We start from the raw sequence: 72,089 nt of genomic DNA, 5'->3' as shown, positions 1-72,089 counted from the left end.
CGACTGGGAGCGATGATTATTATTTAGACATGGTTGCGGCAGCCTTAGGGGAAACCTCTGATCTTCAATTATCACACATATGGATTGGCCGAGAGGGAATTGGGATTACGGTAACCTTGTCGCCGCGCCAGAGATCGAAGGCTAAGTACCCCGAGGGGATGGTAGCGCATGTTACCCTTAGCACCGCCAGAGGATGGCCACCCGAGAGCATTGGATGGATGATGGACCGACTGCGGAAAACGCCAGTAAGGCGTCGATACAATGTTGAACACCGAACGGTCCATGTGTTGGACAACAATGAAGGGTTCATAATTAATTTGGCACCTCAGGACAGACGAGTTAGATTTGAGATGGTGGAACTACCACCCAAAGCGGCACACATGGTTAGAGCGGTCCCCACGACCCCAGGGGACTCCGATGGGTTGCTCGACACCGTCACCCCGTCACTATGGGCGCAACACGAGAATGAAGTAGGGCGCATTAGGGATGCACCCCCGTTGGTGATTCCAATTAAAGAGGGGTTACCTTTACCACACATTCGGCAGTACCCACTTCGGCACGAGGCCGACGCAGGCATTTTTCCGGTGATAGAATCGCTCGTGCAGCAGGGAATAATAATCGAAACCAACAGCCCATGTAACACCCCAGTTTTCCCAGTGCCAAAACCAATGACAGGAAAGTGGCGATTTGTGCAGGATTTGCGGGAGATTAACAAAATAATTCAGGGTATTCATCCGGTTGTACCAAATGCAGAAGTTCTGATGACTTCCATTCCGCCAGAGGCTACACATTTTACAGTCATAGACTTGTGTTCCGCCTTCTTTTCAGTGCCAATAGCTCCAGAGTCCCAGTACCTCTTCGCTTTCACCTTTAGGGGGAGACAATTCACTTGGACAGTGCTGCCGCAGGGTTTTGCAGATAGCCCCCACCTTGTTTTCACGGGCGCTGCACCGCGATCTCGCGGATGTCCAGTTGGAAGGCGGCTCGGTGCTGTTGCAGTACATCGACGACTTATTAATCTGCTCTCCATCCAAGGCAGCCTGCGAGATGGATTCACTAGCGCTGTTAAATGCGCTCGCCGAGAAAGGCCACAAGGTAGGCCGGGAGAAATTGCAATTTGTGCGGGAGATAGTTACATACTTGGGACACGCGATTTCGCATGGGAAACGTGAGCTCAACGCGAGCCGGGTCACTGCCATCATGGAAACCCTGTTGCCTCGTACACAAAGGGAGGTGTTGCGATTTTTGGGAATGGCAGGGTACTGTCGTACATGGATAATTGACTATGCGTTACTAGCAAAACCTCTGTATGAGGCGACGAAAAACGACCAGCCACGGATGGTGAAATGGACTGACAATCGAATACGCTGCTACGAAGGGCTCAAACGAGCCCTGGTAATGGCCCCAACCTTGGGCCTTCCCGACTATAAAAAGGCCTTCACACTTTTCACCCATGCAGTAGGGGGATTCGCGCAATCCGTGTTAACTCAGACTCATGGAGATAAGGAACGTCCGGTAGCCTATTTCAGCAAAAAGCTTGATGCGGTAGAACAAGGCTTTCCGCTGTGCTTACAAGCCGTGGCGGCTGCCCGATACACAGTTGAGCGGACGGCCGACATAGTAATGGGACATGCGGTCCTTTTACAGGTACCGCATTGCGTTCATACGCTACTACAACAGCGAAACACACAGCACCTCACAGCCACTCGACTGATGCAATACGAAACGGCATTAATTATGGCACCTAACGTAACGGTGATGCGGTGCACCGTTCTTAACCCAGCGACACTTTTGCCAACAAAGGAGGAGGGAGTCCCACATGTTTGTACGGACGTGGTCCAGTTAATATCGACGATAAGGCCTGACCTACAGGACACTCCGCTACAGGAAGCCGATCACACCTATTACGTCGATGGTTCAGCCAAACGGGCATGGGACGGATCCTTGTTATCTGGGTACGCAGTATGCTCGGATACAGAGACGGTCGAAAGCGGCCGCCTCCCGCCCACCTGGTCAGCACAACAAGCTGAACTGTACGCACTCACGAGAGCGTGCGAAGTAAGCAAGGAAAAGGCAGTAACAATTTATACTGACTCGGCATACGCACACGGAGTGGTCCATGACAAAGGGGCCATATGGAAAATGAGAGGGTTCCTCACTTCAGCGGGAGCACTCATCAAAAATGGGGACTTAGTGCGAAATCTGCTTCATAGTATTATGCTACCACGTGAAATAGCTGTAGTTAAATGCCGAGGTCACCAGCGTACAGACAACGCTGTGGCCTGCGGAAACGCCCGAGCCGACGAAGCAGCAGGACAAGCGGCAAACCAACAGGTTGGGTATAATATGCTAGTAGTTACGCGCAAACAGGGCGCTAAAGCGACCACCCAGGTAGACGTTCCGACACCCGCACCTACAGAGTTCGATGTAATACAATTACAAGCCGCGGCCTCAAACGTAGAACATCAAGATTGGATTAAATTGGGAGCTCAGCGCCCCGCGGAAGGACAAATGTGGACGATTAACGACAAACCCGTGGCACCGCGAGCTTTATTGCCATGGTTGGCACACATGGCGCATCAAAATGGCCATGTGTGCCATAGGGGGGTGATGAGGCAGGTCACTTCCACCTGGGCAGCACCAGGCCTTTCGACTGTGGTTACCATGGTCTGTCGCTTGTGCGCTATATGTCAACGGCACAATAGGGGGGCTCCCCCCAGGCGCCGCCACAACGCGGGCCACCCGGCTCCGGTCGGGCCGTTCTGTCATATCCAGTTCGATTTTTTCAATTTACCGCCTTGTATGTCCTTTAAGCATGTATTGGTAGTGGTGGACATGTTCACCAAGTGGGTAGAGGCCTACCCATGCGTCAAGGCTGACGCTATAACGGTGGCCAAGTGCCTTTTGCGGCACTTCATATGTCGATTCGGCGTCCCGCAGAAAGTGTCATCCGATCAGGGCGGGCACTTCACAGGGGACGTCATTAAAGCCGTGTTAAAGGCCTTGGGGGTGATACAGTCGTTCCACTGTGTTTACCACCCACAATCGGCGGGACTTGTAGAACGAACGAATGGCACACTGAAAGGTAAGTTGGCAAAGATTTGCGACGAGACAGGCCTCAAATGACCGGAGGCCCTTCCGCTAGCGTTAATGAGCGTGCGCTCCACTCCAGGGCGCACCACTGGTCTCTCTCCGCACGAGATATTGATGGGTCGACCCATGAGTTTGCCGGTATCGGCGCCAGTGGATATGGCAGCACTTGAATTACCTATCATGGATGACATGCTCTTAAAGTTTTGCATAGGTCTGTCCCATGTGGCGCGCAGCATACATGAACGTGTTCGGGAGGCCCTGCCGGAGCCAACAAGCAAGCCTATCCACACCTTCGAGGCAGGAGATTACGTGCTGGTGAAGCATTTCACCCGTAAGACTGCGCTCGAACCAAGGTGGACGGGGCCATTCCAAGTTCTCCTGACCACACCAACAGCGGTGTTTTGTGAGGGCAAGTCGTCCTGGGTACATGCCACACATTGTAAGTTGGCCATACCCACAAACACAGACACCACAAACGCACCACCACAGATCGAGGATGCCGCACCACCGCCTGTTAGGGGTGGCGATCACACTTAGTTTAATATACCGCTTTGCCAGCACTGCACCTGCCGTGTCACGCCTCAAGTGGGGGGACATGAGGGCATGGGCGGACACGGAGACATATGCATATGGCGACCAAACCGTTAAGGTCCACCGGCAGAGAGTTATCTGGGGTCAGAGGATAAATATACCCTGCTGCCACGTAAAGGAAGACGTATGGACACAGATAATGTGGAGGGCGTTGTACACAGACTCACATGGAAGGAAGACAGGTTTTGCTGCCCTCAGTCGTATAAAGCAAGCGCCACGAAGAGGCGGCACACCAATAGTAAACATGGCCAGGGCAGGTTACAAATGGGGAAAGGACTCGAACAATTTAACCACGCATGTATTACTGAACAGCGGCACTACCCTGTTATTACAATGTGAATTCATGACCTCACAGAGCTCCCCCTACGCCTACAGGCCACCATGCATCTCACACATATTGACTCCGCACCCACGGATCGAAAGCAAGAAAAAGCCAAAGGAAAACACGTATTGGACAGTGACCCGTGCAATGGCGAAGGTACAGAACCGATCACGTTGTTGGGCGTGTATGCATTTTCCTCACACCAGTACGACAGGGATAGAAATGGTAGTGCTGCCCCTGTCCCTACGAGATATGTGCTCAGGACCCTTGCGTACCCCATGTTTAACCACAACCTTGGAGCTGATAGGTCCAAAACCCCCAGCAGTGTGTTCCCGGGAGTTTCGATATACCCCACCCATTAAGCAGGCTTTGTTAGACAAACCACCTGACCCAGTCTGGGTGACAGAGCAAAAGGGACGGGTGTGTCTTATAGGAAAGGGACACGTTCAGATGGGAACCTCGGAATGCACCCATACTCTGCCATCCGCTAATCTGCCATCCGATGCCAGAGGGAGACAAAAGGGAGGCCCCCTTGTAATAACCATAGATGACCAGGCCCAGCATAACGTAACCAAGCTAACCATATCTTGGGGAGCACCAAGCGCCACCCGCGTTGAAATTAGTAAATGCATGGCCTCGGCTCTTATCCCACCCCATGGAGTGATGTTTATTTGCGGAAATAAGGGATATCCATACCTACCCGAACAGTGGGGAGGGACTTGTTATCTGGGATCCATCTTTCCCAAGGTAAATTTGGTAGATCATTTTAATGAAACAGGGTACACCCCTACCCACGAGAGGAAGAAACGATTCTCTCTTTGGAACCCGGATGGAACAGTAAGACTGGACGGACGTTGGTGGCAGGTCCTACTAGGAGCATTTTTTCCCCAAGCGGGAGTGACTATGAATGATTGGCGAATAGATAGTCTCGCATTAGTAATGGAACGAATTGGAAACGAAACCCGAATCGCAGAACTACAATTGGAAGACGAATTAGTGCATATGCGAACGATGGTGATGCAGAATCGAGTGGCTTTGGATATGTTGTTGGCAGAAAAGGGAGGAGTATGTGGGGTAATCGATGGAAAATGCTGCACATATATCCCCGATCACTCGGAAGGAATAGAGGCCTCAATCATTCGGCTTAAGGCCGCGACCCAGGATCTCACGGATAGCCGAAAGGGAAGGGAAGAAGCCAATAATGTATGGTCCAGCATATCAGCCTGGTTCAGAGGATGGACAGGGGTCATTGTAAAATGGCTATTGACAGGCCTGGCCATAGTCGTGGGAATCGTACTCACCGTGGTTATAATGAAATCCCTAATCATGATTTGTGTGAGAAAATGTTTCACAGGATGGACCCCATCCACCGCCACCAACGGGATGTTACTTTCACTATATGGGAAGGATCCAAAGGCCATTGGTGAACCGGCCAACTCTATCGTCTCGGACCCCCACGATTGGGTTGATGGCCTCGACGTTTCGTGGCAAGAGGATGTGGCTTTAGGGATCTACGATTCCTGGCTTGAAATCGATGAACCTGTTGATGCTTGGGATTCTGATGATGATTATGATTTTGATTGGGATGATTATACCTGTGATTTAGAAAGTGTAGGTTCTTTTAAGAGCTATTGCTATTATGCCAGCAGTGAGGAGCGGATGGCAAACATGTATCCGGGATATCCGGGAGAACCACCTTCACCACCACTTACACCACCCGTAACAAGCAATTTGGGATCGTCTCAGCTTAAGACACCCAACACCTTGAATACTGACGCTGATACAGACTATGTGGAGATGGAGATTTGTGATTATGAGGAAATGGATATTGGTGATGATGAATGTGCCTCCTTTTCGTCCACAGAGCAATCACACGTACAAGGCTTGATGGCATTGGACGTCGATTGTTTGCCCTGATTCGCGAGGACCACACCTGCATAAGGAGGGCCCCTAATCTGGCTGGCAACTGGGTCGCACCTACGCCGCTGCGAGGGTGGATTCGGAATCCGGCCGGGCGGCAGCTATCTCCTAACCAGGCGCCGTCGTCGCGAATTATGGCTAACAATTTATGCGTTGAATGTTAGACGGCCAGTTAGGGCCGGTATCTCTCTCTGAGCATGCGTGACGCTTTGTCGCGCCTGGCATGTGACTGATTGGGATGCTGACCACTGGGGTATACGGTGTCTTTTCAAGGAGTTGTCTTGTAAAGACAAAGGGAGGAACTGTTAGCCATTAGGGTTTAAACCCCATGACTCAATTGATCATAACATCTGAAATTATATATTGTGCTTCTGAACACTGATTTGAACTCAGCTGCAGAGGCGGGTGGACAAAAATGTGGTTTCTAGGCTCGAGGTGCAGGATACAGGAAAAACCTGTGGATCCTTAGCCCAGTAAACAAGTCCTTGAATGTATGTGCCAGACAGAAGATAAAATGCTCACAACCCACGTACAGGGAAAAACATGTTGCCAAACGCCTTCTTCACAAAGGGAATAATTAATTATATATCTTTGTAGTTTCCAGTATGTCTCCTAAATCAAGGACGTAACCAACCTTGGAAAAGAAATATAGACATTACATATCCTTTGATTGTTATGTATTCAGCATGTGTATTCAATCATTAATCTACTATTATGCCTAGTGTCAAGAAAACCATTGAAGGTATTATGAGAATATTTCCTTCGGCCTGCGCTCGGGTCTGATGTGTTTAGATAAAGAGCCGAAAAAGGTCACCCTATCCTATGCTTACATCTTTTCAGTCTAAGTTTGGCCTTCTGCAGGAAGGGACGATGGTAGGTGGGTCTTTACGGCCCAGTTTTCTTTGTCTTTAGCGCAGACTCTTATCTGATATTTTTGCTATATATGAAATGCCTATTTGCTGATTTTGCAGCGAGTGTCTTGAAAATGCCCGCTGCGTGTCAGGCGGTACATTCTTGAGCCTTGCTCCACATTGTGTGTTTGTAATCGATTTCATTAAACATTGCTGCTCTACTCCTTGTTCTCCTTCCTTCCCTTGAGGTCATCGACCTCCACATATATATATATATATATATATATATATATATATATATATATATATATATATATATATATATAGTGTTGCAGTTCTGAGAATGTACATATTGATTAATAAAGGTTGAAGGTTTTGCCCCCATAGTTAGTCCACATGCAACACGTAGGCCACCTTAGAACTTTGGTTATGTCATAGTATATGTGAGAATAAGGCCATTTCCAATAGTGATACCTGCGTTGTGTAAAAGAAATAAGAGTAGGTCCCGTTCATTTTGCGGCCGACCCTCCAAATCTACCTCGTTGGGCAGCATCCAGTCTGCGCCCCATTTTTGCTATTGCCCCTCGCATTAGGATGCTCAAACCAGCCAAATGCCACGAGGAAGGCCTGGAAAAGGGGGAGGAGCGCGAGGTCAGGATGTGGCCACGTAAGAGCCATCAACCAACCAGGGCTCGTGTGGAATGGCGTGAGGGGAGTGGTAGAGCGTGGATGGAAAATCCCAGAGGGTTCGCTGGGCGGCGCTACAAAAACGCGCAGACAAAGCCCTTCCACAGGACTCGTGAGGGAAGCCAAGCATTGGCATGATAGAGGACTTACGCAAAAGCGCTGGTATCAAGAGGTAAAGAGGACTCTCGTGCGGAAGAATTGATAAGGACTATTGGGAGAGGCGCTTTGTTGGAAGGACTTTTGCAAGAGGACTCGCATCAGTGGCGCATTGGAGAGGACTTCGGCGGGAAAGGCGCTTTGGATTGACCTGGATCGAGAGCGCATACAGCGCCGGTTCTGCTATTACGTACGTGGCCAAGACCGCAGGTATAACCGCCAAGCCGGTTCGTTTATTACGTACGCGGCTAAGCCGCGAAGTAACCACCAGCCTAGCGTACCTTTCCCCCGATAATTGTCCGATCCGTGCCAATGAACCACGAGGAGCGCCTGTCGTCTGTCCTACCATCTTCTTCACGGCGAGTCGGGGACCCGGAGAACGAGCTGTGGACATCATCCCTGGACCATCAACCCTGACCATCTACATCCCCGTGTGAGTGTGTCTGCGGGCCCGTTTGTCCAGGGGATAAGTTAAGACTGTTCTTAAGGCTGCACTGTGTTTCTTCTTCTTCTTCGCATCATTGTACAAAGTGTTAATAAACCAATCTGTTCTTCCCTTCTTCTTAATCCGACCGTATTAGTGATTTCTTCCATTGGGTAAGCGTGGCACGATTCGGCACCGCTCGGATCGGGTTAACTACCTGTTAACTGCCCGAATCATGGCTCGCTATCGCTCGGCGTTTCCACCTAAAACCGTGGTTCTGGCGGGGTTATTTCCTTGCTTCCCGGGAGGCGCTGGTAATTAGGTAATAGGAATAATTCGGCCTACCACCCTCTTCAGCACTGACCGGAAGGAACGTAATAGCTCCGGATCACGTCGGCTAGTAAAAGACAAGGGGATTAATCCCCCCTTGGTAAGGAGAAGGCCGACGTTGAGATCCGCAACAATATATATATATATATATATATATATACATATATATATATATATATATATATATATATTATAATAGGCTACGGTGATTCTGCCTGTCTGGTTGTCTGTCTGTCTGTCTGTCCGGGGTTGTGGCTTACTCCGTTTACTGAGTAGCTCCACCCATTCTTGGAGAGGCTTCATGTAAACAAATATCCACCATTTTATTAACTCGAATAGCTTTGAGGCCTGTTTATAGTTAGGCCCGTGCTGTCTTTCTCTCTCACACAGGTTTATTTCAACTCTAATTCGATATATCATTTAATTTTTAACAGTCGCTAACATAGTTTTAGACTCGGTTGAAAAAAAACGGGAAGAGAATCCCATGAAAGTTTCCGTTTATGGAACGAAATGATTTCTCAAAGGCCTGTAAAATAAAGCCCATTCATTGAGTCACCCTCACGATTTTATCTCGAATTCACCATCTGATTTAATAATTGTTTATCGATGGTTTTAGACTCGGTGTCAGAAATAATTGAGAACATTCACGCACACACGGGAAAATGCAGAGATATATTTTTTTAAATCGCGCTACGATGATACACGAAAATACACCGCCTAAAATAACAGACAGGGAAAATGTCGACATATTGTTGTGAGAAATCATATCCACAACATTGTCCTCATGGTAAGTTTAATTCAGATTCGATCTCTGGCAACACCTGTAAGAAATAATCAAGCCTTGTATCAGGATTACATAATCATGGAGGTATCAAGCAATTAGCAATCAATGCAAGCAAGCCTGGAACATCTAGATATACGCACCATTCGAGTATACACTGTCACGCAGATTAAATGTCACAGGAATGATTCGGAGCGATGTTCGTCTTAGTTCTTATTGAAGCCTCTCAGTGGTTGGAGAAAGCATAACACCTGGGTTCAACTTAGATACAATTTCATTACACATATATTAAAAATTCGCTTTTTCTTTTCCGTTAAGATATATTACTTTTACTTTTGATGACAGCTGTCACAAAACGACATATATTTCTTTGTTCTTATTTCATTCAACATTATTATCCGGAAGTAAAATATGTTTCAGAAAATTACCGAGAGATATTTCTTCGTTTTTTTTTTATTACTTTTGTGCGCATACACTTTAAATAGGTTTATTTGAAATCTTTAATTTTCACAATGTAATTTACTTGCCATTTGATGATTACGAGACACTTCCTCTTGAGGATCGTGACAATTCATGTGTTGCGTGGAAACTTCCATTTCCAAAATGAATGAGACGGTCGATGAAGAATGCAGATTTGAACAGGATGCAGCAAGAAAACGAACGAGACGGGAGAATGAGACCCTCGACGAACGTGATGACAGACTCACACAGGATGCTGCTGTAACAACGATGAGGAGGGAGAACGAGACAGTCGAGGAACATGAACACAGACTCGCACAGGATGCTGCTGCAACAACGATGAGGAGGGTTGGAGAGGAGCGAGGGGTTGGAGAGGAGTTAGGGGTTGGAGAGTGAGGAGCTAGGGGTCGGGGAGTGAGGAGCGAGGGGTTGGAGAGGAGTGAGGGGTTGGAGAGTGAGGAGCTAGGGGTTGGAGAGGGCGAGGGGTTGGAGAGGGCGAGGGGTTGGAGAGGGCGAGGGGTTGGAGAGGGCGAGGGGTTGGAGAGGGCGAGGGGTTGGAGAGGGCGAGGGGTTGGAGAAGAGGGAGGGGTTGGAGAAGAGGGAGGGGTTGGAGAAGAGCGAGGGATTGGAGAGGAGCGAGGGGTTGGAGAGGAGCGAGGGGTTAGAGAGGAGTGAGGGGTTGGAGAGGAGCGAGGATTCGGAGAGGAGCGAGGGGTTGGAGAGGAGCGAGGAGTTGGAGAGGAGCGAGGGTTTGGAGAGTGAGGAGCGAGGGGTTGGAGAATGAGGGGCGAGGGATTGGAGAGAGGAGCAAGGGGTTGGAGAGGAGTGAGGGGTTGGAGAGGAGCGAGGGATTGGAGAGGAGCAAGGGGTTGGAGAGTGAGGGCAGATTGGAGAGGAGAGTGAGGAGCGATTGGAGAGGAAAGTGAGGTTGGAGAGGAGTGAGGGGTTGGAGAGGAGCGAGGGGTTGGAGAGGAGCGAGGGGTTGGAGAGGAGCGAGGGGTTGGAGAGGAGCGAGGGGTTGGAGAGGAGCGAGGGGTTGGAGAAGAGCGAGGGGTTGGAGAGTGAGAGCCGATTGGAGAGGCGAGTGAGGAGCGATTGGAGAGGCGAGTTGGCATTATCCTTAACATTTCATCCTTAACTTCGACTTTCCGCTCCATTCGTGTTTGACATTGGTCAGCGGCCGCGCATAATTCACGCACCCCCCTTGTCCGGCAGTCAAGCATGACATATTTCAACTGTTTCCTAACAGGGGCCAAGAGCCCGTCCACAAACAGGTTCGCAAGTAAGCGTGGTGGAATTGCAGCTGCATTAACAAACCCCCCAAAGTTAACTAGAGCCCGAGTTAATCGGTCCAAGTAATCCCTGGCTCTTTCATCCTTGTGTTGGGTATTTCTGTAAACTTTATCCCAATCTTGGTCGGGCGGCATGAGCTCGTCTCGTATTGCATCAAAAAGGTTATTAACCAGCACCACGTGGTCCACTTCAGTCTGTGCTAGCGGCCACCTCTCTGGCCACAGGGTCACCATTTTTGCCTGCCGCCACACTCCGCTCAGGAGCACGTGATTACACATTACCCCTATATCCCGGTGGTCCAAGGAGTGACATAATACCCATTCCGCTAGCTTATCCCTGGCCCTCTCTGGCTCGGTTATCAGGGGTTTCATGGTCTGCGCTATAGCCGCCAACTCCGTTTCATTAAATGGCACATTCACTTGATGCTGCTCCTCATCCCCTTTTCTATTGATTTTTATCCCTATAATCTGGGACGGCATAGTTAGAAGAGGGGGGTCAGGGCTCGGCTGACCCTCTGCTATAGCAGGGCACAGAGTGAGTGAGTTACTCACTCGGCTGTGCAGGGAGAGGGGTGAGAGGGTAGGGTTAGGAAGGGGAGGAGGGGGCCGAACCTCGGCCATCGGAGTAGCGGCCGCCACCGAGGCTCCTGGTCCAGGATCTCTCCCTTGTTCCACTATCCGGGCCAGTTCTGTAATCAGGGTTCGGTGGGGATTCCCAGCCCCTCCCGCTCTCATTGGGGCCGGTCTCCCTGGTGGCTCTGGGATTTCTACCGGTCTCACTCCCACGTGTGGAGGTCCTGCGGCCACTATCTGTTGCATCACTGGCAATGCCCTCTTTACCTCTCCAATGGTATCCTGCACATTCTGGAGGCTTCCCTTCAGACTGGCCTTCACAGATTGTTCCTCTCGACGAAGACATTCCTCGGCCCACCAACCAAATGCTTCCCAATGTACTTTAGATTTAGTCAACATGTTCTTCTCCTTTACTCTCAATACATTGCGCAAATGTTCTATGCAGTCGCGGGTGAACGTTCCCTCAATAGGGAATACTATCTTTTTATTCTTACTCTTCCGCATCCATGCATACCATAAATCCCATATCTCTCACCACGTCCTTTCCATGCTTCCCAAGCATGTACTCCGCGGCCGGCCCATCCTCAGATAGGTCCGAGGCTCCGAACGCCCCTTGTCCATTACCCATATTTACCGGTGATCCTCACCTTGCTTCGCAACCAGTTTGTTCTACCGGGGGCTATTATTCGGCCTCCCCACTGACGGATGTCCTCCTCCCGACGATACCCTTAGTGTCGTCGGGCTAGCCGCCCCCCCCCCCCCACCCCCAAGGGGAGTATTCCGACCCCCTTTCTGGTCGGCCTCCTTTCCCTCATACCTGAGTGAGAGGTTAGGGGTGCGCACTTGAGTAGTAACTCGTGCAATACGTCACCACCCAACACTCCCGCCGGGCCTACACGTCTCAGAGCGTGAGCCGCGTCCAGCCACTTTCCAATGCTCGCGACACGTTGTGTCCAAGCCGCTCGGCCTCCTGGTACACTCCGCTCCCTGCTCAGGCCTAAGCAATTCTTACCCCCTCTTGCAACACACCTCTGCACATAGTTCCTTCCCCTTACCTCTTAGTTCGGAATCTGTGCAGGAGTTGGAAGCCAAGACAGCACCCCTCACTCAGCGGCAGCCCAAGTCACCGATACTCCGAGAAAGATCTCACCTTTTAGGGGGCCCCTCCACCTTGTTGCCGCCACCGAGTGAGGAGGCCGTCCCTCTCCCCTCCGGACAAGATCCTGCCGACTACGCTAGCTATGGAGGCAGCAATCAGCTCCCCTCGTCTCCGATCCCCCTACACCCTGAGTGAGACCCGAGAAGCACTCAGAACTGTTCACACGGTGTTTATTACAAGAGCCTGTTAGATACACGGAATATTCTCAGTCTATGCACCAAGACGGCAGCTCCCGGCGCACGGCAGCACGACCCACATCAGCAAGAAGGAAGTCGTGATGCGTACAATGCACAAGGAAGCGCCTCGAGGCCATACACCGAAAATCTTAGAGTTCTACCCATCAAGCCGGTCATATACATAGTTTTCACCACATCCCCCTACCCTCATCCCATACTGGGAGATCAAACAGGTGGTCCAGACAGTGAGGAGCCTCGGGGGAGGGGGGGGAGAGACAGGGCCACAGGGAGAACATAATATGGCTGGGGAGCGGAGTGACAATACACAAACACGTCTGCTTCCCGCCCGCACGGACCTCCCAGGTAGAGATCGTCTGGCAGGGAATGGAAATGTCATTTATGGTGTTAGGCTGCCCTCCAGAGGTTTGGGAGGGTATAGCAGGGGGCAATACTCATTATTTTAATATATTTAATGGGAATTTTTGGGTACCCCCAATCATTGCCACGACATGTGTGGGTAAGGAGTGTGTGAAAGGCGTGTGTGCGTGTGCGAGTATGGAGTGGGTGTCGAGATGTGGTGATGCGGCTCAGGCATCGACACCTACCGGGGTAGGGCTTAGTGAGACGAGTAGAGTACAGTAGAGTACACACCCGATGGGTGGTGCACCGTGGGGACCCGAACGGTTCGACCCCGCAGGGAGCGGCGTGTGGGGTACGAACTTCCGGTAGCCATAAAGTGCCGCTCACGCCGTATGATGGCAAGAGCGACTTGAGGGCGTACCTGGCGCAGTTCGATCATGTGTGTGGAGGGAACGGTTGGGGACCGGAGGCCTGCCTCGAAGGTGGGATTCACCTGGAAGCAGCACTGCATGGTGTGGCGGCAGAGGTCTTGACTGCTTTACCACCGGGTGCTATCACCCTGTCAGATCTCCGTTCGGCCCTGATAAGTCATTTCGGTGTTGAACAGCAGAGCGAGCTCGTAAAAGCTCAACTTGCCGTACCATGTTCTACAACATGCGCGATCGCGACATACTTTTCAAGTGTGCATGTGTGGCACTATGGGCGCGTGGCATGCCCTTGGAAGGGTACACATACAACACCATTCTCACTTGATTATGAATAAAGCCCGCTGTGGCAATTGTCTCTTTAGATACGTTGTCTCGTTAGAGACAAAATTGGGGTTATGTCGGAAACATGTTTTATTATGACTTTTGACTTATCTAATTAATGTTTGCTTCACAAATGAACATGGAATTAAGCTTTTACAATGTTCCTCACATTGCTTTACAGTCAAGACTTGCTTCAAAGCTTGCGGGTGATTACAAACTGCTTGCTTGGAATGTGGTTGATTACAAACTGCTTGCTTCGTAATGTAGTTGATTACAAACTTCTTGCTTTACATCAGCCTCTCTATAGAGGCCCCGGGTCTTTGGCAATCTTCACCCTTGTCCTAACATTCAAGGTCTGGTTAACATCTGCAGGGAAACATAAGGACTTAAGGGAATATTGCAAGGCCCTCCTCCTACGCTTTGTGGCCAAGAATGTTGCAAGGAAAGGAGGGGACAAGGGTGGGAGCTGTTTGTCCACCCCTTCTCCTTCTCTCAAAGTGTTGTGAAAGCAGCTTTAGCGGAGATCTTTATCTGACTTTTGAAACATATAAAAGGAACACATTTTGTCGAGTTACTTTGAGACTGTCTGGGACTTATACTGTTCGATTGGGCTGGATATCCCTAACACCTCCCGCAGCTGTGTACGGATTTTAATAAATGCTTGTTACTCCTTGATTTCTAGTTGTGAATCCTGGTTCGATTGCCGACATATATATATATATATATATATATATATTGTTACTGTTTTCGCCGCCCTTCCTGCCCTTACCAAGGGGAGATTAAGCCCCTTGTTCTTCTTCGGTCGGCACAACCGAGAGACTTGAATCGCCCCTCCCGGGCAAACGCAGGGTAGGGTTCCGGGACGATGTTCGCATGTACCTAAGTACCTGCGCCACCGCGGAAGCGGGGAAGCAAGCCTCGCACGAGCCACTTGTAATTTGAGTACACCGAGCGGATTGTGTACCACATGGTCCGTGCAGTTTTCTTGGTATTGGAACCCGATTAGAGCAGTTTTATTCGTACCACGCTTAGTCAATGATGGAAAAGACGAGACGGTCGAATAAAGGAAGAACACAGGTTTAATTACTATTCACACTTATATGTACAAGTCAAAAGGACACAGAGCAGTCTTATACAGTCTTAAGTTTAACCCCAGACATGGGCCCGATCACACTCACAGGGGAAATGAAGGTAGGATGATGTTCACTCGCCCTGAACGCGCCGACTTGGTCGTCCAGGAATGGCCCCGCCCGGCGTGGCTCTCCCCGGTCACAGCACGTCCGTCGATGAAGGCAAGCAGGCGGTGGGAGGGATCCTTGCAGCGCATCTCTCGAACAAAGGGCACAGCAGGCAGGCGGGAGGGAAATGTACGCGTCTCTCGCCAGGCTTGGCGGTTTTCCACACAGCGCGTTTAATTACCGGCGCGCTCTCACTCGCGTAACCCAATAGAGGCTCTGCCTCAAGCTCAACTGAGCGTTTAATTGGTAAGAGCGCTTATAGCTTGGTTCATGCACGTCTTCTCTCAGCACTCGTAACTTGCTCAACACTCAAGCGCCTTTCCCATAAGAACTTTCAATCTCACCACTCCACAGAACTGCGGTGGGGGCTTCGTGCAACGGGTTATATGCCCAACCCCCTTAGCTCTCTCGAATGTTCTAACCACGCCTCTTGACGCAGTGCCGCAGCCACACCCTTCGAACCCTGATTGGTGGCTCGCTCTTACCGTCAGCTTCTCCTCCGCCCTCCTTCGGTCTTGCCTCGATTTGCCAGGCCTGCCTCGTGTTAATTTGCGCCAAAAAGCCAAAGGCGGCATAAGGCGGCATAAGGCAATAAAGGCGGCATAAGGCAATAAAGGCGGCATAAGGCAAGAAAGGACCTAACTCTCATTATTCTACTCAACGCAAAACTAACACAGGAAAAGGACTATGCTTACACATACTAAGAAATAACTGAACCATCGCGAGGCTACATGTTGCAGTGTGACTAAACTATGAGGGGGAAATTAACCTTCATTGTACAAACTCAAAACCGCAACACTACCCCTCTCCCTCGTCAGACTCGTCCCCGAGTCGAACCTAACAAAATGGAACGACCGGTTTTGAGAATGATCTGCAAAATTACTTTTACTTTTACATGTGACATATAGGTGTGGTTCCCTCTAACATTTACTCCAACCCGTGGGTGCGACAGTTTTAAAACACTAAATATGTTCCCCCTATTGCGTTGAGTAGCTAATCTAACAGAATCACGCCCACAATTAACCGAATCCGGAATTTGTCAAACTAAACATATAGCCGGTGGGCAGCATTTTATATTTACAAGCACAGAAAACTAAATTTATTTACAGTTCTATGACCCAGGACCTGTCCTTTTTGAAAGAGAAGATTGAAGGGGAGAGAAAGCACAGCAAAAACACGAACACACTCAAAATGATCACATTTGCTGCTTGCTTCTTGCATCTTGCTTCTTGCTTCTTCTGTGTGCCTATCAAACCGGCTAGCCCCCGGACCAGCATACAGGCCATTCCTGATCTTCAGGGCTATCTCCCTAACAAATCTTCTCGTCCCTAGCACACCATAATAAAAATGCACAACAAAATGCTTTTATTTCTTTGCCAAGCAGGGCCAACCTTATGTGGTCCGACTGCGTGACATTAATGCCACTCAAAACAAGTGGTCCGAAGATGCAAGGTGATGTTGCAGCAAGATGCTGCACAGCAGAGGTGTAAGGCCACAAGACTTGTGGTCCATAAGTGTAATAGGTGCAGCAAAGTGTTTGTGGCAGCAAAGTGCTGCACAGGTGCAGCAAAGTTATAACAAAAGGATATGGCAGCAGATGCTGTGCTGTTCGGCTGCACATATGTAGCAAAGTGCAGCAGGGATGCTGCACAGGTCGATGGTGCTGCACAGTTCCACCTCCAAAATGGTCCTGGGGTGGGGGGAGAGACAAAGCACGACCAGCAAAGCGGAAAGGGCACAACGGTACACAGCAACACAAGGCAATGCAGCGCAAGGGGCGCGGAAGAGCGAGCAGAGCAAGCTCGTCCCTAGCCGTTCGTACCCCCCACCGTCGGCTTACACTACCCTTGCCCTTCCTTGTATTTACAAATTCGTCTCTACGTCTTGTCTCCCATATCCCCCTCTATACCAAATTCGTCTCCCAATCCCTCCCAGGAAGGAAGAGATGGAACAAAACACAATGTCTCATTACGTTCTGATGCGTCTCACTTACTCAAACAGTTTACTAAGCCTTGGTGTGGAGCTTCGTCCTCCTTGGTGATTGGCTGTGGATGGTGCGAAGGGATTTCCCTCATCCTAACTAGACTACTGACATTTACTTTTAACCTACCCGGGGTCGTACCCTGCCAATCGGCCTCTTTAAACTATGTGGTTCTAAAAACGCGAATTCCCATTGCCCACTCTGCGGTGCCCTTGAAATTTGGATCTCACTCCCACAATTTTTTCACTCTTTGCCCTTGCACAATTTCGGGGCTGGGTCGTGTGGCTCCACTAGCAGGTCTACCTACCTGCGCACCTCCGCCACTGAAATCGCCACCCAAGCTTACCTGCTCCTGCGACTACCTAAACTGGGGAAGGCCCCTCCTGGCACTTTACCCCCTGATGCCCACCTTGGCATTGGGCAACCCGGGTCCTCTCCTGGGATCCTCGGGCCCCACTCAACAACTACCCTAACTGGCTCCCAGAGCCTACCTGCGGCCTCACCTGGCCGACAAACTACCAGTGGCGGAATGCCCCAATAACCATATGCACCAATTAAACCACACTCCCAGCCATTCTACAGTCTCACGCACCCAACCAAGCACTACTTTCCACTACCTGCACCACAGGTGTCAATATCCTTACAAATTTTGCCTGAGCCCTCTACCTGGCTTTACACTACCCACCCTGGGCGTCCGTGAATGGGTTCCATCTCCCCCCATTCACTCCTTCGCACCATGCATTCCACACCTTTTATTGCACACACCAAGCATTCCACACAATTTATTCACACACCAATTATCTCACACACCAAATTCACACACCTTTTATCTCGCACACCTTTTGTGCTCAACACACCTTTTTCCATACACTTCAACACAATTCCATTTACTCAACACAATTCCTCACACACACAGCATCATCTACCTATCTACTTCCCCTAAAACTCGTGCTTCCCCGTCGTCCCATTAAACTATGCACTCCCTTGTCATTATCATCCACCTAATCTACCTACGTCCCCACTATAGGTACAATCTCACTACTTAAATCTTGTCTCTAAGGTCTTCTAATTCCCGAACATTATCCTAGCCCTCCCTCGGCTAGCTTCGGTGCCCCATGGAGGTAACCATGGCTGGCACCCCCATGTGCCGAACACTGCCATCTCCTAAATTAATGCTCATGGGCCCTGGTGTGTGATGAATGGTCAGACTACCATTCCCCCACGTAGGGTACACTATTTCCCAGCACTACTCCCCCCAGTCCTCTGAACTATGAGCCCCCGTGGTTAGAGGTACTGGGTCCTGCCTCGGCCTCCAAAGCCAAGGCGATCCATGAGGGTACCTGTTCGCCTGTGTATGGTCTTACTCGGTCGGCATGGATGATCTGAGGGAGGGCTCGTGGTCCCACCTTGATCTTAATGACCACATCACAAATTTGCGCCAGGACGACCCCCGGGCCTTGCCAGGGCGAGGTGAGTTTGGGGCACCTGCCCTTCTGCCTCTGGGGATTGAAGAACCAAATCTTCATCCCTGGAGAATACTGACTCCCCTGGCTCCGGTGGTCGTACCTGCGCTTCATCTTGGCGTGCGAAGGCATGGACTCTCTCCATGCCTTCCTCTAGGTGACGTGCATAGCCCTCCACCGGCGGTCTATCAAAGGTTTCTGGCACGGGACCGCATAGCAAGTCGGCGGCAGCCCGCAACTCCCGCCCGTACATAAGCAGCGCTGGACTACATGCGGTGGCCCCATGCTGGCTGGTTCGGTAGGCCATTAACAAATACGGGAGATGTATGTCCCAGTCGTCCTGACGGGTGGTGGTAAATAGTGCCAATTGTTGGATCAGGGTTCGGTTGAACCTTTCCACCATCCCGTCAGATTGAGGTCTTAAGGGCATTGTTCTTGTTTTCCTAATTGACAGGAGCTTGCACACATCTTTTAACAATTGGCTTTCAAAATTTCGACCCGCGTCGGTGTGCAGCTCCTCCGGAATCCCATGCCGACATACAAATCCTTCCACGAAGGCCTGTGCGACCACCCCGGTTTCTTTGTTGGGGAAGGCATAGGCCTCCGGCCACTTGGTGAAATAGTCCATAACTACTAGGATGTATTTATTACCTTGGTGGGTGCGGGGTAGTGGTCCTAATATGTCCATTGCCACCCGCTCAAGGGGGGCCCCCACCTGGTGTAATTGAAGGGGGGCCCTCATCCTCCGTGCTGGTCCCTTTTTAGCAGTACAGGTGTCGCATCTCCGACACCAGTCCTGTATATCGCGCCCCATATTTACCCAATAGAACCTCCGGCGGACCCGAGATGTAGTCTTTGTTCTGCCCAAATGGCCGCCGGAGTGGGTGCCATGCACCTGCTGCACAATGGTGTTCTTAAATTGCTCTGGTACTATCACCAGCCAGGAAGTTTTCTCAGAGGGATTCTCTAACCACTTGCAGTACAAGATGTTATTTTTCAATTCCAGGGTTTGCCATTGAGCCCAATATGCCTTTGTTGGCGCCCCGAGGGGGGTGACCTCTTCCCCACTAGGTCTTCTCCCTAATCGAACCCATTCGTGCACCGGTCCCAGTACGGGATCCTCCCGCTGGGCCGTGCTCCAAGCCAAAGTTCCAAATTCCTCATCGGCGTTTAGTGGCAAGATTGGCCCTCTCACCCGGGTTGCACGGACTACAAGGGTAGGGGTGGAGTCTGCCAATTGTTCCCTATCCTCATGCCTCGCACAAAATTTACAATTTTCCCCCAAACAAGGACATCGAGAGAGTGCGTCGGCATTCCCATGGGCCTTCCCGGCCCTATGGGTCACACTGAAATCGTACTGCTGCAACTTTTCCAACCACCTTGCAATTTGCCCCTCCGGCTCCTTGAACCAGAGGAGCCATTGCAGGGAGGAATGGTCAGTTCGAACCAAAAATTTCCGCCCGTACAAGTACGAATGGAAATGGCTCATGGCAGCCAGCATTGCCAATAACTCTTTATGAGTGACGCAATAATTTCGCTCGGGCCTACTCATGGCCCGACTAATACGCAATCACTCTCTCCACGCCCCCCTGTGTCTGGGACAAAACCGCGCCCAATCCCTCCTGGCTTGCATCCGTGCCTAGGGTAAATGTCCCGTCACTGGTGGGGGTAAGGTAGAATGGGTGCGGATGTCAAACACCCCTTCAATGCTAGGAAGGCCTCCTGGCACTCCCTTGTCCAAATAAACCTCGTCCCCTTCTCCGTAAGCCGGTGAAGGGGCCAGGCCATCTCTGCAAATTTTGCCACAAAACGCCTGTAGTAGGAGCAGAATCCCAGAAACCCCCGCACCTCTTTGAGGTTACGAGGTGCGGGCCACTCCTCTACTGCTGTAATTTTGCCTGGGTCTGTTTTTACCCCCTCGCGACGGATGACGTGACCTAGATAGGCCACTTCCTTAGCAAACAAAGTGCACTTACTCGGGCTCAACTTTAACCCTGCCTGTCTGAGGCACCCAAACACCTGGTCCAAATTAGCTATGGCTTGGGGAAATGTTTTAGCATGCACCAGGACGTCATCTAGGTACACCAAGCATGACTGCCATGGCATGCCGCCCAGCACATGCTCCATCAATCATTCAAAGGTGGCGGGGGCGTTACACAAACCAAACGGCATTACAGTGAACTGATACAGCCCCTTACCTGTGGAAAATGCCGTTTTCTCCTTCCCTGTCCTATCCATCTCCACCTGCCAATACCCACTCTTGAGGTCCAAGGTTGAGAACCAATTTGAGTCCGCAACGGCATCGAGGGTATCGTCAATTCTTGGCAGGGGATACGAGTCTTTGAGTGTCACGTTGTTTAGTTGGCGATAGTCCACGCAGAACTGCGTGGTTCCATCTTTCTTTTTAACCAACACAACTGGTGACATCCACGGACTTCCTGAGGACTCAATGATACCTGCATAGAGCATTTTTTCTACCTGCTCATCAGCTTCCTCCCTCTTGCTCCAAGGGAGCCGTCGGGCGGGCTGACAAATAGGCCGGGCCTCACCGGTGTGGACCTGATGTTTCACCAGGCCCGTACATCCAATATCCTCGGAGGACAAGGAGAGGATGTCCAAATGGGTCTCAATTAATTTGTGTAAAGCCTCCCGCTGGGTCTCCTCCAACTCTACACTACTCTGGTTTACCATCTCACAAATGGGATCGGGCCAATTCCTACTATTTCCTAGAGACTCCCTCCGGGACCAGCTCGGCTGGATGTTCCCGTCCCTCACTGCTGCGACTTCATTAATTGGGGTGCAGCCGGCTATCTTCGTGCGCCGTCCTATAGTGCGTGGTTCTGTACTAATGTTAATTACTCGGACGGCCACCACCGGCCCGTCCGTTTTTACGAGGGTGCGGCCCACGACTAAACCCGGGACAGACTGCGCTGCCGCAGTTCGAGGACCAGGCCGCAGGACTCCTGCCAGATTGAGCGAGCTAGCCATCGGGCCGGCACTATGGCCTCTGCCCTTGGGGGAATGGTCACGGCCCCAGAATCCTCCAGCTCCGTCCTTTCGGCCGTGCTCACCCCGTCCAATGGTAGCTCATCTACTCCCACTTGCAGGGTCCCCCGGCACAAATCGATTTTACAACCGCTGGCAGTCAACAGATCCAGCCCGATTAGGCATGGGCCGCACACCTCCGCCACCCAAACTTCTATCTCCCTTTTAACCGACCCTAACTTGAGGGTTACAAAACCACGCCCTATGATGGGGGCCATTACCCCGGTAGCCAGCTGCAAACTATGATTTTCCAGACGCTGGATTTTATCCCAGCCGTCTGCACTCGAATCAAGGACCACAGGGCTGATGATCGTGGCGCTAGCTCCTGTGTCCACCACGGCGTCTACCCCCACGCCGGCAATTTTGCCCGGAATTGTCAAGCTACCTGTACCAATTTGGCCACAATAGATGACCTGCCGCGTCAATGGGGGCTCTTCTCCATCCCCTGCTGCCGAAAACGGCCCTGCATGCTCGGCACCTATTAGTTTCCCGGGCCCTGGCGGGGGGGGGGGGGGGTGTCTGGGGTCGGCTAGTCCGCCCCGTTCGAGGCGGAGTTGATGGTCCCGGCTGCCGGGGTCCATCCTGGCGCGGGGCTGGGCACTCCCACGCACGGTGACCCACCCGGTTACAATTATAGCACCTCACCTGGTGAGGCGCTTGCCTCCGGAATTCCAAATTGCCCCCCCCCCCCCTCCCTGTAAGTCAGAATTGGGGCATTTGTCCATGGCCTACCGTGTGCCACCACTGGAGCCGCCTGCCGTGGTCCAGATCCCGCCAGGCGCTGGTCCACTAGCCTTCGGACCATGTCCTCCAGGTAGGTCCGGGCCCCTTTCAGGGGCGGACCCTCTCAGGGGCCCGCCACTAGCCACAGGCCCTACCTGTCTCACCGCCACTGCGTTGCGCTCGCTCCCCCGGGCCAGGGGCCTCGCTGCCTCCCAACGGGCCGCAGCGTCGGCCGCCTGGCTCAGGGTCTGCGGGCGCCACATGGCGAGCTGTTGCCGAAGCTCGGGGTCCGGAAAGGCATGGATGAAATGGTCCAGCACCAAGCTCTCTTGGGAGGTCGCGGCCATGTCCACATGTGCTATCCCCACTGCGCGGTGAATGTCATGGACTAGCTCCCCGATGGTCTCCTGGGGCTTTCTTTTTCACACCGCTAGCTGAGATTTAACAAGCTCGCTCTGCTGTTCCACGCTAAAACGATTAATTAAGGCTGCACGGAAGGTCCGACAAGGTGATAGCACCCGGTGGTAAGGCAGTCAGGACCTCCGCCGCCGCACAGGGCTGCCACGAGGTGTACCCCACTTTCGTCTGGGTTCCAACCGTTACCCCTACATACGTGGTCGAATTGCGCCAGATACGCCCTCAAATCGCTCTTGCCATCATGCGGCGCGAGCGAAACCTTATGGCCGCCCGACGGTCGGACCCCGTGCGCCGCTCCCTGCGGGGTTAACGCAGAGCCGAACCGTTCGGGCCCCCATAGTACACTACCTCCAGGGAGCTCGCATGCGTCACCCACCCCTCTAAAGACTACCCCGGTCGGAGTCGATGCCTGGGCCGCCTCCTCGCAACCCGCTACCCATTCCATACTCGCACACCCCGGCGCACAAACACCTTTCTCCACGCACTCTGTAACGGCCGCACCCCTTGCCATAGGCCTTTCACGAACGCCCGGGTCTACTCCAACTCCCAAGCTCGTCGAACCTCCCCTCACACCAAACACATTCCCGCCATTATCGCCACTCACCTCAGAGCTCTTCCTCCTCGCTTCTCATGGGCGGACTGGCCATAGGGCATTTGGGCAATGCCCGGTGGGCTGGGACCGCTGGGTAAAAAATGGGCAGCTGGGCGAGATAAAAAAACTGCTGAAAAAAATTTGTCACGGAAAACTTCTGCCTCCATCCCCGGGGATTCCCCGCTAAATCTCAAAAGTTCAAAAGGTCGCCCCTGACGCCTCATTATAATTACTAGCAACGGTACCCGCCCAGTAACACGTACCAGAGAAAACAAATCGTTTGCGTAATGGGCTCTCCAATATTCGATGTGTTCACGGTTTGAATTACGTAACGTAACGTTTGTGACGATGTTTGTGACTTTTGTGTTCACGGTAGTGTTTGATGTGACGGTGTGAACGTAATTTCGTAATGTTTTTCGTTTATATTTTCGTAATCGTTTATTGAACGTTTAATGAGCGTAAGAATAATGTTTAATGATCATTAGATGAATGAATGAATGAATGAATGTTATGAATAATGCCATGGCATCGCGTTGGCACCATGACAATATTAAAATGTTTGCCAAGAACTTCAAAGAGAGAAAAGGAACTTTTATCAGCAATGTCGTGTATCCTGAAGTTCTAAGCTGAAGAAGAGGTACCGGACAAAATCATTCAATTTTTTTTCCTAAAGAAAAACATACAGTTGATATCACTAACCACAATTTGAAACACGATGGAATAATATTTACCAATATGAACAGTGATGTGGTTTTTTAATTGAAATTCTAAAAATACCGTTTAGATTGTGATGATTTGCGTGTGATATTTAACGGATGTTAAAATAAATCACGCCTCCTAATTGAAGCCCGCCCTTAGGGCGGGTAACGTTGTACGTTGTTCGTTCGTCTTATATGGGCGACTACAATTTTTACCGCTTTGCTTTGAAGAACGGGAATGAAGGGGGAGGAGCGTGTTAATATGTCTGGTTGAAGGCTGTGGGCTGTGAGGTGAGGGGGTTTTAACTTTTAAGCCATATTTTAGTCTTACAGCCGCCATGTTGGTGCTCACTGTCACTGCGATGCGAAGCGAAAGATGCCTCAGAGCTGTTACATTCACAATCACTATGTCGTATGTACTCCCGATATGTGTTTCCTTCATTGTAAAAACTACCAAATCAACAGTAAAAAGGATTTTGAGCCGATATGCCAAGTAAGTTTAGACAGGTCTACTGACTACTGATCTAGTATTGATAACAATGTCACGAACTGAATTACGATGCTAATTTTTCTTTTTATTTCAGCATCTGCATCTGTAACCAACAATGTATAAAGCATACCAGAAGAGAAGAAAAGGAGGTGCTGAGAAGGAACTTGATCGAAAGAAAAAGAAACTGTCAGATAGTGCTTCAAAGTGCAGAAACCTTTTGGATCTGTTCAGGAGTACTAATTCTGGGCCTGGTGAAGTCAGTGAACACGGGGATAAGGATACTGAATCGGTAGCTGGACCATCAGCAGCTGAATTGGTAGATGATCAATTGGCAGCTGAATCAGTAGATGACCAATTGGCAGCTGAATCGGCAGAATTGGTGCAAATTGGTGAGCATGAACAGGTGCGGTCAGCTGAGAGAGATGTACCTGCTGCAGCTGCTACACTTGCAGAGGAGGGATACCCCTCGATTAACTACTTTAAGAAACCATGTAGCGATGCAGATTGTTTGCTGTTTTGGAATTACCACCCAAATCAAAAAATTGACAACCAAGTGGTCAAGAGGTGTCTCATGCGAAAAGATGGTACAAACAGATGGTGGTTGTCATACAACAAGGACAATCATTCTCTTCGCTGTTCAGTGTGCTTGGCGTTTTCCAGCACCTCAGACTGGTCCACGTTCATCGAGGGAATGACTGACTGGCGACATGTACATACACGTGTTGAAGAACATGAACGCTCTTCTTTTCATTTGAGATGCTCTACAGCATACCTGGTAGATCGCCAACAGTCCAGCGTTTCTCACCTGCTCGCACGTAGCCATCATGATGAGTTTAGAAAGAGATGACAAGTGATGGAAAGAGTTGTGGATGTGGTCAAACTCATTGGTAAGAGGGGACTGAGCTACAGAGGAAGTAATGAAGACGCAGCATACACACTTGACAATGAGGAGATCGACCATGGTACATTTCTGGAAGTTGTAAAACTACTTCGGAAGTATGATTCCTGCACAGCCGATCATCTCTCTCACGTTGTCCAGAACAGCAAGAAGCAACATGAGAAGGCAAAGAGTTCACGAGGTCGAGGCTCCTTGGTAACTTTGCTGTCTAAAACTACAGTGAATTATGTTATCACAGTTATCCGGGATAAGATACATCAGTGGATTTCTGAAGAAGTAACAGACATGTTTGCTGTGGAAATTGATACCACTCAAGACATACAACACAAGACCAGTGGTCTGTTGTTCTTAGATATGTTGATAGCACTGGCGCTATCCAAGAAAGATTAGTGAGTGTGGTGAAATGTGAGGAATCTACTGGCGAAGCTTTTGTGCAACTTGTTTCTGAAGTCTTGTTCGGACTTAATCTTGGCATCAAGAACTGTGTTGGAAACTCAACTGATGGTGCAGCAAACATGCAGGGGCGCTACAAAAGCTTCAGTACTCTGCTATCAAAGGAAGCTCCAATGCAGATCCATGTTTGGTGCCACGCACATGTGTTAAATCTCGTTGTGACCGAAGCTACAAGTGTTGTGGTGACGAGCGCATCACTGTTCTCACTACTGAATGACATTGCAGTATTCTTTCGGGAATCTTATCAGCTAATGAACATCTGGAGTCGACACTCCACTACTGTGAAACGAATGGGAACTATCGGAGAAACTAGATGGTGGTCAAAGGATGCCACCTTGAAGAAGGTTTTGAAGAAGGCACCAAAGGGGAGCATCCCCTACTCTAACCTAGCATTTCCACAAACTAATTTCTCTTTTACATTACACCCCCCTTACAGTGGTTCTATGCAACCAATTCACCCATCGTCCCACGCGTTGGTGCTCTAACAAATTTGGGTCCGGCCCACAATTTTTCACACTGTGCCATCGCACAATATCCTGGCTGGGCAGTGTGGCTCTACTGGCAGTCTTGTCGACCTGCATACTCCACTGTTGCACCCTCGCAACGCTGGAGCCGCCTCCGAGCTTACCTGCTCCTCAACCTAACAATGGAGGATGCCCTCTCTGGCTTTCACCCCTTGATGCCCACCATGGCACCTGGCACGCCAGGCCCCTTGCCATGGGTACCTGCACCCACTACACTACACTAATTGGTCCCCTTGACCCCTACGGCCTCACCTGGCTGGCGAGCTCTCAACTCCCGGGGTGAAACATAAGAGGACACATTAACATGCCACACTCCCAGCTTCTCAACAACACCATTGCAACTTCGCAAAAAAAAAAAAAAAACTTTCTACACACAGCACCAACCGAAGAATAACATCCATTTCCAAAACATCTGAGCCCCCACTGTTCTAACGTCAATGCAGGCGAGTGTTCATCTCCATCGGGGGTGTACTCTGCTCCACAAACACCCACCTGGTATCATTCATTCAATCTTTGCTTCGACACAAAAAAGAAATTGCAACGCACCTCATTTACACCTCATCTCACTCACAACAAACGTTCCTCCATTCATCCTTCAATTGTCGGGACAACGAGGAAGAAGGAAGGCGCTAAACTATCGTCTGCCAATTCCAAATAATTAATTACCAACTCGTCAATTTACATCGACTGTAATCTCTAACACTCTTCGTCCTGTCATCAACATACCTTGTCTCTACACCAACGCCATCGACAATTTACGTACCCTCTGGGTCATGTGGTTCCCCCACGGACCTAGGCTCTCGACTTTGGTTCCGCACATGCGTGCCAGGGAAACCTTGACACTGTGCCTTGCTCCTTGCCTCCAGATGCGTGCTGCACACCCGACATGCCACTCGTGCTGTGAACATCCCGCGGTGCTGTCTCACGAGGCCATGCGAAACGCAAATGCGTCATGTTCTCCCCGCCCACAGCCGAGGTGGTCAAGCCTCCTCTGGCCGTGCACAAAGCACCGGCTCCACATGGCACGCTCCAGTTCCGTGTGCCGTGCTTCCAAGCCCGGCTATCCTACACGCCTGACGGTCTGGCGTGCACACAATCCTGCGTCCCCACGTGACCCCTACCTGCAATCTTGCAGATGCCCCCGCTAACCCGCCAATTAGCACGGGGGCACCGAGGGAATCTCCCTAGCTTCCCACACCCTTTCTCCAGGGTGTTCTCGGGATACCCCGTCGCTCAAATCTGGCTTTGCTGCTCCATCCCTCTCTGTTGGGCTTACCGAAGCAATGAAATGCGCCCAATTGGCAACGTTTCTGTTTCAGCCACCGGGTTCGATACAAAACCCGACGGGAGCATTTCCAAACCCCCATTATATCTTTGCAAAGGGGCGACCTGCATGCATGCTCTCACATGCAGCACCCACTGCACCACCCCTCCAGTCAGGTTACTCCACACCGGGTTCAAATCCGCAACACAATGGGGAAGCCGTTTTAAATTTATAACTAAACCGTCCCTACGGACGGCTCCCCCAGTCACGTTCCTTCCACCTACTCGCGATCCACTCCGATTGCACCCTCGCCACACTCTCTTTGGCACTCACCGGTGCACACATGCTTTACTCGTGCCGGCATGCACGGAATGTGCAGCGTCAGCCTCCCGTGTAGATGGTTCGGCTCGCACTGGAGTGCTCGCTTCACCAACCGGCAGCTCGGTCTACGCCACGCGCACGAATTCGGCCAGCTCGCCCACAGGACTTGCACACCGCACACCTGCACCCTCACACCCCCATGAAGAGTCCCTATATAATTCCCGGACTCGCTTTTGACACCATTGGTGAGTGTGTCCGTGAACAGGTCTCGGCGGAAAACGCCAGCTCCGCCCCGTGATCAGACTCCGCCGACGACAACTGCACGGAAATGCACACCAGTCGAAACATACACTCCCTGCACGTATTTTGTGCAGTACGTGCTTCGACATCCTCCCTGCCGGCTTCTGTGATAAATAATAAATTATTCTCCCCAGCTTTATACAATTCCCTATCTCCCATGGTTCCGTCTCTCCCTTAACCCATAATGGCGCTGTTCCCATTTCTCATTGCCACTGGCCCCGCCAGCCGTCATTACACACTGCGCGCCACACACGCACCCTGCGTTCGTGTCATTACCACTGGCCTCGCCAGCCGTCATTACACACTGCACGGCACACACATTTGTGTCATTCCCACTGGCCTCGCCAGCCGCCATTACACACTGCGTGCCACACACAATCATGTCATTACCACTGGCCTCGCCAGCCGCCATTACACACTGAGCGCCAAACACGCACCCTGCGATCGTGTCATTATCACTGGCCTCGCCAGCCGCCATTACACACTGCACGCCACACACGCACCCTGCGTTCGTGTCATTACCACTGGCCTCGCCAGCTGCCATTACACACTGCGCGCCAAACATGCACCCTGCATTCATGTCATTACCACTGGCCTCGCCAGCCGTCATTACACACGACGCGCCAAACACGCACCCTGCGTTCGTATCATTACCACTGGCCTCGCCAGCCACCATTACACACTGCGCACCACACACATTCGTGTCATTACCACTGGCCTTGCCAGCCGCCATTACACACTGCGCGCCAAACACGCACCCTGCGTTTGTGTCATTACCACTGGCCTCGCCAGCCGCCATTACACACTGCACGCCACACACGCACCCTGCGTTCGTATCATTACCACTGGCCTCGCCAGCCACCATTACACACTGCGCACCACACACATTCGTGTCATTACCACTGGCCTTGCCAGCCGCCATTACACACTGCGCGCCAAACACGCACCCTGCGTTCGTGTCATTATCGCTGGCCTCGCCAGCCGCCATTACACACTGCACGGCACACACATTTGTGTCATTCCCACTGGCCTCGCCAGCCGCCATTACACACTGCGTGCCACACACAATCATGTCATTACCACTGGCCTCGCCAGCCGCCATTACACACTGAGCGCCAAACACGCACCCTGCGATCGTGTCATTATCACTGGCCTCGCCAGCCGCCATTACACACTGCACGCCACACACGCACCCTGCGTTCGTGTCATTACCACTGGCCTCGCCAGCTGCCATTACACACTGCGCGCCAAACATGCACCCTGCATTCATGTCATTACCACTGGCCTCGCCAGCCGTCATTACACACGACGCGCCAAACACGCACCCTGCGTTCGTGTCATTATCACTGGCCTCGCCAACCGCCATTACACACTGCGCGGCACACGCATTTGTGTCATTCCCACTGGCCTCACCAACCGCCATTACACACTGCGCTACACACAATCGTGTCATTACCACTGGCCTCGCCAGCCGCCATTACACACTGCGCGCCAAACACACACCCTGCGTTAGTGTCATTATCACTGGCCTCGCCAGCCGCCATTACACACTGCGCACCACACACGCACTCTGCGTTCGTGTCATTATCACTGGCCTCGCCAGCCGCCATTACACACTGCGCGCCAAACATGCACCCTGCATTCATGTCATTACCACTGGCCTCGCCAGCCACCATTACACACTGCGCGCCAAACATGCACCATGCGTTCATGTCATTACCACTGGCTTCGCCAGCTGCCATTACACACTGCGCGCCACACACGCACCCTGCGTTCGTGTCATTAACACTGGCCTCGCCAACCACCATTACACACTGCGCACCACACACATTCGTGTCATTACCACTGGCCTCGCCAGCCGCCATTACACACTGAGCGCCACACACGCACCCTACGTTCGTGTCATTACCACTGGCCTCGCCAGCCGCCATTACACACTGCGCGCCACACACATTCGTGTCATTACCAGGGTCTGCCAACCGACTCTCCGCATTCACCTGCATTCCCCTGCTCACCATCTTCCCGAAGTCATGCTTCCCTTCGCTCGACATCGCGTCCATTTTCACGCTCATCATTTGCATTTGTGCTACCATTTGTTCAAAGAACACTTCAGCTCGGCTTTTTGTGCCGGTGCCAATCCGCCATGCACTTTCCGCGCTGCTGGCACTGTACTTTCCGGGGGGTGAAGGTGGGGGCTATTCTTTGTACAATGCATCTCTCTTGTTTCTTGGTCCTGAATCATTAATCCAGTATCCAAATTCACAATGCTAAGGCCCACCGGAATATGTCTGGGTCGGTCCGTCATTGTTTGCACCGATAAAATTAAAAAAAATTATGTCCTAATGCCTTGTAATCTTTGAGGTGCGTGAAGCACACCTGAGGTCCGATCCCACTCCCGGACACCAAATATGTTACGGCCCGAGGTTCGGGTCTACTATGAGGGGGTTAGTCTCCGTTCCCTCCCGAACTTACCGGACCTGCGGCTGCTGCACACTAATAACTTCGTACTTCAGCAGGTTGCGTACCAGCAACTATGAACGCCAATTGGTCTGTCACGCGATAGCTTACCAGTACCATATGATGGACCCAATCAGGGAACGTACCTAGAAGGCCCACCTTCCCTCCGGTGGTGTACCACTTTATTTGGTACTGTCCTGTTATCCCGGACCTCAGTGTTTTTTTACGAGTTTGGCTAATTTGGATTATGTGTTCGGGTTTGGGTTAGGGTTATCGTTGGGATTAAGCAATGCATTTGTGAAACCAACCAAGAACGGAGGATTAAGCGGTCTGTTTCCTTCAAGAAAAAGGAATTCTTCCGAATGGGCGCAAATTTGCTATTATCCCGGACCTCAGCGTTTTTTTTACCTCAGCGTTTTTTTTACGAGTTTGGCTAATTTGGATTTCAACATTTCAGCAATGAATTTGTGGAACCTGCATTTTGGTGAATTTGTGTGAATCCCATTTAGCCAAACTCGTTAAAAAAAACGCTGAGGCTGGGATAACAGGAAAGTACCCTTTCTTTTGTTCCTGGATGGAAATTTAGACGGCCGAGCAACCGTTGGTACCCGCCGGGCGAATGCTAATTTTGTTATGGTCGATCGCCCGATCACGGCCATAATAACCCGAAATAAGGGGAAGGGAGCTAAGATAATTGTCTGCTATGAAATAACTATTCTAAGGGACCTGCATGTGGTTGCTATTACTTTTTAGTGGTTTCCCAAAACCGCAACAATATATTACGTCATATACCTGGTTGGGGCAAATTATCACACTTGATGATTGGGGGAACTGAAATTATGACAACAGGGTGATGATATATGACAGGGGTGGGAGGGGGTGCATGTCCCCCAGATCTTCTGTAATTACAACTTTGATTAAGGGCACTTCAAACATTGAAGCATTTGTTATGACTGCCTCCAACCATCCTAAGCCTGGTGTTGGCTTTATGGTTAGGGTGGAGGGCTTGGGATCCTTGGGTCTTGAGTTTGAATCCCGATCAGCTGTTGAATTAACACCAGGTGGGGTTGACTCAGCCTGTCATCCTTCCGAGGTCGGCAAAATGAGTACCATCTCACTGGGTACTCTCTCAATGAGGTTGATGGCAGGATTTTCACTCCGGCCGCAATAAAACACCTCATTCTGTAACACACACAGTGGTGTGTGTCGGGATGGTGTTGAGGTCACTTTGATAGTGTTGACTAACTGAACAACATGTAGAATAAACCATATGGTGTCTCAATGCAATCTCTTCACTTCCATGGTGACAGACAGCTTAGAGACTTACAGTACTTCAAAATAATTGAATACTTACATTATTTGTTAACTGGTATCCCCACCCAGGTCATACTATCCTCTTCAACTAAAGTATCAAACAAGCCCGGCTATGCCGCTGTTAGACTTTCGCTCTTATTTTTCTTACGTATGCCTTTACGGTTTTTTTAAGTTTCTTCATTTACGGATGCTTTCCGACGGTTCTGTGATTTTCCCGGTGTACCGGCTTAGATGTCCCTCGGGCACGCCAAATTTCAGCTTTCCATGACGCCAGGATAATACCAAACATTAATGTCAGTCAATCATTGAGTCAGTGGTTAAGAATAGCTTCATATACTCGATACATGTATTTTTCGTAGCAGCTGGCGGGTTGTCCCTGTGACCTGGTGTGAATCCCAGCGGGCCACGTCAAAGCCACCGTGATGCCCGACTGATTGAGTATCCCCGAAGCCCGATCACGCGTCTATCATCACAATAACGTGCTGGTGGATACGCCGCGCCAATCGGTGCCATGCGCCATGATTCCAATTAACGACCGAACGTATCCAGTGAGCACACAGCACGTTCCTGTGGTGTGTGATAATCACCCGTGCCAAATCGCGACAGCGGTCAGGACCAACCAAATTCACCCCGAGACCAAGTGGATTTCATACTGAAAGTCACATGGGGCAGGAGTACAAAGTGAAGCAAAATAACAAGAAGAAAGAGCAATCACAGATCGCAGACCCTCACCAAGACGGGTTTTTTGTGGTGCATTTTGGGTGGCAAAGAAATGGAAGGATTTACTAAATGAAAAGTCTAAATGGTCTAAAGGGCAAAGGGCTGAAAAGGTGTAAAGGTCAAAAGGATGAAGGGGGCAAAGGTCTGATAATAATAATGCTAGGTATATATAGCACAAGATGATAATTTAATATCCTCTGCACGCTTTACAAATGATATCAATTAAAATTAATTCAATATATCTATATCAAAATATATTGTTACGGATCTCCGACGTCGGCTCTCCCCTTATCAAGGGGGGGTTAATCCCCTTGTCTTTGATCTGGCCGACGCGAGTCCTGGAAGTTATAACGTTCCTTCCGGTCGGTGGTAAATAGGGTAGTTGGTCGATTCTTAGTCCTATTACCTAATTACTACCACCGACCGTAAAGCAAGGGAATAACTCCCGCTCGAACCACGGATATTGATGGAATATGCCGAGCGGATAGCAATCCGCGGTCCGAGCTGTTAACAGGTGACTAGACCCGATTATAGCGGTTCCGAATCATGCCACGCTTACCCAATTAGAGAAAAGACGGATGCGATCGGATAAGAGGAAACCAGGAAGAACAAGGCAATTTATTACAAATGTACAGAAAGAAGAGGAAACGAAAGAAATGTACAAGATAGAAAGAGGAAGGAGAAGTACACAGGGCAGTCTTAATTACAGGCTTAACTTATTCCCTGGACAAACGGGCCCGTCTCACACACAGTCACTCACACGGGGATTACAGATGAACAGGTTGGAAGGTCACCAGCGCGTCCAGGCTCCAATCCGGCTCCGGTCCAGGCGATGGAAAACCCGGCAGGCAGCGCTTCACAGTGTAACGCGAACGGACAATTATATCACAGGGGGAAGGCTGGTATCCTGGCGGCGTACGTAATATTAGCACGACTCGCGCCAAACGCCCCCCTCTCCAATGTCCTGTACGCAAGCGCCAATTGTGCAAGTCCTTTCAACCACGATTAAGCGCATTCGTCCTCGCAGTGCTGTTACCAGTGCGCTCTCCCAACAAGTCCTCTTTAACGAGCGCTCTTCTCATCAGTCCTGTAAAAGGGCTTTGCGCTCACACTTTTATAATCCAGCCAGCGATCGCTCCGCAAGCCCAAAAGCCACGCCTATCAGGCGATGTCACTCCAGCCCTGGTTGGCTGGTTATTGCTTACCGGCCCCACCCTGACGGCTGGGCGACGTGGCCACACCTTCATCCTGGCGCTCCGTCCTCTTTTCTGGGCCGCACCTCGTGGCTTATGGCGGCGTTTGGGCGGAAGCCCAACGAGGTTGCGTACGCTGCTGTCAAGGCGCGTAACAAATTGGGAGGGCCATGGGGCACAGACAGGGGGGCACGTAACGGCGTTGCTTGGAGGGAGGATGGCCAAATGGACGGAATGAACGAAAAGGGGGCCTATTCTTATTTGATTGACACAACGCAGATTCAACTATTGGGAAAAGCCTTATCTAACACATACTAAGAAATAACTGACATCCTATGGTGGCCTACGTGTTTCTTGTGGCCTATCTATGGGGTGCTTACCTTTAACCTTTAATGATGTGATATTTACAAGAAGTGTGGGTTCTCAAAACCACGACAATATATATCAAATATATATATATATATTATCAAATATATATATCAAATGATATCAATATATCTCATCATGTGCTGGTACATAAGGGGTGCATGTCCATTCCGGAGGACGGATTCATGTTGTTTTGTGCTTTATACGTGAATAGAAGGATCTTGAAAACTATTCTATTTTCAATGGAAAGCCAGAGGATGTTTTTTAGGATTTTGAGATAAATTGGCTTCTTGGAACTTTCTCAATAATTCCATCAGCTCAATAATACGTTGTAGCTGATGGACGTCAGATTGTGGCAGACCATAACACAGGCTGTTGCAGACATCTAATCGGCTAGCAACAAACAGGTGTACCAAAACACTTAGATAGCCTCTGTAGCAATATCTGATGGTCTATTGTATCGAACGCTGCACTGAAATCAAGAAGTGTAAGGACACCTCTTTGTGTCAAAGGGGCGCCAATTTGATTCATCCAGCTGCATAAAGAAATAAATGTGTTGTATTTGCCAGATGTAGGGCACTCCTTTATATGAACTTTTCTCGAACATTACTTGGTTCCTCCTCAGAACACTCGGGTAGTCCAGCATGCAATCGAGATTTTTTGAATGCCCCTTATTTTGTATTGTTTGGCATTTTCTATAAGTTATGGAATGTCCCTTCTTTTCTATACTTTGCCACATGGCACATCCCCTTATATAAAGGGGCCTTTTCTATGCCCCTGGCATTTTACTCAAGAATTAATAGAAGCACCACATGGCACATACCCAACTCGTATTCAAACAGTGCGTAATTAATAGACATTCAAACATATCAATGAAACATAATTAATAGACGTAGTATGTTACTCAAATTTCATTCGTAGGTAATTCATTGATGTACTCACATTGCATTAGTATGTAATTAATGGACATACCCACATCCAATAGTACATAATCAATAGACATACTCACATATCAATGAAACATAATTAATAGACGTAGTACTCACATTTCATTAGTGCTTAATTAATAGACAATCTCACATCAAATAGTACGGAATGGAATTAATAGCTGTAGTACTCATTGCATTAGTCACAGGTCAGTGAGTTTATAAAAGCTCAGGAAAGGATATGAGAAACACCAAAAGGTAATGATAGACATCAGCGTGGATTTGAAATTATTTATAATTTTCAACTATAATGTAGAGTCCACTATTGTTCGCTTATTATAGCCACTAGCAACGGTACCCACCCTATGGGCGAGGCTTCAATTGGGAGGCCCAAATGAAAAGGCAAAATATCAGAAATTGAAGGCTTTTTTTATTTTAAACGATTTATATAAACATCCGTTAAATCATATCACACGCAAATCATCAAAATCTAAACAGTATTTGTAGAATTTCAATAAAAGCCACATCACTGTTCATATCGGTAAATATTATTCCATCGTGTTTGGAAAAACTGGAAAATTGGAAAATTGGAAAAATTGGAAAAAAAAATGGAAAAACAATATAGCCTATTTTACTCCAGGAGGTCCCAGAATTACCCACCCAAAATTTCGTTGCGAGCGGTTCAGCCGTTTTTGCGGTACCTGGGAACAGACAGACAGACAGACATTTGGTGAATTATAGTAAGATGAGGTTAAGCCCCTCAATGAATAATGGAAGCCCATAGTTTCAACAGAGCTTCGGGACATTTACAAGTTGAGAAACGTTCCAAGGATAGAACCAATCCGAGACAGGTCACCACTCAGTTGCAGGATACTTTACTGAATGGACAGGAATTTGTAATTTGTTCCTATAATGTCCACTAATGACCAGCACTGGCAGAAGGGTCCTCCGGCTTAACATCCTTCTGGCAGACACATCGATGCCTTGCCTTGCATCCAAAACACCAGGGTGGCACTTTAGAGCTGGGTCGAGATTTGAATATTTTTTTTTTGTATACAAGATCGAAGCTCGTGTAAGAGCTAACATTAATCACAAAAAAACAAACGGACACATAAAACATATGATAAAGGGAGCTGGAGACAAGATGGGGGAGAGAGGGAAGCACACAAGCACAACAGGAGAGAACAGGGACATCGGGAGATCTGTGGGAGGGAGAGGGCTTGGAGGGGAGGAGGCATGGGAAAGGGGGGGGGGGGGTGGGAGAGGTATAAAACACATGGACTCTGCTAGAACTTCCAGGAAAGCAGTTGGCATTTCAAAAAAGTGGATCTGGGGTGAATTAACGTGGGTAGAAAAGATCAAGGTTTTGGATGGGGGAAGATAAGAGATGGTGGTGAACAGCTGTTTTAAAGACCTGGAGGGAGGAGTGAGATTGAAGAGAGTGAGGGAGTTTGCAGTCTAAATGAATGCAGTCTAAATGGCCCTGACACGAGCGTAAAATAATAAAGAACTTCCAGTTTGCTACATCCTTTCCCTAACCAACCTACCAGGTCACCTAGGCTGGAGGATCGCATCATGCTTCTGAAAGTTTCACGTCAGCATATGGCAAGCGAGAACGTTGTAGCACAGCCTCCAGGATATTCTAGACTCTAGAGGCTTCTTTTTACCTTAATTTGATATATATAAAAAAAACAGTAGCAATTTTCGCCGACACCTTTTAAAAGTGTTTGAACATTATCTTTGGAAATACATCCACGTAAAGGACAAAGGGGGCAAAGTATTGTGTTGTGTTGGCTGAAACGTATATTGTGCTAAAATCACCACATATTGTGTTGGAAAATACCATTCCATACCATTCCACATGTAACTACCTTGGAACACCATAAATAAAAATAAAACTAAATGTCAAATTTTCATTCGTCTGCATTCAACTTATAAAACCGTGACTTCATATCCTGCACCATGATTTGATTAGGCTATTTTAGCAATATTTGAGGGAGGCAGTGCGCTTCTCACCAGAGGGTGCAAGAGGAGGTCAAATGCAAAGACAATCATGACGCGGGCGGGGTTGTCTCTCTCTCTCGCTCTCTTTCTCCCCCTTTATATAAAGCTCCAGATGCTCAAAGCCACTTCTGCACGACGCTAGAGGAGCACAAAGGTAAGGAAATGAACGGAGAGACATGCAGTGGTATGAACGGAATTGTGGGTTACTTGGCTAAAAATTTGTGAGATGTAGATCTATAAGTAATAATTACCACCCTCGATCCCAAAATGTCTTCCGAATGAGTGTAAATATTCTCCGCAGCATCTGATTGTTTTCGGGCTTCTTCTTAGAGTTTTGGCTTGCGAGACAACTTGCCTTTTGGGAGCAGGAAAACATTTGAGCACTCGGAGTGAGAATCGTGAAAACAATGAAGAATCTTTAATCGAGACCATGGAAATGCACTTTGAGATATGTGAGTTGCAGTTGGATAAGGAGTAAACAGTTTGACAGTTCCTCTACCCCTGCAGCCCGGCACCCAGGTGGAACCTTTGAAGGTCGAAAGCTTATTAATATAAACCAATCTGACTGCCATTGAAAGCCTTTGAAGCATCAAGGGGCCTGCACCTATGATGTGCAATTTGAGATGCACCTGCAACGCGATGAATGTGCAGAACCAGTAAGTAACCTCACCGATTTCAAGAGAGCCAGAGGAGGAAAATTATTTGCTTGCTCGGTACAGTTGTAAATGATAAGTTGGCAAAACAAGGGGCTCCCTCATACACAATAGATCTAACACGGTCGTGCAGAGTCCCGCTCCGTGCACTTGCAACAAAGCACTCTGTTTATTCCAAGCTGAGATCGGCTCCACCAGACTAATTGGCATCTTTAACCCAGCAAGAGACCCTGCAGGAGGTTTGCAAAGGAACGGGAAAAAGGAGGGAGGAGGAGGCTGCCTGTGGAAAGGGGATCTTCCATTGCTAATCCACTCTCTATATAGCAAGTCAATTGACAAAAAGATGTCCGCATTATTATACTGTCATCCATTGGCATGGAGGTGAAGGCGCAAGGGTCACTGGGTTTAGTAACCACCCAACTCTCTCCCATCCACCATCAAAAAAGGAAAATAGTACTTCAGCATTAAAAATTGTATGACACAAAACTCAGGGATAAATCCAAAATTTATTTCAAGGGCCAACATCCCTATACCCCCCTCTAACAATACCCCTTCCCCCATCACCACAACTCTACACCTACCCCACCACCACCACCCACCCCGACATTCCAATACCCCGACCACCCAAACATCCTACACCAATATCTAAAATTCAATCATGGGTCACCTCCTATCGGGATGTAAAAAACTATTATCAGAACAACTTTACACACAACACACAACAAAGTATGCAAAGTGATTCATTGGCATATCTGCAAAAATTTTAACATCCCAGAAAAATCATGGAAACACGAATCAAGAGCAATCATTGAAAATGAGGATGTCGTGCTCACGTATGGCCTGATCATTCCATCGACCATGAACATAGAAAACAAAGCATTGCGTCCGGACATTGTACTCGGGAACAAAAAGGAAAAGACTGCATTAATGAATGAGATATCAGTACTCAGCGATTGTGGCCTAAACAACGCAGAAATCAAGAAAATGACCAAATACCAGGACCTTCAAAATGAGGTCAATAGATCTTGGAAGCTGAAGAGAATCGAAATTGTACCAGTGATAAATTGGAGCAACAGGAATGATAAAGAAGAACTTCACTGAGATTAAAAAAAAAACCATCCCCGGGAATATTACCACAAATGAACTACAACTGGAGGCAATCCGGGGTTCGGTGACGATCCTGAAAAGAGTGATCAAAACTCTGAAAAAGTTGAACAGCTTAGTCTATGAACCGTGATGCCTCACCGAAGTAGAGATGGATACTTTGGGTCCTGGGATGACTCCGTTCCACCTCTTGAATCGTTGGAGCCAAGGATGTTGACACACATACTTTAAGGAAGAAAGCTGTTGGCAAAAGATGAACTGCAACCCCACCCCATGAGTAGGTTTTCCTGCATATTGCACGAGGAGCGATGATTAATTGATAGCTGTGATGTCACACTTTGTATTCCTTCAGATTTGCACGGATTCAAAGGCAAGGATTTGAGTTGGCCTGTACCCAGCAGAAGTTGAAGCAGGACGTACGCGCAATGGGAGTAAGGTGCTGCCAAGCCTCGCGTGTCTCGCCCATGCTGATTGTAGTGCTGTGCGCATGCATAGTTACGCATTGTGGAGGAGAGGCAGCGAGATCACGGTAAGCAGCACTTTTGAGACATCAAAACTTAGGAACGGTTAATGTAGTTCTACCTTGTGGGAGGTTGGAACTGTGCCATGAGAATATACCCTATCTACCGAAGAGGAGTCACCCATTATGGTTCCGCAGGAAGGAGAGACACGCAGACGCGTACTTTACGCATTATTACAGCAAACTGCGGGGTGAGGCTGCAGCACGGAGGGCACTTGTTCACCTAATCCAAGCAGCAACATTGTGAGTGTGCACAAGGCCCAATTGGTACTGGAGCATTAAAAGGTTACCGGAACAACATTCACACAATCTCACAAGAAACACGTCAATGTTTTCTGGAATTGTCACGAGATATAAATATTTATAATAGGCCGAAAAAACTAGAATGTAACTCTGGAGAGTGCAAACCTCCACCAGACTAAACAGTTTATCATTTTGTAGCTAAAATTGTAGTATCCGGATGTTCAGCAAACAGCAAAATCTAATCAATCCGTCATTGTCACACACCCAACCTGTCCACCAAGTTTCGTCGAAATCCATCTCTAACTTTGAGACATCCTGCTCACAAACAAACAAATAAATATCCTGCCCAAAACAGAAGAATGAGATTGAAGAGAGTGTGGAAGTTTGTTCCACAGGTGGGAAAAAACAGAAACGAATGAGTGAAGGTGAGCAGTGATCCTTAATCTAGGTAGTTTCACCAGAGGGGGGTTGATGGTGGACCGTGTGTGCCCTGCAGAAATCTTTGGGCATGGGGATGGAAAAAACACGGAGAGGACAGAGGCTGCAATAGCAGAAAGGAGGCGGTAGAAGACAGAGAGACCACTGACATGTCTGCGATGGTGAAGTGATAGGCCCATAGACTCAGCTTCAGCAAGGGAGTTTCCAATGATCTTAAAGACTTGGTTTCCACGATGTCAAACTGAGCAAGGTGTGAGGTGGGTGAGCCAGCCCAGAGGGGAGAGCAGTACTCCATAAAGCTGCAGATAAAGGTCTTTTAGGTGGATAGGAGTTCAGGTGTGCCAAGGAAGGACTTTGTGCGATGGAGTGATGGATGCCCATTTGCTGGATGTGATGGATGCCCATTGCCCAGTTGGCAACTGGCTTTGGAGGCCAACTTTGAAGTGCGGTTTGGCCTAGAAAGATCATGGCTGATAGTGAGACCTAGGAGTTTGAATGACTGTACTTCCTCAAGAGGATTGTTAAGAAAGTAGATGGGGGGTGAGGGGCGTGAGAGAAGGGTTTTCCAGACGCTCCTTTCGGAGAGAGATAGTGAGAGTAAGATTTGTCAAGATTGAAAGACATATTCCAAGTATTTGAGGAGCTTGTGATTTTTTTTTCCAACGTCTGAAGAGAAGGAAGAGGATGTAGCCTACCTGTCTGAAGGATGGGGGATGTCACAGCAGAAAGTGAGAGTCATCAGCAAATAGATAAAGGGGATTTCCCAGAGACTCAGAGAGAACATTGATGAAGATCAGGAATAGGACTGGGCCCAGAACCTTGGGACACTCCAGCCTTGACAGGGAGAGAAGATGAAAGGATTCCATTGAGAGCCGCACGTTGGCTATGAGAGTAGAGGAAGTCAGTAAGCCATGGGTATAGTTTACCTTGGATTCCAAAGGCAGACAGTTTGGAGAGCAAGGCAGGATGCCAGACTGTATCGAAAGATCAAAATATGTCCAGAGAGACCACCCTGATCTAATGTCTAATCATTCGGTAATAAGGAAAAATATACCAGTTGATCAATTCTTGAATAGTTTTTTTGTAGCAATTGCAGATCCATATACTGTGTATTGTAAGTAGAAGAGACACCTGAACCATGCCAATTACGTCCTGCTTGCCTCCAACACAGACACATGCAGAGCGTACGCCAGGTCGATGAAGAGCAGCTTGTGCCACATATCGTCCTGCAGTCCACGGGTCAAAGACACCGGCTATCGTCACGATTCCCACGAAGCAGGTACCTCAGGACGTGGAAATGTTGCTTATTCCCAAGCATGATATAATGTCATCGTCCCTGAAACGGGGTGGTTCGGAGTAATGGGCCAAGTCGGATTTTGAAACGTGTCCAGGTACCCTTTTTGCACTACAAGGTGAACCGTGCTGTGCCATGGCGAATCCCGCTGCACATGATGGATCGTTTGTCATGCAAGAATGAGGCTGTTTTGGCAATAAACAAGTGTCCCATGACATTTTTCAGGCAGGGTAGTGTACACAATAAATGAAAGATTATACAAGTCAGGAGACGACGATGGTTCACGAGCGAGCGGTATTCAATGACAAAGGACGGACTATAACCGAAACAGGCCCGGACAGGCCAGGCCTGGAAATGTCAAAACGAAGGTTACTGACCTTTAAATGATATAGAAAATAATGTATAATCAGTTATGAGGTTAGTTAGCTACACAATACCGAAAATTTGGTTAGATTCCGACAACTCTGAAACTTTGACCTTTGTGACCTTGAAATGTCAAACCGAAGGTTATTGACCTTGAAATGAGATAGAAAAGAATGTATAATCAGTTATGAGGTTAGTTAGCTACACAATACCGAAAATTTGGTTAGATTCCGACAACTCTGAAACTTTGACCTTTGTGACCTTCAAAGGTCAAAGGTTGAGGATTCTGAAATTTGTAGGAAAACTTGTATTTCATGATGTATGTGATAATATAAGATCAAGTATGACATTTCACCCTATCAGGAAGCGAACAATGTAATAAAACCATCAAAAATCGACTTTTTCTAAATTTTGTGACCTTGTGACCTTGACCTTGGGGCGAAAATGAAAAATCAAGCTCCGTGGGGCTAGACACATGACATTGGCCTAACCAAATACCGAAACCCCTGTCAGATTCCACCAACTCCCTCGGAGAAGATGTAACTTGAACTCGATTACCCCCTAAAAAGACATCTTTTTTGGGCGTGGCTCCGCCCACAATGGGCGCAATACGCCCACTCTACGCAGGACAACTAGATCATATCAGCCTCCCACCCAAGTTTCATCAAGATCGGATGATATCATCGGGTAGTTATGCTGCGGACAGACAGACACACACACCGACACACACACAGACAGACGCACACACGACGAATATAGTGGTCACTTTGTTTGATAACTCGTGAACCAATTACTGCATTAGCTGTGTACGCGCGGTACCGGTGGGTATAGAATGTGAATTTACTGATGGCGGAGAGGTTGGACTGCGCATGCGCATTTGCCTGAAGTTTGCTGAGAGTGGCGGAACTGTCCTCACATTCATGCCAAGGGGAGGCGGAGCTTGCATCAAGCAAGTAAGCAAGCAAAATTGGTCTTATCTAATACTAGTGGGGTATGCCTGCACATTACAAGCAATAACGAACATAATTCGTACATAACTTTGTACATCGGTACATAATAAATAGAAGCTTTATAATTATAAGCAAACATCACCAACCAGCTGTTGGATATCAATTTAGGGGTTTTTTTGTCACGGATGCGTTTGTGGTTTTTTACTTAAAATTTGATTGAGGTTTTTATTTCACAGATTCCAGTCATTGAAATTACACTTTTCAAATGCTAGATCCGCTCATCCCTCTCCTCCACGGCTGCAGAAACCCTCATCCACGCCTTCATCACCTCCCGTCTGGACTACTGCAACAGCCTCCTCTATGGTTCACCCTCAATAATCACCAATAAACTCCAATACATTCAGAACTCCGCTGCCCGTCTACTCACCCATTCCCGAACCCGTGACCACATCACCCCCGTACTTTACAAGCTTCACTGGCTCCGAATCCCCCAGAGAATCCAGTACAAAATCCTCCTCTTGACATACAAAGCCCTCCATAACCTGGCCCCATCCTACCTGGCTGACCTCCTCTCTAGACACACTCCCACCCGCAACCTCCGCTCTGCTGGTACCAACCTCCTGACCCCCTCCATCCGGACCAAATTCAGATCCTGGGGGGACAGGGCCTTCTCCATCGCTGCTCCCACCCTCTGGAACTCACTACCTCACACCATCAGAGACTCCTCCTCACTCACCACATTCAAAACATCACTAAAGACCCACCTGTTCAGCACTGCATTCAACATTCAACCCACAGCATTTAACCCCTGACTATCACTTCTCCTTCTCCCTCCTTTTGCTTTAAATATTTCCCTATTGATTCTTGTATTTTTGCAATTGTTGTTTTCATGTATTGTTATGCATTATGTTTTCCACTCTGTCAAAGCGCCTTTGGGCTTCTTGAAAAGCGCTATACAAAATAAATGAATTATTATTATTATTATTATTATTATTAGATATCGATTAAGTTTTTTTTTATGCCTCCGCCGACAAAGTCGCCGGGGGCCTTATGTTTTCGGGTTGTCCGTCCGTATGGGCTCAACCTCGTTTTTCTCAGCAAACCATCTGTCCGATTGAGACGAAACTTTCAGGATAGGAGTAACACCCATGCAGAATGCTTTTGTGATAATTGTGATGTCATAGGTCACGTGGTATGGCAGCCATATTGGATTAAAAGAAAATAATTAAAACATTATTTCTCGGAAACTGTTGAATGCAAATTTTTTAAACTTGGCACATTGTCAAGTACTCACAATGGGGAACAAAAGCCTGATAATGGTGACATCATAGGTGAAGTGGTATACCAGCCAAAAATGTTTTCATCGTATTCCTTATCCTAAAAATCAGAAATTGCATGCACATGATCTATGACCAAGTTGTATTGAAATAGTACATTTATGACATCATAGGTCAGATGGTTTGGCAGCCATATTGGATTGAAGGAAAATATGAAATAATTATATCTCTGAAACCGCTCACCCTATTGATGCGAAATTTTACAAATATCATCTAACAGCACTGTTGCATATAGTTCGCAAATGATGATGTCGTAGGTTATGTGGTTTGGCAGCCATCTTGGATAGAAAAACGAACCTTATCTGATAAACACGAAACTTCAAAACGTGATCCCCTACCCATACATATGGAGAGTGTACATTTTTTAAGGTCGGATTTTATTAAGTATGGCAGCCATATTAGTCATGTGGTATGGCAGCCATATTAGCTTGAAAGCCGATATTTAAAAAAATCCCTTCTCTGAAACTGCTTCACCGATCGATGTGAAACCTGTCATGTCTGGTAAAAATGTGATACTTGAGAACAGCTGAAGGGATTTAAATCAAACTTGTTTATTTTTCAGTTGCATTGTTCTAGTTAACGGTTTTTATCTAAATTTTCCTTTACGGATGCTTTCCAGTGGTTCTATGATTTTTCATATCGTGTCATATAATCGGTTTCAGCCCTATCTTTCAATGGTGACAATTCACTTTAAAATTCTCAGATCCAGATTCAGACCAAGATCTTCTCCAAAATCTAATAACTTCGTCCTTGTCACATACCCAACCTCTCCACCTAATTTTGGCCAAATTCGTCCACAACCTTTTGCAATATCCTGTTCACAAACAGTCAAACAGACAGGGCTGAAAACATAACATCCATCCACCATAAATGACGGAGGTAATGAGATTATGAATTGCTACCCTCCTCATCCCTCACCATTTTTTCTGATCCCTGACAGTGATGTGCAGGACAACCACGCTGCCTTGCCTGGTTATAAACGACACATCCTTAGCAACCATCCAGGTACACTTTCACCCTGAACAGTATAGTACATATTGAATGTAATCAGGCTACATAGGTGGGGATTTAAAAAAAAATCAAATTGAGATCATGAAGGGGATGGGGAACAGGGGAGAAAAGGACATGGGCTGGGAAGGTTGGTGAGAGAAGGAAAAGATGTTGGAAGGAGGGAAACCATAACCACCACCCTATTGTGGTTCACACCCACAGTGTTAAGAGGGATCGCAAGAAGAGGCAGCAGAAAGGACTCGAGTTCAATCATCCGAATTCACGGCACTCACCATCTTCACCTGAGTTTGACTGCACATCACCCAGCCGAATGAGGTGACTTCATGTTTGCATGCCTTGGTTTGCGCGTCTGCCATACAAATTCCCAAAATAGTCCTGAACAAGGGTCAATTGAATGTAACACAATAGCATGTATGTAATCATATACCTCAATGTCATCATAGCATGTGTCCTAATCAAATCTTTTACAACCTTTGCAAATTTTCATTCATGTGGTAACCTCATTGGCAAACAAATGGCAGATTGATGTTGATGTTACCATCAACTGGTAACAGATGGTAGAAGTGGAAACAGATCAAGAAGGGTCACAGAGGGCCCAGATCGAAAGAAACCATGGTGGAATCTCTGACTCCCACTAAACAGGCATGTCCCCCACATTGAGTGCAGACTCCAAGTTTTCATCCGGAGATGGTGTACAGTTTAAATGGGACATCGAGCTTGAGTGGTGCTGTACCCGAGCCTTATCAAAGAAAAATCTCTCCAGATTGTACAGGCATTTCTACACCATCCTCAATGACTGGAGACACCAAAGTGCTGAACCAATGAAACAGGCAACCTTATGGTGCTGGTTTACATCGGTAGAATACTTGCACATTCTTGTTGCTTAATTTCTGGCATGTCACCAAAATAAATATTGGTCTCGATAATCATAATCATATTGCCTTCTTTTACTTGTGCAGGTCAGCCCCTGGATTTGAATCCCGACCAATCTATAAAATGTCATCCTGGTGTTTCAAAATCCCGCCGATTCACCCATGTGTGTGCGCCTTCCCTCGGATGGACGTTAAATGGACATCGTGTCTCCGGCGTTAGTTAGTGCATGTTAAAGATCCCACGGTGTTCTTCGCAAAGAGTAGGCAACCTATCGCCGGCAACTTGAACAAATTAAAAATTCCAGCCGAGCCAGCAGGGGATACTGCGTCAGCGGCACAGCTGCAATCCCAGAAAATGATGCTACCCGCAGCCATGTGCTGCATACGAAAGAGACCGACATAATTTAAATCAAGAAATACAAAAAGCTACAAATATATATATATATATATATATATATATATATATATATATATATATATATATGTATATATATATATATATATATATATACATATATATATATATATATATATATATATATATATATATATATATATATATATATATATATATATATATATATATATATACAGTATATATATATATATATATATATATATATATATATGTACAGTATATATATATATATATGTACAGTATATATATATATATATATATATATATGTACATATATATATATATATATACACACTAGCTTGGTGAGGCGAGCGGGGAGCTTCGCTACTGAGGAACAGGCTTATTTTACCTGAGGATAATGACTGTACCTGAGTTGCTGTGTTGTCATGATTTACACCAATCATAATACAAACAATTATTTTGCACAAATGTATTTGTTGTGTTTGTGATATTACATTTTTATAGGCAATTTCGGTTGAAGATATAGGTTGAATGTTTTTTTTTCAACAAAGAACCCCTCAGCACATACATAGGGGAGGGGTCGGTGCAGACTGGCGGTTTGGGACGATTACACCTCACCACCACGTAATTCAAAACACCTCACCACCAAGTAATTCAAAACACCGCACCACCACGTAATTCAAAACACCTCACCACCACGTAATTCAAAACACCTCACAGCCAAAAAAACATGGAATAAAAACACCTCACCACCACGAAATTAAAAACACCTAACCACCCCGAAATTGAAAACACCTCACAGCCATAAAACACGTAATAAAAACACCTCACCACCACGAAATGAAAAACACCTCACAGCCATAAAACACGTAATAAAAACACCTCACCACCATGAAATTAAAAACACCTCACAGCCATAAAACACGTAATAAAAACACCTCACAGCCACGAAATTAAAAACACCTCACCACCACGTTATTTAAAAACACCTCACCACCAAGTAATTCAAAACACCTCATCACCACATAATTAACAAGTACAAAAAGTTTTAATTAAAACAAAAGCTGCGTCGATGTTACACAATGCCTAGATGCAGCTGTGCCTATAACATCGATGTTATAGGCACAGGACATTCCTATTGATTTGATTACTTGATGTTATTTTTGTGCAAAGTGAAAATATATCTCGGCAATTTCCCGTGTGTGGCGACGAATTTTTAATATATCTCGGCATTTTCCCGTCTGTTATTTCAGGCGGTGTATGACTGAGCATGCCGCGATTTAAAAAATATATATCTCGGCAATTTCCCGTGTGTGGCGACACGTGAACGAAGCTATGCTCCTCTCTCCACATTATTGTGACGACGTATAAATTAAATATTTCATCGTGACGATTGTCATCAAATGGACGAATTTTAAATATATCTCGGCATTTTCCCGTCTGTTATTTCGGGCGGTGTATGACTGACCATGCCGCGATTTAAACAAAATATATATATCTCGGCATTTTCCCATCTGTTATTTGGGGCGGTGTATGACTGACCATGCCGCGATTTTTAAAAAATATATCTCAATGGACTTGAAGTTACAGGCCTTTGAGAATTCATTTCGTTCTATAAAGGGCAACTTTCATCGGATTTCCTTCCCGTTTTTTTTCAACCGAGTCTAAAACTATGTTAGCGACTGTGAAAAATGAAATTATATATCGAATTTGATTTGAAATAAAACTGTGTGAGAGAGGAAGACACCACGGGCCTACAAAACAGGCCTCAAAGCTATGCGAGTTAATAAAATGGTGGATATTTGTTTATATGAGGCCTCTCCCAGAATGGGTGGAGCTATGGTTCCCAGAATGGGTGGAGCTTTGAGGTTTTGTCTTCTCTGCAAGAACAAGAAGAAGAAGAACAACAACAACAACAACAACAACAACAGCAGAGGGCACTCTATGACCAGCGTCTGCCACGCGGCTAAAAACACCTCACCACCACGTGATTCAAAACACCTCACCACCAAGTAATTCAAAACACCTCATCACCACATAATTAAAAACACCTCACCACCACGTTATTTAAAAACACCTCACCACCAAGTAATTCAAAACACCTCATCACCACATAATTAAAAACACCTCACTGCCACGTGATTCAAAACCACCACAACGTTATTAAAAACACTCAACAAACACAAAAACAAAAGTTTGAGGGAGTAGTTCAGTGACAACAGACACTGCCCAGATGTGTAGATATATAGATAAATGACTGTACCCGAGTTGCCATCTTGTCATGGTTTAAACCAATCATAATTCAAACAATTATTTTGCACAAATGTATTTGTAATATACGTGATATCACATTTTATAAACAATTGAAGTTCAAAAAAAAAATTCCCCCAAAAAATTCCAAAATAAATAAAAATAAAATTGGAAAATTTTTCAAAAAAAAATACATTTAGGATATACCGACGGGAGAGATATGTGCATACCAGAAGTTTGGTACGATTTCACAAAAGTTTGAGAAAGTAGCTCAGTGACGAGACAAGACAACACAACACAGACACTGCACATATATATATAAATATCAAAACACACCTTGTCACAAGTGTGCCTCACTGACCAGGTCCTCAGTCGAAGTCCTCAGCATCATCCAGTTTTGGCCCTTCAACCTCGATACGGTCAGCTAAGGTTGGCCAGCAGGGGCACACCCACTTCCACATGCAGCAGCTACACCTGGATGCATACGTACCCCCACACAAAGACAGTGAGAACACAGACTACAACAATAAAACCGCCTCCACACGCAGAATCCACAGCACCTCATCCACTCTCACACACACACACACACACACAAAACAAACTGACCACCTACCCTTACAACATGCACCACTCAAACAAAAACACATTCATGCAAAACCACACCCACTCCTGCAACACACACACCCACTCCTGCAACACACACACACACACACACACACACACACACACACACACACACACACACACACACACACACACACACACACACACACACACACACACACACACACACACACACACACACACACACACACACACACACACACACACCTTCATTTCTCTGACGTGCTCAGTCACGACTGATATACATATATATATATATATATATATACAGACTTGGCATTTAATATGGAATTTTTTTTTTTTCTTGACGGGTTTACTTTCTGAACACAGTATATCAATCTGGTGAGTTTCTTTTACCCTTCGGTGATGTCTTTGTTGAAAGAACCATGTCACTGATTGTCTTTCGCAGCAAGAAGTCAATAACAGGATTATATCACAGGTGGCGTGACAAAATGTAAGGACAGGTACATTTGACGATTGGCTTCACAATCGGGTATATAAGGGTCCTTGCATTCTGTGTTAGTGGAAAACAACTGCTGCACGTCTACAAAAGTTATTACCGCTTCCTCTGGAGATGGTCCGTCAACTTGACAATGCTGTTTGTCATGGAGTGGTGGCTTTACGAAATTCTGGCATGAAACAGCGTGCTATTAGTTGGCAGTATGGCATCACTCAAGGTCAGGTGTCAAAGATCCTGAAACGAAATGCTCAGAGGGGTGTCCCTACTCCAATACCGAGGCCAAGACGTCCACGCAGAACCACAAGGAGAGATGATCGCCAGCTGCACCGGTTAGTCTGCAATGGCCGTACCAAGTCAGCTAATCGGCTTAGGGCTGAGTGGCAGCAACTGACAAATGTGCCTGTATCCAGAAGGCTAGTCAACCAATGACTGGTTCAAGCAGGCTATCGTGCCAGGTGTCCCCTGAGAAAGCCACGCCTGAGCGGACAACACAGCCAGCGCCGATTGCAGTGGGCCGGAGAGCACTGTCAATGGCAGCCAGGACACTGGAATCACGTGACCTTCAGTGACGAGTCTAGATTTCTGGTCTATCGTTAAGATGGCCGCGTCCGAGTGCACAGACAAGTGCATGAAGCCCACAACGAAGATTGTAGAGTGCCAAGAGTCCAAGCTGGAGGTGGTGGGGTGACCGTTTGGGCTGCTTTTCATGCAGGGGGCAAAACTGACCTGGTTGTTCTGAATGGAAACCTGAACCAGTTCAAGTACAGGGTCATTCTGGAAGAAACATTGCTTCCATTTGCTCGTGCAGCCTTTCGAGGAAACTTTGTCTTCCAAGATGACAATGCACGGCCTCATCGTGCTCGCATGATCCAACACTTTCTTGCTGACCATGGTGTAGAGCATATGGAGTGGCCTGCCATGTCCCCGGATATGAATCTGATAGAGAACTTGTGGGCAGAATTAACGCGTCAAATCGACAACTTGGACCAGCAGCCCGCCTCTGTGCGTGAAATGCAGCAGACTATTGTCACTGCATGGCAAGCCATTCCTGTCCAAACCTTGGCAAATCTCGTGAACAGCATGCCTCAACATGTACGTGCTCTCCTGAATGCTCGTGGGGGTTACACGAAGGACTGAACTGTAATTTTACTGTCCGTAATCCCAGTCATAATTTAGCTTTTGTTTTTTTGAAAAAAAAATTGGCTAATGTGCAAAATAAAGAGATACTTCTGGAAAAGGTACAGAAGTTTAATACAGTACTGTCCATGAATTGAGCTCGATATCAGTTTACATCACTTTCAAGGATCAATTTATTTGCTTCGAAATGTCAAATGTGGTTTTTGTTTCTTTTAAAGGTCACATTAACAAAATCTAGAATATTTTCAACATAATTCCAATGAACTTTTGGTTCTAAGTCATCTTGAAAAGTAAGTTCACCCCCACAAAAAAATATTCTATATTAAATGCCAAGTCTGTATATATATTGTTACAGACGCGGTTGTGGATGTTGGTTTACCGAGCGGTTTGGTATGACCGCGTCTGCACAGTTTACCCGATTATACTCGAAAGTTGGCCGAGTCGCGCTACGCTAAATCAATTGAGGAAAGGACACAACGGCTGGGTTAAACGACACGACACCAGGGGTACAGTTCTCAAGACCTCCGGAGGAGGTTATAATATTTCGGAACGTTGAGATTACAAGGACAAGAGGGACAGCATAGGAAGGTAGGCACTTAATCATGGTCTTATAGTAACCCCGACAGACGACAGATAAACGGGACAAGACTGACTCACACCGGGATTGATGGCAAGGAAGGGCAGGTAGTCGAGGCTCAAGGTGCACCTTGGCTCAGGGGCAGAATCGACCCGGTCCGGTCCAGAGATGCGGGAGGTCTCTCAGCGCTCGGAGGTGGCGACTGGTTCTCTTCACTTCAAGCTCGGGGCGCATCTCTCACATCACCTCCGGTAAGTCGCTGCGTATATCCAGCGGGGAGTGACACGCCCTCGGCTCGTTAGCTCCGCCCCAGATGGAATCGGCCCGCCGCTTCTTATTGGGTGCTGGGGGTTACCGGGCTCCGCCCTTGACGAGGGGCCGACAGTCAGCCCCTTCGTGGTAACCCCGCCGGAGCACATGGGCAATGGCGGCTAACCAAGCCGGAGTGAGGACGCACACTCCCCGCGCGCTGTTGTTGTAGTTGTTGTTGTTGTTGTGGTTTCATGAGGAAGATGGGAGGAGGTATGGGGAGGTCCTAAACTCACTACTGGTGCCATACAATCACATTCTGGTGCAACGAAGAGTCAGAATTAATGGAAACGAGTCCTTAACTGACATAGACTAAGAATAACTAGCAAGATGTCCGAAAGTTGTCTACGTGAGATGCGGTGGACCTGGGCACGACATTTAATGGGGGAAAAAGGGGAAGGTCGGTTCTACAGAGTGTTGTTTACAGACAATGGGACTAGGGAATGGGGGATTGGGGATAGTTGGGGAGTATTGGGGAAATAGGGGAATATTTACAAGCGGATATGGAGGCCAAATCCCATATCCGCAACATTGCACCCTTCTCTACCCTCGGGGCGTCCCGACCCGATAAATTTTTACCTATTTTAGTGTGGCACTCAGATGTAGTTCCCTCTACTATTAACTCTACCCTGAGTGCGACAGTTTTACAGATATTCACAAATGAGTAAATATGTCCCCCTGCGACGTTGCACCCTTCTCCTCACAGAAACACGCCCACAGGATAACCAAATCGCGGAAAGAATTCGCAAACTAAACATACAGCCGGTAGGGAGCATTATTTACAAGACTACGCTGATATTTACACTATGATCCAGGACCTGTTTTTGGAGGAACACATGCAGATGTTATGCATAGAGAGAGCACGCATGCCAGCATCGATACACCAACCCACGAGTGCTCTGTGGCCTTACGGCCCTTAATAATGTGCAAAGCACCCCATCCAAGCACCAAAAGCACCACCCCATAACACAGTCAGCACCATCCGGTGCACCAATAAAGTGTTTATAAATCACCGGTGGTGTCGCAGCCGGCCGATGTTCTGCCGCTGGTCTTGCCTTGGAGCCCACTTGGTGTTCTGGCTTCCTTCAAAAATAAAGAAAGGCGCCAACCGCGTCCATTTCTGTATTGTGGCCGTCAGGGGCCAACTATTAGTGGTTCACCTGTATGGCATAGGTGCCACGTTGACCCATAGGTCCATCCACGGGTGGTGCTTGGCCGCAAAAGACTGCGGTCCATGGTGGGCGGCCACAAACATTGCGGTCCATATGGTGTATCGATCCCGGCAGCAAGCAGCCAAAGTGCAGGCCCACAACTGCGGAGCCAGCACCTCTCTCTCCTCTCTCTCTGCCCCAAAACCAGATCCTCGGAGGTGGGAGACAAAAGAAGAAAACAAGTGAGTAAGGTGGTAAGGGCGCAAAAGTGCACGCAATACAAGGTGATGCACACTGGGGGCACATGGGAACCAGGTGAGACAGGTACGTTCCTACCGTACGCCCCCCCCCCCCCCCACCAGGTAACCTACATGGCCCCTCCCTTACCCCTTACTGCATCCACAAAACACAACACTACCCATAAACATCTATTTTACAAATCAACAAACGTCCCTACTGTCTTCCCCGTTCCTCCCATAAACCAAATTCGTCTTCTCTCCCTCCTAACCAATCAAATTTGCCATTTTCAACTCTCATCAAAATTTGCCATCTCCAACTCAACATCATAATTTGCCATCACCAATTCATCATCAGTCCCTCCTAAGGAGGGAGAGATGGAATCACCCCAATGTCTCATCCACGTCGTGATGCGTCTCACAAATCCACACAGCACTTCTCATTTCCTGCACACAGAACAAAGAAAACACAGGTGTGGAGTCATCATCACCACAGGTAAGTGGCTGCGTATGGTGCGACAGGTTCATCAATCCTAACTATTTCCTAAATGACTTTAACAACTTTACATTACCCGGGGTCTTTCTGCTGCCAAACCATTGGCCCTCTTACACTATGGGTTCTAAAAACCAATTCCCATTGACCAAACTGTGGTGCTTTTCAATTTGGGGCCTCACTCCCCCGATTCATCTCTCGGTGCCCTCGCACAATTCCTGGGCTGTGGCGTGTACCTCTCCCAGCGGGTCTACCCACCTGCACACCTCCACCACTGCAGTTGCCTCCGAGCTTACCTGCTCCTCACCCTATCCTAACTACCTGGGGAAGGCCCTCTGGCGCTCTCCCCACTCGGTGCCCTCTCTGGCACTGGGCTACCCGGGTCCGTCCTCCGGATCCTCGGGCCCCACTGACACTAACGGCTCCCAGAGCCCACCTGCGGCCTCACCTGGCCGACATCCTCACAGTGGTGGAGTGCCCAACCAACTACACACACTAACAGGCTACACGCCCAGCCATTTCCACAACACTAATGCACCCATCCACAATACCATTCTGCAACCGCACCACAAATGCCAATATCCAACCACAATTTACCTATACCCTCTACCTAACACTTACACTACCCGCCCCGGGTACTCGTGAAAGGGGTCCACGCTTCCCCCATTCACACCTTCGCACCATGCACACCACTCCGTACCACTTACTCCAACTCTCTCCACACACCTGTACTTGCACACCTGTGCTCTCACTCTTGGTGCCGCCTGCACCCTTCTCTCCCCAAGTGCATTCGCACTGATCCACAACACTTACTACTCATACACTGCTCCACACTGCTCCACACTCCTGTCCAGTTGCACACCTGTGCAATCACACCTGTTCAATCCTCACACACGGCATCATCTCATCTAACTACTCCCCTCTGAAACTTGCGCTTCCCAGTCGTCCCTTTAAACTATTGCGCTCCCACGTCATTATCATCCATACTAATCTACCTGCGTCCCCACTACAGGTATCAGTCACTAACTAAACTTAACGTCACCTAATGTCATCTTCACTAGATCCCTATCAATATCCTAACCCACCCGGGCTAGTTTTCACTGCCATACACCCCCTAAGCTATTGCTCCTTTGCCCCACCATGGGAAGGGTGGCAGGGATGCCCCCCTTACCCACCGGGCCCATCGCTCACTACCAATTTTGCACATCAAATTTCAACAAATCAAAAATTTGCCAATCACTACCCATCATCTGCCAATCATTACTGCCAATCCCTTGCCAATCATCAAATTTTGTTTTTCTCTAATTTTGGGTCCAAAACACTAACCTCATCACACAGTCTACTCACTAATGCCTCTCGGTGCGCCAATTCCTGTCCAAAGCCCGGCTTCGTAAAGCCAAGCCATGAATGCGGGTTGTTCTGTGCCAGCGGCTGGATGCGTCCGGCACTCGGTGCAGGGAAGGAGGTTTACCCGGGCCGAGATCCCACGCACCTTCTCGGCACGGAGCCATCCCATGGCTCGATCTCGACCTGCCGGAATGCCTCAACAAAAAGTGGTCGCCATGACGACCCTTCCTATCCAGCCGCCCGCTCCGCCTAGTGGAGCACGGACGCGGCCGTTCAAAGCGAGGCCCAGCACGCACCGAGGGCCCGATTCGGCTAAAAGTCGCTCTAACCGCTAAACCGGTTACCGTCGATGCTTCACCTGGACGCTTACACCCCGCAGCCCGTTCCTTGCTCACACATCCAGCCGTTTCCATGCTCCTCGTACCTTTCCTTACACACCCAGGTACACTCATTCCACTCACAGCCTTGGTCACACACCTGACCACCGAACACTTTGGCACACATTCGTTGGTCGCACACCTCACCAACACACCTCTTCGCGCCCCCTCCTCGGTCACCTCCTCTGTGACAATCACAGGTGTGCTCTCATTTGCACACCCAACCACGTGCCTCACTACCAATTCCAGCGTGCATTCCCACTCACGCTCTACCATTCCAGGTGTGCTTCCTTTCTCACCTGTCACAACCAACTCACGCTCCGTGTCACTCTTACTACTCTCACCTCCACTCTTGACAACGCACTCACCCTTACTCTTGACAGCGCACTCTTTCCTCATGCACCCGTCCGTTACACACCTCTCGCGCACACCCTTGCGCACACTCTCCCGTCACACCCTCTGTAACACTCACCACAGGTGTGCATTCTTCCTTGCCTTTGACAGCGCACTCTTTCCCCATGCACCTGTCCGCCACACACCTTTCTCGCGCACACTCTCCCGTCACACCCTCTGTAACACTCACCACAGGTGTGCATTCTTCCTTGCCTTTGACAGCGCACTCTTTCCCCATGCACCTGTCCATCACACACCTTTCTCGCGCACACTCTCCCGTCACACCCTCTGTAACACTCACCACACCGCGCTTCCATGTGCTCCCTCGCACACGCGCTACGACCGACTCACTCTCGCCAGCACCCTCACTCCTTGGCACGCACTTTTTCCTCACACACCCCAGAGTCGGACTTTCTCGCACACCCCCTTTTTCGCACACCAGACCTGTCGCACACTTCACCAACGGCCTCTCACGAACACCCGGGTCTATCTCGACCCCCAAGCTCATTAAATCACCTGGCGCATCATACGCACGGCCATATTGGTCACCACTTACACCGGGTCCTCTTCCTCTTCGCTTCTCCTCCATCACCTGCGAATCCCTCATCCGGTTAATGAGCACATCATTACGATCCGAACACAGACTTTGGACCAATTCTTTTATCTCCTCTTTTATCTCTTTCTTATCCCCTCTCCGTCGCTTTTTAATTTCGCTCACCCCTTCTTCCACTTCTTCTAATTTCTGCTTCACCTCTTTTATTTCCCGGTACGTCTCCTCAAGCTCGTCCTCCAAGGCTACCTTGACCGTTTCCATGTGCGTCCTCACCTGCCGGTCCTTCGTCTCCATTACCTCTGTCACCTCGTCCAACCTCGTTGTCAGTCCCTCAAGTACCATCTGACATTCCCTCTTCGTCGCTATCAAGTCATCTTTTAGTTCTTTCTGTGTCGCTTTTAACCCTCCTAGTACCGCAGTGTTCCTTTGTACCTGCTCCACTAACTCCGTCTGTCCCACCGTCAGCTGCTCCACCTCCTGCGTCAGGTCCTCTATGTCCCCTTGTAACTTTACAGTCCCCTTTCTCACCTCCTTCTCCATGTGCTCCTTACAGTGCCTCACCTCCTCGCGCACTCCTCCGACCTCCTCACTCACCCCTCTTCTGATCTCCTCTCCCATCACTTGCATCTCCTGCCCAGATGCCACCCTCATCTGCTCCATTTCCTCCCTGTGAGCATCCAGTTTGGTTTCTACCCCCATTCTGACCCCCTCTATCTGCTGCCCCATTTGTTTAACTTCCCTTTCCGCTTGGTCCCTCATGTCCCTCAATTTGCCTTCCATCCTGTTTTCTAACCCCTCTAACCCCTTTTGCATCCCTTCCATTTGATTCTCTTGAGCGGCCATTCTGTTTTCTACCCCCATTAACCCATGTTTCACCTCTTTTATCCCGTTGTCTAACCCCTCAAAATTTTTGTCTAACTTCCCAAATTTCTTGTCTAACCCCTCACCGGTACCCCTCGCTTCGTCCCTCATTACCCCCATTTGGTTTCCCATTACCCCCATTTTTGCTTCTAGCCTCTCCATAAGGGCCCCCATTTGCAACATAAAAAGGTTCGAATCCACCTGCGGCGCTACCACGGTCGCGGGCGTGGTCGCCGTGGCCATCTGCGAGGCGCCATTTTGCGCGCCCGCTACCTCGTGCGTGACGGCGCTATTTTGCGAATCTGCTACCCTCACTGCTTCGCTCTCCTCTTGTCCCTCAATTTGGTCCTGGATCGACCCTGCCTCACTCTCTACCGGAACCCAGCCGTCTTGGTCTGCCATAGCGCGACTTTCAAAATTCGGGTTTTTATTTTTTCGTAAAACAAAATCAAATTTCGCCGTTATAATTTCGAGCGCGTGAAACGCGCTCCGGATCGAATCCCACTTCCCGACACCAAATGTTACCCTAATGGTACAATTGGTGTCCCAAAATTTGGGCCTAACAAATTTAGTCCCAGGTCCGAATCCCACTCCTGACACCAAATGTTACAGACGCGGTTGTGGATGTTGGTTTACCGAGCAGTTTGGTATGACCGCGTCTGCACAGTTTACCCGATTATACTCGAACGTTGGCCGAGTCGCGCTACGCTAAATCAATTGAGGAAAGGACACAACGGCTGGGTTAAACGACACGACACCAGGGGTACAGTTCTCAAGACCTCCGGAGGAGGTTATAATATTTCGGAACGTTGAGATTACAAGGACAAGAGGGACAGCATAGGAAGGTAGGCACTTAATCACGGTCTTATAGTAACCCCGACAGACGACAGATAAACGGGACAAGACTGACTCACACCGGGATTGATGGCAAGGAAGGGCAGGTAGTCGAGGCTCAAGGTGCACCTTGGCTCAGGGGCAGAATCGACCCGGTCCGGTCCAGAGATGCGGGAGGTCTCTCAGCGCTCGGAGGTGGCGACTGGTTCTCTTCACTTCAAGCTCGGGGCGCATCTCTCACGTCACCTCCGGTAAGTCGCTGCGTATATCCAGCGGGGAGTGACACGCCCTCGGCTCGTTAGCTCCGCCCCAGATGGAATCGGCCCGCCGCTTCTTATTGGGTGCTGGGGGTTACCGGGCTCCGCCCTTGACGAGGGGCCGACAGTCAGCCCCTTCGTGGTAACTCCGCCGGAGCACATGGGCAATGGCGGCTAACCAAGCCGGAGTGAGGACGCACACTCCCCGCGCGCTGTTGTTGTAGTTGTTGTTGTTGTTGTGGTTTCATGAGGAAGATGGGAGGAGGTATGGGGAGGTCCTAAACTCACTACTGGTGCCATACAATCACATTCTGGTGCAACGAAGAGTCAGAATTAATGGAAACGAGTCCTTAACTGACATAGACTAAGAATAACTAGCAAGATGTCCGAAAGTTGTCTACGTGAGATGCGGTGGACCTGGGCACGACATTTAATGGGGGAAAAAGGGGAAGGTCGGTTCTACAGAGTGTTGTTTACAGACAATGGGACTAGGGAATGGGGGATTGGGGATAGTTGGGGAGTATTGGGGAAATAGGGGAATATTTACAAGCGGATATGGAGGCCAAATCCCATATCCGCAACAATATATATATATATTTATATATATATATATATATATATATATATATATATATATATATATATATATATATATACATTATTGTGACGACGTATAAATTAAATATTTCATCATGACGATTGTCATCAAATGGACGAATTTTAAATATATCTCGGCATTTTCCCGTCTGTTATTTTGGGCGGTGTATGACTGACCATGCCGCGATTTAAACAAAATATATATATCTCGGCATTTTCCCGTCTGTTATTTTGGGCGGTGTACGACTGACCATGCCGCGATTTAAAAAAAATATATCTCAATGGACTTGAAGTTACAGGCCTTTGAGAATTCATTTCGTTCTATAAAGGGCAACTTTCATCGGATTTTCTTTCCGTTTTTTTTCAACCGAGTCAAAAACTATGTTTGCGACTGTGAAAAATGAAATGATATATCGAATTTGATTTGAAATAAAACTGTGTGAGAGAGGAAGACACCACGGGCCTACAAAACAGGCCTCAAAGCTATGCGAGTTAATAAAATGGTGGATATTTGTTTATATGAGGCCTCTCCCAGAATGGGTGGAGCTATGGTTCCCAGAATGGGTGGAGCTTTGAGGTTTTGTCTTCTCTGCAAGAACAAGAAGAAGAAGAACAACAACAACAACAACAGCAGAGGGCACTCTATGACCAGCGTCTGCGACGCGGCTAAAAACACCTCACCACCACGTGATTCAAAACACCTCATCACCAAGTAATTCAAAACACCTCATCACCACATAATTAAAAACACCTCACCACCACGTTATTTAAAAACACCTCACCACCAAGTAATTCAAAACACCTCATCACCACATAAACATAAAAACACAATTAAAAACATATACAATCTACACCACGGTATATATATACAGACTTGGCATTTAATATGGAATATTTTTAAGTGGGGGTGAACTCACTTTTCAAGATGACTTAGAACCAAAAGTTCATTGGAATTATGTTGAAATTATTCTAGATTTTGTTAATGTGACCTTTAAAAGAAACAAAAACCACATTTGACATTTCAAAGCAAATAAATTGATCCTTGAAAGTGATGTAAACTGATATCGAACTCAATTCACGGACAGTACTGTGTTAAACGTCTGTACGTTTTCCAGAAGTATCTCTTTATTTTGCACATTAGCCAAAAAAATTTTTAACAAAAACAAAAGTGAAATTACGACTGGGATTACGGACAGTAAAATTACAGTTCAGTACTTCGTGTAACCCCCACGAGCATTCAGGAGAGCACGTACACTTTGAGGCATGCTGTTCACGAGATTTGCCAAGGTTTGGACAGGAATCGCTTGCCATGCAGTTACAATAGCCTGCTGCAATTCACGCACAGAGGCAGGCTGCTGGTCCAAGTTGTCGATTTGACGCGTTAATTCTGCCCACAAGTTCTCTATCGGATTCATATCCGGGGACATGGCAGGCCACTCCATATGCTCTACACCACGGTCAGCAAGAAAGTGTTGGATCATGCGAGCACGATGAGGCCGTGCAGTGTCATCTTGGAAGACAAAGTTTCCTCGAAAGGCTGCACGAACAAATGGAAGCAATGTTTCTTCCAGAATGGCCCTGAGTAGTGTAATAATGTTGCTTCTGGGACACCTCCGTTTAACATGGGAAATCCCTATCTAATGTCATTTACCCCCTTGTCTTTTTCAAAAATCATAAACACCTCTATTTCTCCCACCCTCATCTTTATGAACCTTTTGTCTGTAGTACCTATCCTTAATGTTGTTCATTAGACCACTCAAACACTACAAATATTTGTTTTCTCTTATAGACCTATCATCCTTCTTCTACATATCATCTGGCAGATTAATCTTTGACCCACTCAAACATTGACCCATTCACTTCCATATTAATTCTTTCCCTCCCTCATTGCCCCTAAACACCTATATTTCTCTCACCCTGTTCTTTACGAACCTTCTAACCTTTTGACATGTTATCCTTATTCATTAGACCACTTAAACACCTGTGATCCTTCTGACCTCATGGACCTTTTAACCTTTTACTCTTAATATCATCTGGTGAATATAACCCACTCAAACAACGACCTTACAAATATTTGTTTATGCGTGGGAAATAATTTAATTCTCTTGCCACTCTCTTCACCATCTAATATATTAACAAAAAATATGTTTGAGTTTGGTTCTTTATTAAGATATTTTAACTGAGCTAAGATAAAATGGTAAACCTCCCTCAATGTTCTTATTTGAGCGCCTCCAGTGCCACACACTTTTTGGTAGGCTCTGCCCACCTTTTGTTAAGCTCCGTCCACTTTTTGGAAAAACCCCGCCCACTTTTTGGTAAGCCACGCCCACCTTTTACTAAGCCCCGCCCACTTTTTGTTAAGCCACGCCCACTTTTTGCTATACCCCGCCCACTTTTGCTAAGCTCCGCCCACTTTTGCTAAGTCCCACCCACTTTATAAACTCTTCAGCATTGTATCATTTCCAGGTAATACATAACATCATTTTCAGGGAATTTCCATCACATCATTTCCAGTTAAGACACGCCCAGGGAATTTCCACAGGAAATGACACACACCCAGCCCTTCTTATAAAAGGCACCGACCACACAGGCTTTTTCAAACACGCTTTCTGCTTCACTTGAGAATGGACTCCTATGCCGAAATGGAATGGGATAACTTTGCTATTCCTTGGAGTCCTACTACCTGTGTAGCGCTCAACCTTCAGATTGATGAACTGGACTCGAACCTCTTGTCGATGGAGGAAATTGTATCTGAGCTACGAAATGAAAATTCTACTTTTAACACAACTTGGGATAAAGTTATTTTTTTGTTTGAAGATCTTTTGAACAACCAAGACCCACAGAACGAGTTCTACCTTGATGACCCAGCCAAAGAGTTATACCTTGGAGATCCACAAAATCCTGAAAAAGAGTTCTACCATGATGATACTTATTGTGAGTTATCAAAACAAAACCCACTGAACGAGTTCTACCTTGATGACCCAGCCAAAGAGTTATACCTTGGAGACTCACTAAATTTGGGAAAAACAAATTATGAGGTTTGCCTAGATGGTTCTAACTGTGGAGCCTACCTTGGAGACTCACTAAATTTGGGAAAAACAAATTATGAGGTCTGCCTAGATGGTTCTAACTGTGGAGCCTACCTTGGAGACTCACTAAATTTGGGAAAAACAAATTATGAGGTCTGCCTAGATGGTTCTAACTGTGGAGCCTACCTTGGAGACTCACTAAATTTGGGAAAAACAAATTATGAGGTCTGCCTAGATGGTTCTAACTGTGGAGCCTACCTTGGAGACTCACTAAATTTGGGAAAAACAAATTATGAGGTTTGCCTAGATGGTTCTAACTGTGGAGCCTACCTTGGAGACTCACTGAATTTGGGAAAAACAAATTATGAGGTCTGCCTAGATGGTTCTAACTGTGGAGCCTACCTTGGAGACTCACTAAATTTGGGAAAAACAAATTATGAGGTCTGCCTAGATGGTTCTAACTGTGGAGCCTACCTTGGAGACTCACTAAATTTGGGAAAAACAAATTATGAGGTCTGCCTAGATGGTTCTAACTGTGGAGCCTACCTTGGAGACTCACTAAATTTCATAAAATTAGGAAAAGAGTTTTACCTTGGAGACTTTGAAAACTGGTTTCGTTTTGGAGACTCTGAATGGGGGTTTTGTTTTGATAACTCGGAATGTGATACCTATCTTGGAGACTCAACAGGATTGTGGTTATACCTTGGGAACTTGGAAAGTTGGTTTTATTTTGGAGACTCTACCTGTGGGGTACATCTTGGAGACTCTTTGCATTCTAAAGCAATGAACAATGTTCTTTGTTTAATGACGCTTGATTTAAGCAATATCAAGAAAGTTCGAGGAAGAAAATGCTGGAAAATTCTTTCTTCCCATTTCTACTTCTTCAAACTTGAAAGCCTTGAAAGACAGAATTGGAGGAAGAGGAAAAAAAATAAAAATGAAATACGTATTTAAAAAAAGAAGAAAAAAAAAGAAATACGTATTTTTAAAAAAGAAGAAAAAAAAAGATTATGTTAGGGTTAGGGTGGGATTTTGAATGTGAGGGTTAGGGATTAGGTTGGGTTAGGGATGGAGTTGGGTTAGGGATGGGGTTGGGTTAGGGTTGGGATTTTGAATGTGAGGGTTAGGGTTGGGATTGGGTTAGGGATGGGGTTGGGTTAGGGTTGGGATTTTGAATGTGAGGGTTAGGGTTGGGGTTGGGTTAGGGATGGGGTTGGGTTAGGGATGGGGTTGGGTTAGGGATGGGGTTGGGTTAGGGATGGGGTTGGGTTGGGGATGGGGTTGGGTTAGGGATGGGGTTGGGTTAGGGATGGGGTTGGGTTAGGGATGGGGTTGGGTTGGGGATGGGGTTGGGTTAGGGATGGGGTTGGGTTAGGGATGGGTTGGGTTAGGGATGGGTTTGGGTTAGGGATGGGGTTGGGTTAGGGTTTGTATATTATTATGACTCACTCACACATACACACACACAAAAGTTAAGCCCCAACTGAAAAGTTGAGGGATTCTGTGTTTGGGGTTCACAGATTTAAAAACGTATCCCCATTATACACATACAAAAGTTAAGCCCCAACTGAAAAGTTGAGGGATTCTGTGTTTGGGGTTCACAGATTTAAAAACGTATCCCCATTATACACACGCAAAAGTTAAGCCCCAACTAAAAAGTTGTGGGATTCTGTGTTTGGGGTTCACAGATTTAAAAACGTATCCCCATTATACACACACAAAAGTTAAGCCCCAACTAAAAAGTTGTGGGATTCTGTGTTTGGGGTTCACAGATTTAAAAACGTATCCCCATTACATTTTATTTATTTATTTATTATTTTCAAGGGTATTATCTGCTTACTTGTGTTTTTTGTAATTCTTGTGAGTAAAATGAACCCAAGATTTCTTCTCCATTTAAATCATATAATTTGTAGGTCCAAGGGACTGTATCCATTACATCAACGATTTTAAATAATTCATTAGTCCATCTCTTTGTATAACCTTTCTCAAAATGGCTTTTCCATTTGTATATTCTTACAATATCACCAACTTTAAACTTGGGCTTTCTCAAATTAATCTCCTTTTCATATTCTAATTTTGTAAATGTTTCTGATGGTTTTGATTTTGTTGATGAATGAACTGTATTATTGTAATTATCTACAATATCCTGAATTAAATACACCCATTTTTGAGAACCGAGTTGTGTGAATTTTTTATATAGTCTCTCTTTCAAAGTACGATTAAAACGCTCAATAACAACTGCTTTTCCTTCATTAAAGGTGCTGTATAATTTAATACCCTTCCCCTTAATAAATTTCATGAATATTTTGTTATAGAACTCTGTTCCCTCATCAGTCCATAACTTCTTTGGTTTCCTTTTATCCCGATCAAATATTAGCTTAAAGGCTAACATTAAAGTATCACCCCTTTTATTTTTTAAAGGGACAACCCAGGCAAATCTACTCCTCAAATCAATAACGGTTAAAGCATACCTGTATCCCCTGTCATTATTCAATTCAATTAAATCAGCGGACCATATGTGGTCGGTGTATTTAGAATAAACCTTCCTTCTTTTAAACTTTGTGATTATAGGTTTGTGTAATTCTTCAGCCAAAAGCTCCTCAGTCTTGATGACATCATTAGAGCCTAATAGTTTTTTGAGGAATAACCAAGACCAAGTTTCAATTTAGCATTTATCAAATTTCTCACAATAAACCTATCAACTTTCTCTCTCAACGTTGGATTTTGTATCAAAGACAAATTATACAACATTTCGCTGTCGGCTTTATGTTTTTCAGTCAACGTAGTGGTATTCCCATAAGCAATATCATGCTTCATACACACTTCGTCAACCCTATTTGTAGGTTTAGACCAAGGTTTAGGATTGTCAGCCTCATCTAATCTTTTATCCAAGTTTGTTCCTGGACCACAGAAAGAATACCCTGGAAGGTGTAATTCCCCTGGAATTCCAGTTGTTGTAAATTTACTTCCTGACAGAAACTTTTGTATGTCTCCTCCACTTTTAGGAGAGATGAATTGGCACTTTTTAGAGCCACACACTTGACATATTCCTTTTTGATAAACTCTATTATTTTTAGCTTTAACATAAGAGATATTTTTAGATTTAGTTTTCTTTTTACATTTGAGACAATAACTCATATTTATTTATCAGAAAAATTCCGACAGAGTATCAAAACCTTTTTGGTTTTCAACATATACATTTCAATCTTTATTTTTAAAACATAAAGAATCCTAAGGAATGCCTTCACTCTCTCCTCCATTTATTTACAAATAAAAACTAACTAAAGTCAATGACACCAACATCATCAATCACATAATCTTTTCCTTCTTCTTCTTCTTCACCACTTTCTCGTTTAAATCTCCTCCCTGAAATTGAAGACATTGACGTCGTTATTCTTGAAAATAATATTTTCATTAGACTTCTCATTTCTTTATTTTCCTCCTCAGTGCGTTGAGTTTGATTTATTTGCTGTAATACCTTCAATCTTTTATTAATCTCACTGATTTCCATCTTTTTATATTTTTCCTCCCTCTCTCTTTGCTCCCTCTCCTCCTTCTCTCTTTTCTCCCTTTCCTCATTCTCTCTTTTCTCCCTTTCCTCCCTCTCCTCCTCCTTTTTCTCCCTTTCCTCCTTCTCCTTTTTCTCTCTTTTCTCCCTTTCCTCCCTCTCCTCCTCCTTTTTCTCCCTTTCCTCCTTCTCCTTTTTCTCTCTTTCCTCCTTCTCTTCTTTAACTCCTTCCTCATTTATCTTAGCAATTTTTGATATCAATATTTTCACAGCATTCATTCTTTCTTTATTTTCCTCTTCGGTGAGTTGAGATTTATCTTCTTGCTGTAATACATCCACTCTTTTTTGAATCGCTCTGATTTCCATCTCCCTCTCCCCCCTCTCTCTTTGTTCCCTCTCCTCCTTCTCTCTTTTCTCTCTTTTCTCCTTCTCTTCTTCAACTCCTTCCTCATCCCTTGCTACCCTTGAGTTTAAACCCCAAAGAATATTATACATATACTCATCTGGATTTTGAGATATTCTTGTATCTATAATTATTTTTCTCATAATAGGATACCAATAAGATTTGTTGACGATTTCTAAAAGAGTTTTATATTTCATAACTTTGAGAAGTTCATTTTTATTTAATATTTTAAACAAGTCTCTATTTGTGGGTTTAACAATATCAGTATAAGGCCAGTTTTTTATGACAAAATTCCCATGTATATGCTCCAAATCATAAGGTATGTAATACCGAGCACCCTTTTCTTGTAGGTATCCTTGAATACAAAAATTATAATTCTCTTGTAGTCTTCTTCCTGCCATTTATGTATCAGAAATATATGTGAGATTAATATTATGACAGGTAATACCACCCCATCTTCCCACTACCAAATCGGTTTGTATTCCTCGGCTTTCTATCCTTATCTCATTACCTTCCTTCTTTGTCATGCGAACCATCGCTATACTATCATATATTTTTATTTTCTTAAAATCACGTATTTGTTGTTTACTAATTGTACTTCCACATAAATCCTTATCTTCACCAAGTGGATAATATTCTTCTTTACGAGACTGATTTAAATCATGTAGGTCTTCTATGTTTATTGAAAAAGACCAATTATACCCTAAATCAGGCATATCATACCCCCATTTATTAATTCGCATATTAACTAAATGTCCTTCTTTATAAAATTTAATTGTAAGCAGGTAGTTAAATTCAATGAGGAAAGGTGTATGGTCAGTATAACCAGGTGTTGTGGTTGTAAATTTTACTTGTTTCACAAAACGTGCTGTTTTCTTTAAAGATATATATTGTGATAAATCACTGAATCTAATCAAGTCATTCGCATCTGTAGGGTTTGGATAATTGATTAATTTATAAGTATTCTTCATATTAATATTTTTACTTACACTATATTTTTGTCGTTCAGCCTGTGCCTTTGTATAATAATTTGATAAATCAATATCCTGAGAGGATTTTCCAAAGATAGAACCATCTTTTCCAACATAGGTCATTTATATTAGATAAAAAATGATATCATAAAAATTTTCATTATTGTTGAGTTGAAATAATACATATAAACATAATTGGCCACAACATTTAGAATTAATTTCTTGAACTTGGAATGTTTGATAAACACCATTCTGTAAGAATTGTATTACTTCAACAGGTGGTGGCATACCATAACTATCAAAATAATATTTATCCTGACTATTATGAATACAAACCCAATGAGAACCATTCTGTGTGTCTAAATTCATAATAATATTCTTTGTATTCTTATTTATATGTATTAATTCATCTCTCATACAAATAACCACATTATCAATTTTTAGTGTTTTACAATACTTAGCTAGTTCTATATTTGACGTTGTATTCTTTCCAAATTGTTTAAACCATTTATCCATTTATTTATGAGAAAGATACAATCCATTACCCCGTTTAGTTAGTTTAACACCCGCTTGAGCGATAGAGGAAAGCATATCTCCAACCAACAATCTAGCTTTATCAGGTAGACTTTCAAGTTTTTGAGCAAAATCTACAATTACACCACTTCCACTAATTTGTTTCTCCAACTCCTTGTTATGTCTTTCCAATTCTTTTTGAGCTTTTAGTTGTGCCTTCCTTTCGTTAGCAGTTTTTACCGCTGCTGAAATACCACCAGTCAATGCTCCCGCCGCACTTAAACCAGCAAATAAAGGAATTAGAAACGGGAGAAATCCTCCTCTTGACTCGTCTATTGAATATTTCTTTAACATAGGTTTCGTCATTTTAATTTTAAGTGATCCAACATCATTTAGTGTTTTTACTTGTGTGTGTGTGAGTAAAACATCAATTCTTACAGCTCCTTTTCTTTGAATTGTATTAACATTAATAATACAAGGCTTTTGATTTTGAATACAAGATGTTAATTTATTAAGATTGATTTGATTAACATATACCCCAACCATTTATTTATGAGAAAAAACCTATGTGATATTAATCATAACACCATTATCTGTATTAATCTGTAATTCTGTTTCCTCCAAAAGCAAACAATAAGCATCAACTTCTTCATTCTCCCCTCTTTCAATGTATAGAGAAGTATCCACTCGATTAGACTTTATAGTTTCCTTTTGAGAACTCAGGTCAATTGCGTAGATTGTATATAAACCTTTAAATGCAACCATATCCAAAATAGGATCATTATTACCATTACTTTCACACACTTTTTGGTAGGACTTGTAGGCTTCCGCATAATCATTTTTTTCCCAATCAATTTCCAATCTATCTCGCGGATAAAATGTGCCATCAAGAGAAACCCGAAGTTGTTTCACCTTAGCATTATCACTCAGCGCATTATTCTTATTAGTACCCTCCTCTCCATCTGGTTTTTTAAAAATGAGCCAGAGGTATCGTGGCTTTCCTTGAAGAACACCTAAATTCCAAGTGTAGGTAGTGTGTTCCAGTTTAACGTGTTGACATCTTCTTTTAAGGTATGATACATTTAGCGGTTTCTTTGAGTTAAGTCTTCTATTTAACATCTCTTCCGTTTTAAGATTAGGAGTATATTCACTGATATACCAACACAAATCATTAATAACAAATTTATTATTTTCTCCAAAAGCATTTTCATCCCCAAAAAGCAATCTATTTACATTATCATTCCTTTGTAGTTGAAATCTAATTTTAAGACCATACAAAACTTTATCATAATCACAAAATCCAAATATACCTTTCAGAGGTACTGCTACGGTAAAACTATTCTCAGCTTTTGCGTCATCATTATACATTGACTTCCTTTGACTATAACCAGGGTCTGTGTTTGTTCCCGTTGACATATCAGGAATAAAGCCTTCAACAGCTCCCTTACCCATTCTATCACCAAACGAATATAGTGTAAATTTCATCATTTCAGATGTAGCAGAGACATAATCAACCGCTTCAACCTCTTGTGTTCCAATATACAGGCGAACACTGTCAAACATTTTCCAGAAGAAATCATTTACGAGTGTAGCATTAGTATTATTCGCAGCCTTAGTGAATTTAAATTTACACAGCAAGAAACTATCAGCTATATTCAAGTAAGTTTGTTGATTATTTATTTCAAAACTTTTTGTTCCGTTTGAATTCCAGTCGGTTCCTGTAATAGCATTTACCTTAAAATAGTCTTCCTTTTTAGTAGAGTTTGAAATGATAATCGTATCATCCAAATCATAGATACTATCAATCGCTTCCATACTTGTATTTATATAGTATTAAAATTGTTGAAACCCTGACCCAAGTATTTTAATGATTTTTTGTCGTTCTTGTGAAGATAGTTGAGTTTTACCTTTTTTTATTTCTTTGATTGCTTGTAATTTATGAGACTCCTTTTGAGCATCTTTTATACTCTTTATAGCACCCGCAACGGAGCCCACGGCAGAAGCAGTTGAACCAATTAGGTCTTTATGTTTAAGGATGGTTGAACCAATACCCATTAGAGTATCAATTATCCCATCTCCTTTATTTCGAAATTGATGACCTACACCTCGTTGTCTCTTAGGTTTATAGTATCCTCTACCCACATACCTTGTATAGTCTGGTGAAAGGAACATGCCCTCCCCTGTAATTATTTTATATTTTCCCAACTCGTGTTTTCTCACAATAACCATTATTTATTTATTGAAAAACTTCACGTAGGTGAATTCTGATGGATATAATTTCATCATTAAAGGATATCATACGATTATCTTGGTCGGTTATCCTAAAATTTACTCTGTATATGGTTTTTCCTGACACAGGTAAATAGACAAGATTTTTTGGTTCCATATTAAATTTATAACCAATCGGGGTTGAGTATGCACTGAATGAAAATATTGTATTTGTTCTTATTCCATCGTTATAAGCACCATCAATCAAATCACAATGAATTAATACTGAATTTATACCGGAGGATATTTGGATAACATTATCACTGTAAAACGTCCCGTTATTTTCAATCTTTTTTGAAGAGAAACCCAATAGCTCTCTAAACGAATTTTCAATCGTGAAATCAACTTTATAATTATTTTTAAGTTTAATAGTTGATTTTGAAGTGTGTTTTTGAATATCTATTACAATATTTTTTGGTTCATCACCTTTTTCTTTCATAAGGCGAGAGACTTCTGAAGATATTTGAGAAATCTCGTAAGCTCCAGGTGAAACAGTTATAGTTTTATATCCACTTCCTGGATTATAACTAAACTTGCTGTTTTTCTCTGTGATATTAAACAAGGTATTATAAGTTTCCATCGACAATAAAGATGCCTCATATGAGGTAAGGGGGTCAAGTTGTAGTGGGTAAGGGAATGAAGCTGTGTAATCGCTCGTTGTGAAATTAAAACTAAGAATTGTGCTTCTCATCTTATTTAATATCTAATAAAATATCTTTGTATTGACATTTATTAATTATTTTCATATTCATCAACTGATCTAAAATGGCTGAGGATTCATTAAAACAATTGTTGTTTCCAGCCTTCTTACTACCTAACAACAATAATAGCCTATTAACTAATTGTGATGGGTCATTTGGAAGAAAACTAACACCTGAACCAAGTTTACTTAAAGCATCAATAATATGTTTCTCCTTCTCATTCTTCTTACTTTTACCAGCAACAGAAACTCCATAATCAAGTGCATTTAACAACTCAATATATACCCTATCTTCCTCTCTTTCCATATCAAGTGGTTCCTCAAAATATTTTGAACCGCTGAATCCGGGGTTTGTTAGAAGAAACATTAATCTTGGAGTTAATTTAACATTTGGTTGAGTAGAACTCAAGAACATCAATTCATCATTAAATATCAATACCTTTTCTTCCACAAGATGAAACACTGCTGGTTCTTCTGTTGGAATGAGACCTGCTCTGGTTTTTGAACCCGCCGAATATTCATTGTTTTGAAGAGCTTCCACAACATAATTAGGGGGTTGATTTACCTGCTCAAGTTTCCGAAATAATCCCTCGTCATCATATTCTAATTCACCAAGTTCTTGTTTTGTTATCTGACTAAAATCTTTGAGCATTTGAAGTTTTTTCGGAGTAAATTCTACCGTGGGAACTGTAGGTGAGTGTTGAGTTTTCAAAAGTGGTTTAAAGAATTTCTCTTGTTTTCTTTCAAAGGCTTCTTCACCAGTTAGTTTCTGTCTCCGTTTCTTCTTTATCTCTTCCTGTTGTTTAACAACTTTTGAAACTAATTGTTGATGTTCCTTAAACTTTCTTTCTCTTTCTTCGGTATTCATTTTCTGTATTTATTTATTGAAAAATATCATTTAGTATCTCATCTTGTTTCACAACAATATATTTATATTTTCCAATCGTGTGTTTCATATAATTTTCAAATTCTTTTTTACTACATAACGTAGAGCAATTATCTCTCCAAAAATTATTTACATCTATTGAATTTAACTTAAATAAAATAAAAGTATTGGCATTGTTTCTTATTGAGCGTCGAGGGAGTTGAAAATATGATTGACTAAGATATATACAATTACAAGAAGAATGTCTCCCTCTTGTATAGTAGCTATCCATTACTGTTTGGTTTCTCTCATTAACACAATCATCAAAGATGACGAGGTTCTTTTTTGATTTATCTAAATCTTGAGGTGAAGGTATATCATCCGTATTATCACTGAGAATACAAGTTATGGGTTTCGATTTTGATTTCTGTGTATCACAAAATAATTGTATTATATCTTCAATATTATAATCATTCAGTTTGTTTTGAAGTTTAAATAAACCGATAATGTCTTCCTTTTTAAGACCTGCATTAAAACCCTGTGAGAGTAGTTGATACTCGGGTTGAAAACTTGACTTTGTAAAAATTATTAAATTATCATAATCTAAAAAATTAGGACCAAGGAGCATCTTTAAAAGTAAACAGGTTTTCCCACATCCGCTTGAACCAACTATTAGACATCTCAATGAATTTGGAATGTTTTTATGGTTATTAAACTTTATCTTATTTTCCCAAACGGGTAAAAAATCATTCATTTATATATTTGGAAAACAAGTCATCTAACTTTTTTTGAGCTATTTTAGAAACTCTATATTTTATCCTGAGTTCGGGTTTAATTTCAAAATAATTCATTATTTTATTTATATAGTATCTTGTATTAACATTTCCATTAAAATTATTTTG

General features: G+C 46.0%; 1 protein-coding gene across 1 annotated transcript; it reads left to right on the top strand.

Annotated features, from left to right (window-relative positions):
* Positions 1 to 37,440: 37,440 nt before the first annotated feature.
* On the top strand, positions 37,441 to 46,153 carry LOC144890886 (uncharacterized). The gene is made up of 6 exons (XM_078772777.1): positions 37,441 to 37,464; positions 39,420 to 39,596; positions 39,726 to 39,830; positions 41,440 to 41,547; positions 45,153 to 45,217; positions 45,425 to 46,153. Exons 2-6 carry the CDS (start codon positions 39,493 to 39,495, stop codon positions 45,535 to 45,537), a joined length of 495 nt encoding a protein of 164 aa, XP_078628903.1. The 5' UTR covers positions 37,441 to 37,464; positions 39,420 to 39,492; the 3' UTR covers positions 45,538 to 46,153.
* The last annotated feature ends 25,936 nt before the right edge of the window (positions 46,154 to 72,089 follow it).

This window comes from Myxine glutinosa, chromosome 2, assembly GCF_964187855.1.
Source record: "Myxine glutinosa chromosome 2, kmMyxGlut1.1, whole genome shotgun sequence".
NCBI lineage: Eukaryota > Metazoa > Chordata > Myxini > Myxiniformes > Myxinidae > Myxine > Myxine glutinosa.
This window is presented reverse-complemented; position numbering and strand designations above follow the sequence as displayed.

Bases quoted from the DNA above. Each gene is read 5' to 3' on its own strand.
- LOC144890886 (XM_078772777.1), top strand. From the start codon at position 39,493: ATGGGAGTAAGGTGCTGCCAAGCCTCGCGTGTCTCGCCCATGCTGATT. The intron at 39,831-41,439 runs GTGAGTGTGCAC...CCTCCAACACAG, and splicing joins CTAATCCAAGCAGCAACATT to ACACATGCAGAGCGTACGCC. The intron at 41,548-45,152 runs GTACCTCAGGAC...GATCCCTGACAG, and splicing joins TCACGATTCCCACGAAGCAG to TGATGTGCAGGACAACCACG.